This window comes from Bufo bufo, chromosome 7 (assembly GCF_905171765.1).
Source record: "Bufo bufo chromosome 7, aBufBuf1.1, whole genome shotgun sequence".
Lineage (NCBI taxonomy): Eukaryota > Metazoa > Chordata > Amphibia > Anura > Bufonidae > Bufo > Bufo bufo.
The window spans coordinates 24564871-24636959 of NC_053395.1; the positions used below are offsets into that span (position 1 = coordinate 24564871).

Sequence of the window (72089 nt, forward strand, 5' to 3'; positions counted from 1 at the left end):
GGGTCCAATTTCCTTACAAGCGCTACCATCAGTCCTGTGTCATGCCAACAGTAAAGCATCCTGAGACCATTCATGTGTGGGGTTGCTTCTCATCCAAGGGAGTGGGCTCACTCACAATTTTGCCCAAAAACACAGCAATGAATAAAGAATGGCACCAAAACACCCTCCAACAGCAACTTCTTCCAACAATCCAACAACAGTTTGGTGAAGAACAATGCATTTTCCAGCACGATGGAGCACCGTGCCATAAGGCAAAAGTGATAACTAAGTGGCTCGGGGACCAAAACGTTGACATTTTGGGTCCATGGCCTGGAAACTCCCCAGATCTTAATCCCATTGAGAACTTGTGCTCAATCCTCAAGAGGCGGGTGGACAAACAAAAACCCACTAATTCTGACAAACTCCAAGAAGTGATTATGAAAGAATGGGTTGCTATCAGTCAGGAATTGGCCCAGAAGTTGATTGAGAGCATGCCCAGTCGGATTGCAGAGGTCCTGAAAAAGAAGGGCCAACACTGCAAATACTGACTCTTTGCATAAATGTCATGTAATTGTCGATAAAAGCCTTTGAAACGTATGAAGTGCGTGTAATTATATTTCACTACATCACAGAAACAACTGAAACAAAGATCTAAAAGCATATATAAAATAATCAGCAGGCACTCCCCATCTGAATTTCACATATATAACACATTTAATTAAAATATTATGGACAATACTAGAATATATGAAAAGAATTAATAACCATATAACCAATTACAAATGGATAAAAGTATCAGATGTGATAAAAAAAAAAAAAAAAAAAATCAGATGAAGTATCACAGGATTATTTTGATGGGATTTTTCAAATAATATTCGAATGCAGTTTCAAGTGTCCACTAGATGTACTTGTCTATATGTCCTTGTTGACAATCCAATACAAAGTTCTTTACAGAGTGTGCACGATTGCAATATGTAATCGACCCAATTTCAATCAGTCTTTTATCGCAAATATCCTTAATTTATGCACTGATGTGTCTGTTATTTTCAATAGGACACTAAGGCTGTGCCGTTAGATCAATGGGTGACTTTCGAATTAATAGTACGATATATCTTGCATAGGATCAAATAGTCAATTATTTGTATAAAATTCGATAGCGCTTACCGTGGAGGCGTCCCTCTCACAGTTCAGCTACTCACCCAGACCCAGAACTTTTGTCTCTTCTTTTCGTATGGCGCTCAGCTGTCGGCGTCCCACGTGGTAGTAGATAAATACGTTTTAAGAAAAAGACAAAGTTATCTTGAACGATTCCAGCTTTTTCGGATCTTTACTTCTTAATCCTGCAGGATAATTTAACCAGTAGTTTGGTTCCTTTAGTCCGCCAGTCAACGGTTATTCTAAGCTGAATGTACCTGCACTCGTCAGATCGCAGAAGATAAGCAGTTTAAGGCTTGGCAAGGACCAGCTTGGGACACTGGTTGGGAATCCCTGGTTCCGTTGACTTAAATGGCGGACTAAAGGAACCGAACTACTGGTTAAATTATCCTGCAGGATTAAGAAGTAAAGATCCGAAAAAGCTGGAATCGTTCAAGATAACTTTTTGTCTTTTTCTTAAAACGTATTTATCTACTACCACGTGGGACACCGACAGCTGAGCGCCATACGAAAAGAAAAGACAAAAGTTCTGGGTCTGGGTGAGTAGCTGAACTGTGAGAGGGACGCCTCCACAGTAAGAGCTATCGAATTTTATACAAATAATTGACTATTTGATCCTATGCAAGATATATCGTACTATTAATTCGAAAGTCACCCATTGATCTAACGGCACAGCCTTAGTGTCCTATTGAAAATAACAGACACATCAGTGCATAAATTAAGGATATTTGCAATAAAAGACTGATTGAAATTGGGTTGATTACATATTGCAATCGTGCACACTGTAAAGAACTTTGTATTGGATTGTCAACATATAGGACATATAGACAAGTACATCTAGTGGACACTTGAAACTGCATTCGAATATTTGAAAAATCCCTAAATAATCCTATGTGATACTTCATCTAATTTTTATTCGATTTTTTATTCGATTTTTTTTTATCACATCTGATACTTTTTTTTCCATTTGTAATTGGTTATATGGTTATTAATTCTTTTCATATATTGTAGTATTGTCCATAATATTTTATCTAAATGTGTTATATATGTGAAATTCAGATGGTGAGTGCCTGCTGATTATTTTATATTCGTTTAAATTAAGAGAGTAGGTGAATCGCTTGCAGCAGGGCACCATTACCGCGGTGACAAGTGGAGTGAGCCACTAGAACTTACAATCCTAAAGATCTAAAAGCCGTTTAGCAGCAAACTTTGTGAAAACTAATATTTGTGTCATTCTCAAAACTTTTGGCCACGACTGTACACTATGGCTGGAGTGACCAACATTGGGTGGGAATTTTTAGGTGGAAAATGAACAGTTGGGTGGGAAAAATGGGCAAGCGCAAGGATCTGAGCGACTTTGATAAGGGCCAGATTGTGATGGCTAGACTGGGTCAGAGCATCTCCAAAACGGCAGGTCTTGTGAGGTGTTCCAGGTTTGCAGTGGTTAGTACCTACCAAAAGGGGTCTAAGGAAGGGGAGCCTGTGAACCGGTGACGGGGTCATGGGTGCCCGAGGCTAATTGATGAGTCTGGGGAGCAGAAGTTGATTCATCTGGTCCAGTCCCACAGAAGAGCTACGGTGGCACAGATTGCTGAAAAAATAAATGCAGACTGACAAAGGTGTCGGAGCGCACTGTGCATTGCAGCTTGCTGTGTATGGGGCTACATAGGCGCAGTGTTCAGTGCACACCCTCATGTGGCCTGATGAATTGCAGGGCCACAGCTCGTGACTACAAGTGTTGTCAATTCCAAAAAAGTAACCTACGGTGTTAGTGGGTTCAGTGTATGCAGTAAGCAGCAGTGCTCCCTCTAGTGGTGGCATGTAGACATAATGTGGAGTGTTTTCTGGAAGTGCTTGGGTCAGTCAGGCCAAAGCCGAGTGCAGACGCTGCAGTCTTCCTTATTTCACATGTAGTAATGTTGGTTTTTATGTTGGTTCCTAAATTTGTAAACTTTAGAGCGACAGGTGTCTGACTTTCCTGTAGCCATGTGTCATGTGGACAGTTGCTTGCTGCTTAGGTGGAGAAGAGCTGTCACTATGGGAAGAAGATAAGCCAGCAGAGGCAACGTTCTGCTGGAAAATCTCTGGCACCATGTGGATGGAACATGTTCTGCCTACCTATAACTTGTGCAGAAAGTTAACCTCTTCCCCCTCATAGCAGTTGTGGTCTCGGTCAGCGGCATAATGACCCAGACTTACTACAGAAATGAGGAACATGAGATTAAGGTGATGCCTGGTCTCCAAATTCCCCAGATCTCAACCTGACTGCCATCTGTGGGATGTAATGGCAAAACAGGTCTGACTGGAGGATGACCCTCATGACTTATCCTGCCAGATACCGCAGGACACTTCAGAGGTCTTGTGAAGTCTTGATAGGTTAGAGCTGGTTGGGTGGGATGAGGGACCTACACAATATTAGGCAGGTAGTTTTAATATTTTTGGTGGTTGTAGTCTGGATCTGGAGTATTAACCATGCTACACCCCACATTTGTGGATGGGATATGACGTAAGGCTGCTGGGTGAAGCACAATGCCAAGCCTCTGCTATAATGTCTGAAACTGGGTCCAAAAACAGATGGTGTGTGCGCAGGCCCAAAGTCCCTCTCCCTTTTGCAGGTCCTGATCCTCAAGGCTGGTTCCCTGTAGCTGTGCAGAGGGGAATCTGGACAGTACTGGTATATTACCTCTATAATGTACAGATCTGAGATGTGCAGTAGGGTTGCCATGTTCCACTGTATTTACTGGTCAATAAAGTTGCTTTTTGTTTACAGAACTTTGTGTTTTATGGGGGGTTTTTTTCACCGTTTTCTACCTCTGCAGCCCAGCAGGTTTACACTGCCCTGTCTCCGTCCATTGTGTTAGAACAGAGGACAATACCCTGCGTGTAAACTATTTGCCTATTGATCTGCAGCGTGAATAGCTGCTGACGGCTGGAAGAGCGTGGAATGGGGGGGGGGGGGGGGGGGGTGATGGGGTGTGCAGTCTGCCACGGCGCCGGCTGCACATGATCTGTGGGATGACTGTGACATGGATCTAGAAAGAGCTTCATGGTGGACTGCTGCGGTAGGGCCGGCGGTGGTAAGTGCACGGTGACAGACTCCCTGAGGCACTGGAGCGTACACAGAGATGGTATGTGGGGGGCGCGGGGGAAGGTGTGCTGTAGGTATGATGGGCACTGGGTCCTTACCAATGTGAGGGTCTGACACCAGATGAAGGGCTCCATTTGGTAGTCCGCTAGCTGTGGGGAATCCATCGTCGCTAAGGTTTTGGTACTTGAGTAGTCATGGACTATCAGCAACCTCCAGTATTCCAGCTGTAGTAAAACTACTACTCCAAGCGTGCTCAGCCGTCCTGCTGATAGAAGTGATTGGCAGATGCTGGGAGTTGGTTACACACCAACTGGAGCGCTGAGGATTGCTGCCACCTGCCCTACAGGATACATGCAATATATAATGGAGATGTGCCTGCAGCTCTGTCATCAGCCAGAGTAGACTGAGGGGGTCCAACCGTCATGAGAACAGAGGCCCCTACCCCACCAGGACCCCATAAATGATTGGGCATGTGCACTGTCGCTCCAGGATTAGCTGAGTGCTGCACTGCCATTCGCACAGGGGACCCCATTCTTGTGATCGGTTGGGGTCCAAGCATTAGGCCCCCCCCCCCCCCCCGTGATCACACACTTATCACTTAGTATATGTCCATAGTTAAAGGTAGTCTGTCCCCACTCTATGACCTTATACACCGCTTACATGGCTCTAGCACACACCTACACATGAGTCACATGGAACCTTTTGTTAGTTTCTTTTGACTTGCACAAACAGGAAAAACGCTGTTTAATCCATATGCAAATGCGCACTCGCGAGTGCCCAGGGGCGACGGTCCCTGTGTAGGTGCCCAGGCTGCTCTGCCTCCTTTTTTACTTTACTCCTCCCCAGCCTCTTCCTTTGCCCTCCCTCCAAGTCCCTTGCGTCATCGCTAGGTCTGGCCGAGATCCCGCGCACTGCTCTGCCGGCCCGGGGGTGTGCGCACTGTGATGCCCATGGTGGGCACGGCATCGCTTCAGGTAGTGTGCACGCCCCGGGCCGTCAGAGCAGTGCGCAGGATCTCGGCCAGACCTAGCGCTGTATAAGGTCATATAGTGGTGACTACCTTTTTTAAATGTGAGATCGCCCCCTTTACAGGGCATCTGATTGACTGGGACAGGTAGTGAAAACGTAACGCCTGACCTTCTCAAAGAAAGGGGTGTGGCAATTGTAGAGAGCGCTGAGTCTCTAGGTGTAATGGTAACGCCCCCGTTGCTCCTAGAGACTTATTTGCATATATTAAAACCATTTTTCTCAGCAATGCGGACACATATGAACATGGGAGCAACACAGATGTCTTCAGCTACCAAGTGCACATGTAACAGGTCAGCCAGTGTCATAGGTGCAAAACTGCTGACAGATGCCTTTTAAGTTTGACTCTCCAGGAAAGGCCTAAGGCACTGTTCAGCCTGGTCCTCCTGGTTCATAGTTGGAATACCTGTAGCAAACAGATGAAATCCTGTCCTGCAGGCAAGTATTTTCCCAGTGTGTGCGCCCATCAGGAAATAATCCCCATGTTGCTAAATGCACTGATGACCGACCGCTCTGGTGCCTGTGTGTAAAGATGACATGTGTTTTCAGGGAGGGGGATACGATCTAGATATGTTCACGGAAAATCCGGATGATGATCTCCTTTGCTCCATCTGTCATGGCGTACTGAGGTGTCCCATCATGATCTCCTGTGGGCACATCTTTTGCCGAAAATGCATTCTACAGTGGCTGAAGAGGTGAGGTCCTAATGACGTGTTCTATCCGTAGATCATCAGGGAGGGGGGTCCGTCAGCTGGGGGCATGCTAATATACTACAGTCTATATCAGGGATCGGCAACGTTTGGCACTACAGCTGCTGTGAAACTACAACTCCCAGCATGCAAACATGCTTAGCTGTTCATCTAATTCCCATAGAAGTGAATGGAGCATTCCCGGAGTTGTAGTTTCAGAACAGCTGGAGCGCCGGAGGTGGCTGATCCCTGGTGTATATGATATGTATGATGTAAGGTGTGTAATCTGACAACCCTACGAGCAGTTTCAGACCATCGTGTTCATTGTGTACAACATGATCGTGTGCGAATGTGACTTCCCGTAGTGAACTCTGGACCTCGTGTCATTATGTTTTATAATGCTGTGTGTCCCTGCCCAACCACTGCTGTAATGATTTATAATGCTGTGTGTCGCTGCCTGACATCAACTGTTGATGTGATGGTGTGTACTTACATAATGCCATCAGTATAAATCATTACAGCGGAGGTTGGGCAGGGACACACAGCATTATAGATCATTCATTATAGCAGTGGTCGGACAGGGACACAGCATTATAAATCATTACAGCGGAGGTTGGGCAGGGACACACAGCATTAAAAATCATTACAGCGAAGAATGGGCAGGGACACACAGCATTATAAATCATTACAGCGAAGAATGGGCAGGGACACACAGCATTATAAATCATTACAGCGGAGGTTGGGTAGGGACACACAGCATTATAAATCATTACAGGGAAGCACAGCATTATAAATCATTACAGCAGTGATCGGGCAGGGACACACAGCATTATAAATCATTACAGCGGAGGTTGGGTAGAGACACACAGCATTAAAAATCATTTCAGCGAAGAATGGGCAGGGACACACAGCATTATAAAACATAATGACGCAAGGTCTGGTCAAAGGTGCAGCGTTCACTCTGGGAATTCACTCTCCCACATGGAGTGTGTTTCACGCAGTGAACTCGCTCTTCTGAAACGCCTTTATACACCGGGATATCACTATGACTATATACATAATCTCAGATCCACCAACAGCTGCTGCGCCTGAGGCTCCATGAGTTCAGACACCATCAGTTTCTAGAATTAAAATGGTTTCCAAGACCCAAACAGAAATTAGGTAAGGAAGAAGTATACTTACTCATCTGTCTTATCCCCTGCCGTTCCAGTGCCGGCGCTCTTAGTGGGTCAATGTTTCTGGCACTATGGAGTTGACGTCCCTGATTACCCCACTTGATGGGTGAGGCCAGTGATTGGCTGCAGGGCACACGTGGGGATAGTTGGGGACACTGGTGCTGGAACGTCGGAGGAATGGACAGGTGAGTAAGGCCTCTTTTATTAGTTTATACCATACCCTGCCCTTACATTTCTATTTTTGAGGGGGGAGGGGGATTCTCCAAAACCTCCCCAGTACTCTTTTTAACAAGTGCTCCTATGGCCTTATCTCAAAGGTGTCTGGGTCACCCTAGGGGGGGGGGGGGGTCCAGTTTATAAAACTTTTTAAACACTTGTTCAGACCTTTTACCACTGGATATTATTAGGGAGTCAAAATATTAATTAATGTGGAGATTTAGCAAACTGGCTTAGTTGCGCATAGAAACTAATCAGATTCCACCTTTCATTTTCCAAAGGAGCTGTGAAAAATTAAATGAGGAATCTGATTGGTTGCTATGGGCAACTAAGCCAGTTCTACTTTACACCACTTTGATAAATTTACCGCTAACTGTTCAATATATCAGCCCAGTCAACAGCAGCTTTTTGGAGGTATAAATATAGGAAATAGCTCCATCAACAGCAGCATGTTGGCGGCTCCCAATGGGGTATAAATATATAATATATCAGCTCCATCAACAGCAGCATGTTGGCGGTTTCCATGAAGGTAGAAAATATCAGCTCCATCAACAGAAGGTGGTTGGTGGGTTCCATGAAGGTACATAAAACTATTTGACTATGGGCTCCTGCACACGACCGTTGTTGTTTTGCGTTCCGCATTTTAAGGAACGGAACAGTCGGCCCATAATGAAGATAATAATAGGACGGAATGCATTTCCATTTTTTGAAGTGAATGGTTCCACACATGGGCAGCAAAAAAAACGGAACGGACATGGACAAAAAATTTGTTCGCATGCATGAGCCCTAATGCTTGACAAGATTTGACTAATGCTTGGAGCTCATTGCCCTTCCCTTTCCCAGACAGCAGACCTGCCCGTGCTGTAGGACGGACGTGAGGGGTAAACTGTATGTACAGATGCACAAGCTGAAGAGGAAAATCAACCACCTGCAAGTCAAGGTAAAGGAGATGTGGCGTTTATGTCGCCATACGCCTTACATGTCAGTCTGACGATTTCAGCAAGATCAGCCAACTTACTAATATGAATTGGGGTGCTCTGACCCTCCGCCTGACAGATTTGAGGGACGGAGGAATGTAATAGGCTTCTGTACTTGCCCATTTTTGGGTGTGGGGGGGGCGTTCCCTCTGTCAAACCGCTTAGATGCTGCTATTGACTCCAGTATCAAAGGCGTTAAAACAGCCAGGATCGGAGCTAGGTGCATAACCAGCTCCCGCTGTGCCTGCACCATCCCTGTGACATAACTGTACATGGAGGTGTGGGAAGATATTCGCCCCCTGAGCCATAAGTATGAGGACGAGCAAACGTTAATGCGGTCATTCATCCCCATTCCTCATACGGTTTTCATGGGGAAATGTGCTGCCGACAAAGGATCATTTTTAGTGCCACGTAAAACAATGTTTGCTCAGGTGTCGGGTAGTTGGCGGCACATTTACACTGGCCATTGATCAGGAATGAGAGTCGTTCATGTGTAGGGGCCAGGGCTGAGCTGCAATAACACACCTATATTTGAAAGAAGGCAGCCATTTTGTTTCATTCACAACTGAGTATTAGTGAAGGCTCATGATGTCCTACACGTGTATCTGTTTTTTTTTTATTATCAGTGTCCTAACGAACAAAATGGCTGCCCGGCCCTCTTCCCTCTGCTAAGGACCGAGGAGCATGCCGAGACGTGCGCGTTTGGATTGGTGGCCTGCTCCAACGAAGGATGTCCTGCCCGTGTCTTGAGGAAAGACATAGGTGACCACAGCCAGAGCTGCGAGTACTGGAGCCAGATGTGTACTATGGGATGTGGGACGCTGCTGACCGCCGCCGACCGCGACGAACACAACTGCTACATGGAACTGAAAGAGACCTACAACAAACAGCTGCACAAACTGCGCCAGAAGGCCCGGAGGATAGAGAGCCTTTCCTCCCAGATGAGCAGACAGATACAGCTGCTTAGCCAAGGCCTGGAAGGCGCCCAGGCCTCGGCTGGCATGGAGGAGGCTGAGTAAACTGCTGACAGCCGCCACTGTTTGTTGTCATGGTGACAAAGACTAGTGGGACCCATAGCAACCAATCACAGCTCACATTTCCTAAAGGGCTCTGAAAAAAATGAAAGCTGAGCTCTGATTGGTTGCCATGGGCAACTAGGACAGTTTTACTCTTATGTGGTTTTGATACATGAGGCCCAAAGTGTCTCTGTCAACAGTGACCAATCGCAGCGCAGCTTTCATTTGTTAGTGTGATTTTGGAAAATGAAAGTTGTGCTGTGATTGGTTGCACTGGGCATCAGTGATAATGAGTTGTGCCTAGTACAGGGCCTGACTGCGCATGACAAAGGGATTCTCTGTCAGCTGTGGTGAAACTACAACTCCCAGCATGCTGGAAGTCATAGTTTGACCATAGCTGGAGTGCCAGAGGTTGCAGATCCCTGTGCGGTCACATCAGATTATGGCTTCCTTCACACAGAATTTTTTTTTGTGTCAGCTTTTGTGGGCTTCTACAAAATAGGCTCCATTCACACGTCCGCCATGCTGTTCTGCATTTTGCGGAACAGAATTGCGGACCCATTCATTGCTATGGGGCCGCACGATGTGCTGTCCGGAAACGTGGATCCGCACTTCTGGGTCCGCAATTCCGTTCCCGAAAAAAAATAGAACATGTCCTATTCTTGTCATGTCCTATTGCGGACAAGATTAGGCATTTTCTAATATAGTGCTGGCGATATGCGGTCTGCAAAATGTGGAACGCACATTGCCGGTGTCCGTATTTTGCGGATCCGCAAAACACATATGGATGTATGAATGGACCCATATCCTGAAGTTCACCCCATTTTTTGTAGCATTTGTCTTAGGGGATGTTCACTCAGAGGAAATTTAGCGTGGACGGCATCCTTTCTGCCTCCCATGCATCTCAATGGGAGGCAACGCTGAGGATAGCTGAGTGGCCGCTTAAAGGGCTTTTCTGAGATATATATATATTTTTTTTTTTACTGATGATCTGTCCAGAGTATTGGTCATACACTCACATAGGAGATTCTGGGACCTTCATTCTCATGATCAGTGGGGGTACAACCAATAGGATCAGAGGCGGCTCTAGACTTTGTGAGGCCTTAGGCGAAACTCAAACATGAGGCCCCCACGGAGATCGTTGGGATGCCCGTGATCTCCCGTACGGCACCCCCTGCTCAGTCCTCAAGAAATAAGCTGTGTCAACCACCGCACGGAGCAGTGGTGTGGTCAACACTCCCCCTCCATGTATCTCTATGGAAGACTCGGAGATACACAAGTGCTGTATCTGCGGCTCTCCCATAGATACATGAAAGGGGAGTGTTGACCACCGCTCTGGGCACAAGGAGATCTGGAGTACCATACAGGAGATCGTGGGGGATCCCAATGGCCAGACCCCCCCGATCAGACACTTCTCTCCTATCCTTTGGATAGGGGATTTATTTTCCTATCCCGGAGTACCCCTTTAATATGCAGTGACATCACAGTAAAGGGTTAATATGCACAGGGACAACACAGTACTGGGCTTATATTCACAGTACATATTAACACTTTGCATTAACCCTTGCCCAGTTCTCTAAATTGACCCTCCCCCCCACACACTGTACTCTCTATACAGCAGCACATACCTCTCACATCCAGGGCCTCCAGGTGACGTCTCCTCCGATGTAGATCTTCTCATCATCTTCTCCATTCGGTCCGGACACTTCTTTCAGCCGTACCTCATCTCTGCAGAGTGTGACACACAGACATCTTAGCTTCCTCACATTTCTATCATCATGCCCCAACCTGGAGTCCCCACAGTGTTATCCTGCTGCTTGATGTGCCCCCCAATACCCCCAAATACTATCCTGAAGAAATAGTGCCCCCCATAGTAATAGTGCTCCTCATAGTCCCACCAATAGTAATTCCCTTCTAGAACTCCCCATTAGTAACACTGCCCCCTACAGTGCCCCCATTAAGTAATTTGCCTCCAACACTGCCCCATTAAGTAATTTGCCCCCCACACTGCCACCATTAAGTAATTTGTCCGCCACACTGCCCCCATCATGTAATTTGCCTCCAACACTGCCCCCATCATGTAATTTGCCTCCAACACTGCCCCCATCATGTAATTTGCCCCCCACACTGCCACCATTTAGTAATTTTTCCCCCACACTGCCCCATCATGTAATTTGCCCCCCACACTGCCACCATTAAGTAATTTGCCCGCCACACTGCCACCATTAAGTAATTTGCCCGCCACACTGCCACCATTAAGTAATTTGCCCGCCACACTGCCACCATTAAGTAATTTGCCCGCCACACTGCCCCATCATGTAATTTGCCTCCAACACTGCCCCATTAAGTAATTTGCCCCCCACACTGCCCCCATCATGTAATTTGCCCGCCACACTGCCCCCATCATGTAATTTGCCCGCCACACTGCCACCATTAAGTAATTTGCCCGCCACACTGCCACCATTAAGTATTTTGCCCGCCACACTGCCACCATTAAGTAATTTGTCCACCACACTGCCCCATCATGTAATTTGCCTCCAACACTGCCCCATTAAGTAATTTGCCCCCCACACAGCCCCCATCATGTAATTTGCCCCCCACACTGCCCCCATCATGTAATTTGCCCCCCACACTGCCACCATTAAGTAATTTGTCCGCCACACTGCCCCCATCATGTAATTTGCCTCCAACACTGCCCCATCATGTAATTTGCCCCCCACACTGCCCCATCATGTAATTTGCCCGCCACACTGCCACCATTAAGTAATTTGCCGCCACACTGCCACCATTAAGTAATTTGCCCGCCACACTGCCACCATTAAGTAATTTGCCCGCCACACTGCCACCATTAAGTAATTTGCCCGCCACACTGCCACCATTAAGTAATTTGCCCGCCACACTGCCCCCATCATGTAATTTGCCTCCAACACTGCCCCATTAAGTAATTTGCCCCCCACACTGCCCCATTAAGTAATTTGCCCCCCACACTGCCACCATTAAGTAATTTGCCCGCCACACTGCCACCATTAAGTATTTTGCCCGCCACACTGCCCCCATTAAGTAATTTGTTTGCCACATTACCCCCATCATGTAATTTGCCCCCCACACTGCCTCACAAATTTGCCCACACACTAGTGCCTCATATTATGTAATTTGCCGCCCACCTTGTACTTGGCAAGGACATCCAGGAACATCCAGGGACATGGCAGAGATACATCTGGACCTGCTGGACGTTTTAAGTCATCCGGTGGTCTGCAAGTAGTTAAAGTGAAACTTCAGAGCGCAACCGCGTCCTGCTGCGTGTAATCCTGTGAGACCTGTGACCTCCCGCAGCGGGTCTCGCGGGATTAGGCGCTGCAGGACGGAGGGTTGCGCAACGCTCTGAAGTGAGCGATCAGTGGACAACTACCGGGGGGTGGAGAATAGCATTCGGGGCCCTGGAGCTGAAGCCCCGAATGTTTTGACTTAAGGATGCTCCCACCGAACACCACCGCAAGTACAATTTGTACTTGCGGCGGTGTCGGGTGGGAGCCAGAGCGAGGCCCCCAGGAGCGCGAGGCCTTAGGCGGCGGCCTAAGTGGCCTAATGGAAGAGCCGCCTCTGCATAGGATCCCCAGTGATCGAGGGAGACAAGGTTCCAGAGTCCCCTATGTGAGTGGAGCTGTAGGAGACAGGGATAGGTGTTCTCCCCTTTAATAAAAGGGGCAATTGCTGGAAATGTGATTTGGGACATTTCTCATATATTATATGATTATGTTTTTAGTATTTGTAATAAACATTTGTAATAAATTCACCAAATTTTTCAGTTCAATCTGTGTGTCGTCTTATCTCTGAGATCAGAATAGTTAAAGGGCAGTGTCATGACTGATGTGAAAAATGAAAATCAGACATCCTATAGGACATGACAACCACTAACAAAGCTAGAACCAGCCCCGTACCTCACATGGATCCAGAGATCTCCCCATTCATTACTCTTAGGGCTCGTTCACACGAACGTGTGATGCCCGTTGCCGTATTGCGGACCGCATTTGCGCATCCGCAATACACGGGCACCGTTCCGTGTGCATTCCGCATCACGGGTGCAGACCCATTCATTTTAATGGGTCCGCAAATCCGGAACGGAACACTACGGAGTGCTTTCTGGGGTTCCATTCTGTGCCTCTGCACCGCAAAAAGATAGAACATCCTCTATCTTTTTGCAGAACGGAGGGATCGCGGACCCATTCAAGTGAATGGGTCTACGATCCCCGTGCGCCTGCCCCACGGACGGTGCCCGTGCATTGCGGACCGCAATTTGCGGTCCATGGGCACGGGCTTCACACGTTCGTGTGAACGAGCCCTTGGATTGATATCAGGCTGGCAGCTCGTAGGGGTGTGTCCTTTCCGCTGCAGCTCTCACAGCTCCGGAGCAAGTTGAAGGATGGAACTCAGCGTGTGCAACCACCTCAGCAAGGTGGACAGAGAAACGAGAAAAAGAACAAACAGCAGGTGGCACTATACAGATGCGTTTTATTGAATAACGATACAGCTACATCAAATTTTTAACGACATGCAATTGCAAACGTTATTTTAGATCACTGTGCTGGTTTGAAAAAATGTAGAATATTTTTGTGTGACAATCTCTTTAATTACAAGCTGGCTCAAGGGGCATCTGGCGCATGCCAGCGTAGGAGGCTGGATGCCACTAGGGTTGGCCTGTGTTGATGTAAGAGGCAGTGGCAGATTTTGCAGAGGGGGGATAACAAAAAGGAATGACAGAATAGAATGCCCATAGAGTTTGACAGGGGAAGAGAATGCCCATAGACTATAATGAAGCCAAACGGAATGCCCATAGACTATAATGGGAAGCAAATTATCAGATTTATCCTTTACCACAGATCTTCCCCGTGTATAGTAGCATCTTTTACAATTGAAATAACTTTGGATTTTTCTTGTTTTCTATGGAATGATAGGTGAATAGCACAATGGAATGCCCATAGAGTATAATGGGAAGAAAGATGGGCCATGGAGTCGAGAACCATATGACACATCAAATAAATCTTTAGCAGGCATACTCCCCAAGCATAGTAGCATTGATCTAAATTGAGATTAGGTGGGATTATCATTATTTTCTATGAAATGACAAGTGTGAATGACACCAAGAATGCCCATAGACTATAATGAAGCCAAACGGAATGCCCATAGAGCAGTGATGGCGAACCTTTTAGAAACCAAGTGCCCAAACTGTAACCCAAAACCCATATATTTATCGCAAAGTGCCAACACGGCAATTTAACCTGAATACCACTATACAGTTGTGTTCCAAATTATTCAACCCCCAATGCTGTAGTCAATGGGGACGGAGCGGCGGTCCGGCGGCACGGCGAAATAGGTATTCCAAGGTATTCCGTGAGGGGCATGGCGAGTTCCTAGAATATTTTTTTTTTTTTCTCTTACAAAGTCTCATATTCCACTAACTTGTGACAAAAATTACAATTTTACATGAACTCGCCATGCCCCTCACGAAATACCTTGGGGTGTCTTCTTTCCAAAATGGGGTCACATGTGGGGTCCTGGCATTTAAGGGGCCCTAAAGCGTGAGAAGAAGTCTGGGATATAAATGTCTAAAAAATTTTACGCATTTGGATTCCGTGAGGGGTATGGCGAGTTCATGTGAGATTTTATTTTTTGTCACAAGTTAGTGGAATATGAGACTTTGTAAGAAAAAACAAAAAAACAAACAAAAAAATCAATTGTCGCTTACTTGTGCCAAAAAAAAAAAAATCTTCTATGAACCCGCCATGCCCCTCAAAAGTGATCTTTATAGCGCCGCAGCGATTTTACGGTGTTTTTGCAGTGATCAGAAAAAAAAACATTTCTGTCACTGCGGTGGGGCGGACTGAACGCAAGTGTGCGCACAAGATCAGGCCTGATCGGGCGAACACTGCGTTTTTTGTAGAGCCTATAGAACATGTCCTATTCTTGTCCGCAATTGCGGACAAGAAAAGGCATTTTCTATATAGTTCTGGCAATGTGCGGATCCGCAAAATGCGGAAAGCACATTGCCGGTGTCCGTGTTCTGCAGATCCGCGGTGTCCGTGTTTTGCGGATCCGCAAAACACATACGGACGTCTGAATGGAGCCTTACAGGGGGGTGATCAATAACAGGCGGGTGATCAGGGAGTCTATATGGGGTGATCACCCCCGTCATTGATCACCCCCCTGTAAGGCTCCATTCAGACGTTCGTATGTGTTTTGCGGATCCGCAAAACACATACGGACGTCTGAATGGAGCCTTACAGGGGGGTGATCAATGACAGGGGGGTGATCAGGGAGTCTATATGGGGTGATCACCCCCCTGTCATTGATCACCCCCCTGTAAGGCTCCATTCAGACGTCCGTATGTGTTTTGCGGATCCGTAGATCCGCAAAATACATACGGATGTCTGAATGGAGCCTTACAGGGGGGTGATCAATGACAGGGGGGTGATCAGGGAGTCTATATGGGGTGATCAGGGGTTAATAAGTGACAGGGGGGGGGGTGTAGTGTAGTGTGGTGATTGGTGCTACTTACAGAGCTGCCTGTGTCCTCTGGTGGTCGATCCAAGCAAAAGGGACCACCAGAGGCCCAGGTAGCAGGTATATCAGACGCTGTTATCAAAACAGTGTCTGATATACCTTTCAGGGGTTAAAAAAATCGCATCTACAGCCTGCCAGCGAATGATCGCCGCTGGCAGGCTGTAGATCCACTCGTTTACCTCCCGATCCTGTGAACGCGCACTCCTGTGTGCGCGCGTTCACAGGAAATCTCGCGTCTCGCGAGATGACGCGCCGATGCGTTAAGGAGGAACAAACCGACCGCCCGCAGGACGCATCTTTGACGCTGCGAAAAATGTGCCGGGCAGCAGAAAATACGCTGTGTATGCGCTAGGAGCAGACAGACAGGGCTTTTCTCAGCTGTGTCTGCAGTGAGGTTTGGAGGTGGCCCTGCGCGTCACAGTTACGTCGGAGCGCTCGGGCCGCCTCCGAACCTTGCGGAGGGAAAGCCCTGTGTGTCTGCTCCTAGCACATACGCAGTGTATTTCCCGCTGTCTGACACATATCTCGCAGCCTCAAATACGCTGCGTATGCGCTCAGTGTGACCCTATCCTAAGGGTGTATTCAAACGTACTGTATCCTGCACATATTTGATGCTGTAGATTTGACGTTGTGTTCAGTCATTCTATAGAAAACAGTTATAATCCAAGGTCATTTTCATTTTACAATCTGCTACTCTACCCAGGGAACACTTGTGGTAAAGGTTAATGTCCTACATAACACAGATTTACCTGCAAATGAGCTCAGCGTCATTCTGCTGAAAACAGTGATAATTCCACTTAGGCCGAATGCACACAGCTGTGTTCCGCGGCCGAGAGCGGTCCGTGGTATGCCGGGCTGGATTCCTGTTCAGAGCAGTCATTGGTTGCTATGACGCCGTGCGCTTTATGCCGCCGCTGCTGTACAGTGATACACTCGTATAGATCATACGAGTGTATTACTATAGTGCAGCGGCGGCATGAAGCGCACGGCGTCATAGCAACCAATGACTGCTCTGAACAGGAATCCAGCCCGGCATACCACGGACCGCTCCCGGCCGCGGAACACAGCCGTGTGCATTCGGCCTTAATCTGAACATTAAATAATCCCACTGAATTTGGAGAGTAAGCCTGCTAAATAATTATTAGATATGTCAAATGGTTTTGTCTCTAAGGCCTCTTTCACACTTGCGTTGTCCGGATCCGGCGTGTACTCCACTTGCCGGAATTACACGCCGGATCCGGAAAAACGCAAGTGTACTGAAAGCATTTGAAGACGGAACCGTCTTCCAAATGCTTTCAGTGTTACTATGGCACCCAGGACGCTATTAAAGTCCTGGTTGCCATAGTAGGAGCGGGGAGCGGGGGAGCAGTATACTTACAGTCCGTGCGGCTCCCGGGGCGCTCCAGAGTGACGTCAGAGCGCCCCATGCGCATGGATGACGTGATCCATGTGATCACATGATCCATGCGCTTGGGGCGCCCTGACGTCACTCTGGAGCGCCCGGGGAGCCGCACGGACGGTAAGTATGCTGCTCTCCCGCTCCCCGCTACACTTTACCATGGCTGCCAGGACTTTAGCGTCCCGGCAGCCATGGTAACCACTCTGAAAAAGCTAAATGTCGGCTCCGGCAATGCGCCGAAACGACGTTTAGCTTAAGGCCGGATCCGGATCAATGCCTTTCAATGGGCATTAATTCCGGATCCGGCCTTGCGGCAAGTGTTCTGGATTTTTGGCCGGAGCAAAAAGCGCAGCATGCTGCGGTATTTTCTCCGGCCAAAAAACTTTCCGTTCCGGAACTGAAGACATCCTGATGCATCCTGAACGGATTTCTCTCCATTCAGAATGCATTAGGATAATCCTGATCAGGATTCTTCCGGCATAGAGCCCCGACAACGGAACTCTATGCCGGAAGACAAGAACGCAAGTGTGAAAGAGCCCTTATTCAAATATGACTTTTCTATTATTCTCTATGGGCATTCCAATTTCCTGTTCAAGTCTATGGGCATTCCACTCTGTCATTCCTTTTAGTATGAGCCCCGATGGAGGACCACGAGGTAGGGACCCAACGGCCACATTGGTTACCCATCCTCTACAAGGTGCTCCAGACCTAGCGGCAAATAGCGGTATGAAAAAACTATAATAAGACACTTATAAACGCTCATTTGCACAGTCAGGCTGGGGCGACACGAGACATGGCATCTAATGATTATCACTGGTGACGCAAAGCGACATACTGCGAGTCTGCGACGCAACGGTTGCAAAAATTGAGACCTGATATGACACATGTCACTGCATTGCCCCTGCTAGAGTTTTGTTGTGAAGGCTGTACATTAGAACATAGCTAAAAACACCATTTGACACAATTCTACTCTGTCCCTTTTAGACGTCTGCGTCTTTTAGGTGTAGCAAGATGGCGGCGGCTGTACTTCCTGCTTCCGGTATGACGTAGAATGAGGTCGCCGGAAGTGCCCTGCAGTGTATGGCACGCGTGGGCTGTTGCTGTACGCGTGCATGCCGACTGAATGGTGCTGAATCTGCTGATCAGCGGGAGTACGGGCTAGAAGAAGGACATGGCGGCCGTGCAGTTTAAGAGCAAGTAAGGGAGAGGAGGCACCGTGCTGTGCTTTGTGTCCGCCTGTGGCACTACAAGTCCCAGCTGTACCGCCACTTCACTAATATTGACATTTCCTGTTCATTTCGGCAAAGATCGTCTGCGTGTAAATAAAGCTTATGCCTGTGTGTTAATTGTTCACTGTGGGCTAGAGACCTCTTATTGCTGTCAGTGAATAGCGACATTGCTTACATCCTTGTGTGATGGTCAAAGTAAGGGAAATACTGTGGTTGCAATTCACAGTTCTACCAGGACCCATGGGGGGGGGTGCACTAGTACCATAAGCCTTGATGGGGTATTGATAGTCTATGACGAGTACTTTCACACTTGCGGCAGAGGATTCCGGAAGGCAGTTCCGTCGCCAGAACTGACTGCCGTATCCGACAGTCCAGACGCAAACGGATGCGGATCCGTCTGATAAATGCATTGCAATACCAGCTCCGTCTATCTGGGTGTCATCTGGAAAAACAGATCCGGTATTTTTTTTTTCTTTCTCATTTTTAAAGGTCTGCGCATGCGCAGACCGCAAAACCTGATCCGTTTTGCCGGAACACTTGGGGTCGGATCCGGCATTAAAGCATTTCAATGGAAATGAATGCTGGATCCGGAATTCCGGCAACTGATCAGGATATTTAGCCGGAGAGAAAACTGCAGCATGCTGGGGTATTTTCTCCGGCCGAAAAAACGTAAGAGGGACTGAACTGATGCATCGTGAACGGATTGCTCTCCATTCAGAATGCATTAGGATAAAACTGATCAGTTCTTTTCCGGTATTGAGCCCCTAGGACGGAACTCAGTGCCGGAAAAGAATAACGCTAGTGTGAAAGTGCCCCGGGGGTCTGAGGGCGTGGGTCCCCGCTGATCCTCAGAATTGTGGCCCCTCTGTGTTGGTCCTGTTATGTGCATGGGGCTGTCTCTGTAGGGATGAAAGTAGCAGCAGTGCGCCTGCTCGATGTGCTGCTGCATTAATTGGGGGGGGGGGGGGGGGGGGGGGGTTGGGTCCAAGAGGTACAGGGCACCCATTTTCATCATCAGTGAGGGTCCCAGCAGTGGGGTGACCACCAATCTAAGGCCTCTTTCACACGAGCGTGATGGATTGGCTCCGGATGCGTTCACTGAAACTCGCACCATTTTGCAAGCAAGTTCAGTCAGTTTTGTCTGCGATTGCGTTCAGTTGTTTCCGTGCGGGTGCAATGCGTTTTGATACGTTTTTCACGCGCGTGATAAAAAAAAACTGTGAAGATTTACAAACAACATCTCTTAGCAACCATCAGTGAAAAACGCCTTGCAGTTACTTATCCTCTAACCCAGGGGTCAGCAACCTTCGGCACTTCAGCTGTTGGAAAACTACAATTCCCAGCATGCTCCGTTCATTTCTCTGGAAGTTCTGAGAAGTAGCAGAGCAATTATGCATGATGGGAGTTGTAGTTTCGCAACAACTGCAGTGCCGGAGGTTGCCTACCTCTACTCTATCCTGTGAGGATAACTTTCAGCACCCAGAATACCGCTTTAACGATTTTAACCCCTTGTTTGCCCTCCTCCCTTTTTTTTTTTAACTCTAGTTACGCTGTGGAGAAAAAACTTGAACCGTTCTATAAAGGAGGAAAAGTTCAGGTACCGATCAGCTTCTCATCCAGCTGCTTCCATGGTGTTAGATGCTCTTGGGGGTCTGATGATGATTTTTCTCCCGACAGCTCAATAAGGATGGGACGCATCTGCTGTGTATATGCGGTAATAAGCTGAATGTCCTGGAGATCGCCACCGGAGCCATCGCTCGCTCTATAGAACAGGTGAGGGTCTTAAAGGGATGTTCCAAAAATTGGTTGTGATGGGAATGTGTTGTTCAGTTCTGTGCCAGGAGGAGGAAGAGTTTGGTTTGCCCCCCTCTGATATCATCCTCTAGGGGGTGCCATTGTACAACCCCCCCCATACATGTTGGTGCATACTGAACCCTTATGGCTTTCTTTTAGGATGATCAGGAGGACATCACGTGTTTTGTACTCAGCCCCGATGATGAGGTAAGTAGTTCTATAGAAGATGTTACTGCGTTCTTGTTTTTACTGCCTAAATATATCTAAAATAAAAGCAAAATCTGCAATTTTGCAAATAGTTTTGATTAAAAGTCTCCTGCCGTTTTGTGTATACAGTTCCTATGCAGGCCTGTGTGTCTCCATGGTGACAGACTCTAAGGAAGTCGTGTGTTGTCAGGAAGAAGTGTCTGAAATGTGACTGCGGGATCAGGCGACACGGGGTTTGGTTGTAGTTCTCGGCCATGGGGATGCGTAGGATTTGTAGGCACAAAACGCTAGGAAGTTATTATTACTCAGGAATGTGGATTTGTTTTTATTTTGGGGGGAGTAATTAATCCGGAATGTTAACAAAGGTGGACGCGGCCTTTGAGTCATCTTGCCATTGTTTTCCCTGCAGGTCCTGGTAACGAGCAGCCGCGCTTTGCTACTAAAGCAATGGCAGTGGCCGGGGGGCACGTGTACGCGGACCTGGAAGGCCATCCACACCGCACCAGTCTCCGGCATGGCCTTCGACTCTACCTCTACCTTACTGGCTACAGGTGAGAACCCGAGCGCGTGCGCTCCCCTCTCCATACAGTGCTCTGCTGTCTCCATGAACCCCATAGGCATTGAACGAGCGCTGTGCCATTCAAACCCCTCCTCCCTATGGCCGGGGAACCACGGGATCGCCACTTCCCCGTTCTAGTGATTTGGCGGGGTGCCCTGTGCTTAGGGGGTTAGGGATGAGCGAATTTTTACAGTACAAATTAATTTAGGAAGTTATTGCACAAAGTCGATTCGCTCTTCCCTAAAGGGGGTTTTCCAGCTATGGAAATTTGGGTGATTTGAGCGGTTATACATTTTCTTCTCCATTCACTCCTAAAATAAAAATCTCAGTGTCAGACGTGAGACCTAAAGGTGGCCATACAGTGTGGACCAGGGGTCAGCAACCTGAGGCACTCCAGATATTTTTGTGAAACTACAATTCCCAGCATGCACATTTGCTCAACTGTGGAGTTGTACTTTGTTTTGTGCTCATTATGGCCATTACATATTCATGACCTCTTCACCGTGTGACCCTATCATCTTAGATAACAGCATTGTGGTTGTCTACTTACAGGCGGATGTGACAGCACCATCAAGATCTGGGATGTGCTCAAGCAGTACTGTACCCATAACCTGAAGGGCTCCTCTGGCGTGGTCCAGTAAGTGTTACTACCGCAACAGAAAAATGTCTGCTTAGGTTGTGCAATTCTTGTATGTCTCTGAAAGTTCCAATGGATTCAGATCATAGTATATCAGCAGTGATAAATCAGAGCAACGGGGCTCGTTTTATTTTCTCAAAGACGTTTCGCTGGTCATCCGACAAGCTTTCTCAATTTAAGTGGCTTGTACAAGAATTCTCCGGCATTAAATACTGGTGACTCGTGCTTCAGTCACCTAGGTAAGGTCTTGATTGCATTTATTGTCTGCCACTTACAATGCGGCTCTAACGCCTCTGAGGCAGTTAAACCCTTTGGATACCGGATATTTTTTTTCTTTTATCCGTTTTAATTTTTCTTCCCTATCTTCCTAGAGCCATGCCTTTTTTAATTTTTGCCATTCACATATTCATTGTCTTGTCCCTACGGCGTTCCCTTTGCAGCAAAACTGACCCGTGCCCAGTACGATTACAACGATACCCCATATGTATAGGTTTTATATGTCTAAATACTGTAAAAATAACTGAAAACTTTGAAAAAAAATTAATTTTTTTTGGGCATCACCGTATTCTGACCTCCATAACTTTTTTCATAGTCATGTCTACTGAGCTCTGTGGGGGGCTAATTTTTTGCGGGATGATCTGTAGTTTTTATTGATACTATTTTGGATTGTGTGACTTTTTGATTACGGTTTTTGGGTAAGAGAAGCAATGGAAAATATGTCCAATCTGCCATTTTTTTTTTCTGTTACGCCATCCTCCGTATTGGAATTTTTTTTTTATATTTTAATAGTAGGGACCTTTTCGGATGCCCATGAAGTTTATATTTTTTGTTATTTATTTATGTATTTTTTTTTTTTATAATGGGGGTGATTTACATTTTTATACTTAAATTTTTACATATATATAAAAAAAATATTATTCAATATTGCCACACTCCATAAAGGAGCATGGTAATATGTGAATTGCTTATTTCTTATGTTGCCCTGCCACCTGCTGGCCAACATAAAAATTGCAGCTCTAATACGGGGATGCTAACAATTTAAAGGTTTAGATGCCGTGATCGCAGCATTTAAAGGCTTTAATGACCGCAGTCCACTTTATTGCCGGTCGTGGTCGTTAGCCATGGGCGGCCTCTGCTGTTTGAAACAGCAGAGACCCACTGGCCATGACGCCCTATGCATGTGCGAGCAGGTGCCATGTTAACCACACCTAATAGCTTAGCTCAGGCATCCTCCAACTGCGGCCCTCCAGCTGTTGCAAAACTACAACTCCCAGCATGCCCGAACAGCCTACAGGTATCAGCCTACAGCAGGGCATTGTGGGAGTTGTAGTTTTACAACAGCAGGAGGGCCGCAGTTTGAGGATGCCTGGCTTAGCTCATGCAAATGCAATCAACACCCCACCTGCATGAAACGTCTTCAAGAAAGAAAAATACAAATCCAGTTGCTCTGACTTTTTACGTCTGATAAAGGATTTTATGAAATTATCAAAACATGGCTACTTTTCCCCAGAACCGGAGTCAGTGAAGTGCATGTGACCTTCTTCTCACCCTTCTTCTTCCTTTCTAGTCTGGTGCAGTTCCATCCTGACATGTCCCGTCTGCAGCTCTTCTCCTCCTCCATGGATTATAAGATCCGGATCTGGGATCTGAAATCCAGCAAGTGTCTGTGTACCTTGGAGACTCACTACAGCGCCGTCACCTCCTTGTGCTTCTCCCCTGATGGAAACACCATGATAAGGTAAGTAAAAATGAGTTTATTCCCCCCCAATAATCCGGCACCAGATATTGGGTCCGTGGACTTGCGATGCAGTAATGTGCTCTGTGGTTTGCAGCTCGGGCCGGGATAAGATCTGCACAGTGTGGGATCTGGAGACCAAGGCTGCCAAGAGGACGGTTCCAGTGTATGAGGTCAGTCGCCCCCAGCTCTGTGCTCTGATCGTGGACATTAGATATTCTGGAGGCATAATGGGGGTTTATTTTCTTGACAGAGTGTAGAAGTTGTGCTGTTTCTCCCCAACTCCCCCGATCTGATCGGCAGAGACCAGGACATGAAGTCTCTTCTCTTCATTACAGCTGGCAGCAAAGGTGAGACTGAAATGTCACCGAACGTGGGTGTAGACTTAAAGGGATCGGATGGATTAGTAAACCCACATTTAGACGCGTTGTTAGTGTAGTGTGGGAAAATAGTGTTGTCCAAGTTACATCCTGTATTATACTCCAGAGCTGCACTCACTATTCTTCTGGTGCAGTCACTGTGTACATACATTACTTATCCTGTACTGATCCTGAGTTACATCCTGTATTATACTCCAGAGCTGCACTCACTATTCTGCTGGTGCAGTCACTGTGTACATACATACATTACTTATCCTGTACTGATCCTGAGTTACATCCTGTATTATACTCCAGAGCTGCACTCACTATTCTGCTGGTGCAGTCACTGTGTACATACATTACTTATCCTGTACTGATCCTGAGTTACATCCTGTATTATACTCCAGAGCTGCACTCACTATTCTGCTGGTGCAGTCACTGTGTACATAAATTACATTACTTATCCTGTACTGATCCTGAGTTACATCCTATATTATACTCCAGAGCTGCACTCACTATTCTGCTGGTGCAGTCACTGTGTACATACATTACTTATCCTGAGTTACATCCTGTATTATACTCCAGAGCTGCACTCACTATTCTGCTGGTGAGATTTCCTCAGTTTTTTTAGTAGAAGGATTGGTTCTCGGGGACTGCTGTAGTATTCTGAGTACTTTCTTGCCCCAGGTATACTTCGGGTATGGGATGCAGCCACGTCACGGTGTGTATATACACAGAACTTGCCTCACACCAGCCAGCAAGCCTCGGAAAAGGAGGGGGATGGGCACAGCCTGACGCACTGCCTGCTTCTTCCTAATGAAGAGGAGATTGTCACCGTGAATGCAGAACACAGCATTATCATATACGATCTTCACAAGCTGGAGCTGAAGAAACAGGTGAGTCTCCTGTGTTCCCGTCCAGATTTCCCTACTCCTCGCCCCCCCCCCCCCCCCCCCCCCCCCCAACCGCCTCCTAACACTTACCTCTGCAGTTTGTAGGATATAACGACGAGGTTCTGGATGTGAAGTTCTTGGGTCCTTCAGATTCCCATATTGTCCTAGCTACAAACAGTCCCCAACTGAAGGTCTTTGAGCTGGCGACATCGAACTGTCAGATCCTGTACGGCCACAGCGGTATGTTGTGCCCAATCATACAAACGTCTACTCGAAGCAATTGGCATGGTCACCCATGGAGTCAGCTCCAGCTAACAGTAGTATAGGTCTTCACTGGAGCTGTGTGCTCCATATAAATGGAGATTATTATTTTTTTTATCTAATTGATTTGCAAATTTCATTCTTTTTTTAATTTTATTTTAGATGTCTTGCAAAAAAAAAGTATTTTAAAGGGATTTCTAGGATTTAACTGTCCTCAGGATGGGTCAGAAATATCTGATCAGCGGGAAGGCGACTTCTGGTACGACCCCCGGTTTTCTTCCCAGTCTGACATCACCTCCATCGGTCACATGACCTTTGTGCAGCTCAGTCCTATTCAGGTGAATGGGATTGAGCTGCAATACCAAGCACAGCCACTGTGCACAGTATGGCACTGTGCTCGGTGTACTCTCAAGAGGCCTAAGTGCTGCGGACCCTCCAAACAGCTTATGTGCCGGGAGTCGGATCCTGACCGATCAGCTGTTGATAACCTGTCCTGAGGTCATCAATAATTATATATATATATATATTTTTTTTTTTTCCATCTTCTGGTCCAGGCTCCGTTTCCGTCCGGCTGGTCCGCGCTGCATCTAATTTTTCCATCGTCTGGTCCCCTCCCTGTTTATATCCAGTGATGTATGGACATGGTCACATGCTCCGCTCCAGCCAATGACTGGCTTCAGTTGTGACTTGGTGCTTATGGTCACATGACCTCTGAAGCCAGTCATTGGCTGGCGCGGTGCATGTGACCATGTCCATACATCACTGGATATAAACAGTGAGGGGACCAGAAGATGGAAAAATGAGATGCAGTGCAGAGTACCAAAGCGATGGGGAGCAGGCGAGTATAAATATTCTATTTCAGGGGGCAGGCGGTGAGCACTTGCTTAAGAAACCGTATTACTGGAAAACCCCTTTAATATTCTTTGAGCAATACTGATGAGAGCCACAGGGAGGCGATACGTTTCCGCGGTGCTCTGTACGTTTCTATAGGGCTAATGTTTCACAACTTTGCTTTCATCATCTCTTATTTTAGAGACGGTTCTCGCCATTGATGTCTTTAAGAAAGGCCTCATGTTTGCCAGCTGCGCCAAGGTATAACCCATGTCAGATATTTCCTGCTACGGTCGTCCACCTCTATGTGCTTTGCTCGTTTTGACGCGCTCTCCTCTGCGCTTTCTTATAGGATCGTACAGTCAGAATATGGAGGATGAATAAAACCACTGGAAAGGTGGTCTGCGTAGCCATGGGCGGAGGTCACACCAATGGTGTGGGGGCGATAGCATTCTCCAGGTATGTAAAAGACCTAAGATAACACTCTGCCTTCCTCTCCCATTCGAAGGCATGGCCGGTTTGGCGGAAGCATGCATGACTATTTCTGTAGTAATTGGGGCTAAGCAGCAGGTCCACCTGCTGGGGCCCCCCCCCACCGATCGTTTGAACGGCTGGCATTCAACTCTATGGCACTGCCAGAGATAGTGGGGTACAAGCAGTCCGCTATCTCTGTTAGCTCTATAGCCTTGGATGGAGTGGCAGCGAGCAAGCGTGTCTGCTGCTCCACTGAAATGGGGGGGGGGGGGACACGGGCTCCCGTTCTAGCGGTCAGCAGGGTTCCAAGCGGTCTACGGACTACCATTTGAGATAGACCCTTTCTGTTCGGTCAGTCCTCCAGCAGCAGACAGGATTGTGGGATGGTCGTACAGGTGTCGTCTTTGTCTGTTATTTTCAGATTGAAGGGATCCTTTGTTGTGAGCGGCAGCCAAGATTGCACATTAAAGGTCTGGACGCTTCCGGAGTCCATCTTCAAACCATCGAAAGACCAGACACCCGCACTAGAAAGCTTGTACGCAAGCGTGACGGAGAAAGGGCATGATAAGGTGAGAGGTGGTCGCGGTTCACAGGGAGTGATGTATACCAGGCTTTGGCGTTCTGTACAGGTGCGCTAACACTTCCTTTCAATCCAGCAATTGTAATCCAGGAAAGTCTGATAATACAGTTCATGAAGTTCACAAGATATTGCCGATCGGTCCTGGAACATCAGACTTGCTGGATTATGAATGTCCGGGTTAAAGGAATCTTGCTGTATTCAGTATTGTGACCCTGAGATGTAATAGATGTCCCCTCCGTCTCGGTGCACAGGATGTTAACAGCGTTGCGGTATCTCCCAACGACAAGCTGATCGTCTCGGGGTCTCAGGACAAAACGGCCAAGCTCTGGTCCTCAGCTGACCTCTCGCTCGTGGGCGTCCTGCGTGGACACAAGCGGGGAGTCTGGTGTGTGCAGTTCTCCCCCGTGGACCAAGTTGTAGCCACTTCGTCTGCAGATGGAACCCTCAAGCTGTGGGGTCTTCAGGAGTTCAATTGCTTAAAGGTAATGAAACATCTCAGAACATTGTGTTATCTTCTGTACTCTGAACACTACAGCTCCCAACAGAATCCGACCACCTGACGTGACCATACAGTTTTTTTTTTTATACTCTATATACAAGGCACTACAACCCCCAACACGACCTGACCACTGGGCATGACCCTAATACAATTCTGTTATACTGTATGCTTAGAACACTACAACCCCCAACATGACCGTAATACTAATCTATTATCCTTTATACACAGAGCACTACAAACCTCAACATGACCTGATCACTGGACAGGACCATAATACAATTCTATCATCCTCTAGGCATAGAACACTACAACCCCCAACATCACCGTAATACAGTTATGTTATCCTCTGTATGTAGAACACTAAAACCCCCAGCATGACCATCATACAATTCCGTTATCCTTTATACATAGAACGTTACAACTTCCCACGTGACCATCGTGCAGTTCTATTATCCTCTATACATAGAGCGTAGGGCTGGGCGATTTGGGCAAAATATAAAATCTCACATTTTTATTTTGGTCAATTTTCTCAATTTTTCTTATTTTTTAAACCAAAAAAAATAAATACCTAGACACAATTCAATAAATTATTTTCTTTATAGAAATTACCTTTCAACATATATTACTACAATAATTGTACGTAACTTCACAGCTTTTAACCCTTGTCTGTAAGTGGAGGGAGGCAGCGGCAAGGTTGGAGAGCCAAGGAATAAAGGGGGGTGGGGGTCAAAATGCAGGGATGGCAAAGACAAAGGTACTATGTGGGGGAGGGTCTGGAATACCCTGCACTGGGTAACCTGGCATATGGAGTTTAGTGTATAGTAAATGCACTGGGTATCCTGGCATATAGTTCTAGGGTACATGAACTGACTTGTGGAATACAGGAAATGCACTGGCACACAGCTTGTAATTGCAGGGCATAATTGCAGTACAGTGGCATGTGGCTATAAGCACTGGCATGTTTCATGCAGTGTGAATGAGCGGGAAGCTCGACCTCGTTGCCCCCAGTGTAATGGAACTGGTATATGGCATGTAATGACCTGTGCCCTGCTAGGAGCTCTCCTGTGCAAGGACACTGCAGGAAGCCATAAGGGCAGCAGAAGGTGTCACTCACTGGGCCATTGATGGCAGTGACCACCGCGGTCTCCTCAGTGTCCGATAAGGGGGCGACGGTTCACAAGCCGACCTTTTTCTCTGCAGGGTCAGGCCGCTCCTCAGCAGGGATGGCAGCTCCCTCAGCTTGTGCCTCGGCTGTGCCTGCTGCTCCCAGACGCCTTTGCTGCTGCTGCGCCCTGCGGTGCTGACTCCAGTGCCTCCGCTGCTGCTCTCTGAGGTGGGCTGCATCTTCCTCCTCACCTGCCCCACAGTCATACTGCTGTATCAGTGCAGCATGTGCAGGTCTCAGTCCCTGCGGCAGGACTAATAGATAATACTATGTGATTAGTAGAACTACAAGTATCAGCACACTGCTAGTCAATTGCACAAAGATAAGCAAATACTAAATGAAAAATGAGCTGCTTGGAGGCCATACTTACTGCAAGGGCAGTTAGAAGCTCTTTGCGCATATAATTGATTACAAATATGTCGGGCCCATCTACCGAACGACAAGGTGGCTTCTCATCAGATGGGGCCTACTCGAACATGCTTTTCTTTCCTAATAGCTAATACTGTCCCATTATGCTCTCTATGCCCATCTCTTGTTTCCTGTCTTGCAGACATTTGAGGGTCACGACGCCTCTGTACTGAAGGTTATATTTGTGAGTCGGGGCACCCAGCTACTGACCAGGTAACCGCTCGCCCACCTCTTTCCCGCCCGCGCTTTGGCCTGTCTGTATTTTCCTCTTAACCTCTCGCTGTTCACGTCCCGTGCAGTGGTTCCGATGGCCTGCTGAAGCTCTGGACCATTAAAACCAACGAGTGCATCAAGACGCTGGACGGTCACGAGGATAAAGTCTGGGGGCTTCACGGCAACAAACTGGACAACGGCGTGGTCACCGGATCGGCAGACTCCAGCATTGTTCTATGGAAGGTGGGCAGAGGAGCTGAAGTCCTCCATACTTAAAGGGGTTATCCCATCTTAGACAATGGGGGCATATCGCTAGGATATGCCCCCATTGTCTGATAGGTGCGGGTCCCACCTCTGGGACCCGCACCTACAAGGAGAACGGAGCCGGGGAGAGTTGTGCCTGGAGGACCCCAGGTTTCCCGGGGTCCGTCCACCACCAGGCGCAGCTCCCCGCCTCTCCCATTGAAGTGAATGGGAGCGCACTGCGCATGCGCAGCCACCGCTCCCATTCATTTCTATGGGGCCGACGGAAATAGCCGAGCCAGTGCTCGGCTATTTTCGGCAGCTCCATAGAAATGAATGGAGGGCGGCTGTGCATGCGCAGTGCACCCTCCTCGACTTTCTCCGCTCCGTTCTCCTTGTAGGTGTGGGTCCCAGAGGTGGGACCCGCACCTTTCAGACAATGGGGACATATCCGGGCAAAACCCCTTTAAAATCGCATGTGATTTAATATTTTAAAGGGGGTTATCCCATCTTAGACAATGGGGGCATATCGCTAGGAGAAAGGAGGGGGGGGGGGATTGTGGAGGCAGCTGGCTCGGCTATTTCCGTCGGCCACATAGAGATGAATGGGAGAAGGGGCCGCGCATGCACGGTGCGCTCCCATTCACTTGTATGGAAGCAGCACTTGGTGGTGGCCGGACGCAGGGAAACTGCTCCCTTCTCGTTGTAGTATTAGTCCTATGCCAGGCTTCCATTATTTGCCCAGGTTATTGGGGCAGGCACTGGGTGCTGAGTTCTTGTCCATGGCTGGCTCTGTATTTTGAGGTCTCGGCTGGTCACCCACATTTGCTTTCTCTGCAGGATGTCACCGAGGTGGAGTTGGCAGAGGAGCAGGCAAAGCAGGAGAATGAGATCTTGGAGTGAGTATTATAAAGTCCCAGGCCTCTATGCACAGGGCTGCTCAAGGCTTCGACCCAGACCCTAATATACTTTTTGTATCTATCGCTCTTAAGACAGCAAGAACTGTCCAACCTTCTACACGAGAAGATGTTCCTCAAGGCTCTGGGTCTTGCAATCTCCTTAGACCAGCCTCATACTGTTCTCCGAGTCATAAAAGGTTGGTAGCGAAGTAACACCTCTTAAACAGGACCTGCCTGTCAAACCTGCTGCTGACTTTTGGTTTACTGGCCCTTTAAGAAACTGCAGCATCGGTTACTCCCTAAGTTCTTGTGGTGATACTAGGAAATGTGTTGACCTCATTTTATTTTCTGCCTGCAGCCATCCTGAAGGAACCCCAAGGGAAAGACGACCTGGAAAAAAATATTCTGAGATTACGACAAGACCAAAAAGGTAAGTGGAGGGGTTAAAGTGCCTGTGTGGGATAAGTCATGGCAGAGGGACCTGTCTGATGACAGGAGCCCCCCTCTCTGCTTCTGGTTTTAGGCATGGAGGTGGGTCCCCGGTGTATGGCCCTGTATTTATATGGGTGACCATTCATTTGAATGGATGCCATATTAATACTGCATTCCTCTGCAGTTGCCGCTGATCTCTGGTTGTCCAATTCAATTGCTTACAGCCATGCGCGTCTTTCATGTTCAGCTGAACATCTATATTAAAGGGGTTCTCTGCCTTGTACAGTCCCTACTTAGTTAGAAGGGTCAGTAAGTAGATTACAAAGTGTCCCCCTTTTGGCCCCTCCAGAGATCATCTGTAATCTGTGGGGAAATCTTGGCTGTAAGTGAACAATTTCCCTGCAGCGCCTCCAAAGGGGAAATTAAGTATTACACCAGTGTCCATTCAAATCAATTGTCTGTGGTCCTCCGGAGCGAGAGACGCTTTATGTAATCTGGCCAAGAGATGAGGGTCCTGACAGAGGACTCCCGAATTCCCTAAAAGGGTGGATGAGAATGGATTTTCTAAACTGGGCAGACCCTTTAATATCAATGAAGATGGAGGAACGTCCAGCTTTTAGGCTGATTCCACTCGTCTTGGGAAGGGTGGGATAAAAAATGCAAATCAATCAGACCCCCCCAATACAATTAGGTACTGACTGGGTGGTTTCTAATGAGTCCCATAGACATTGGGGGGAATTTATTAAGATGGACATTACATACTTATGTCTTAAATGGCCTGTCCAGCAAACAGCAGCAAGTGATTTCTTCCTGAAACAGTGCCACACCTATCCATTAATTGAGTCTGGAATTACAGCATAGCTCTATTGACGTAAATGGGGCTCTGCTGCAATACTGCACACAACCTGTGAACAAGGGTGGCGCTGTTTTATTTGTTTTTTATTAGCATAAAGCAGCCATGTTTGTCTAATTCTTTAGATTACACGTTAGAGCAGTGCAGGGATTTGTGGATCCATTATTCTGTATGATCATGTCTGCCCGTTGCCGCCATCAGAGTCCATCCTGAGATACTGCAGTGTCTGGAACACCAACTCGCGTAACTGTCGCGAGGCCCAGTGTGTGCTGAACATCCTGCTGTTGCATGAGACTCCGGAGAGCTTGCTTCAGTACAGCGGCATCAGGGGCAACGTCGAGGCGCTCATACCCTACACAGGTGAGCACGGGAGCACATACATGCAGGGAATTCCTCTTACGTGTTCTCATGACGTCCTGTTTTCTTCCGTTCCTCCAGAGCGTCACATGCAGAGGATGGGGAAGTTACTGCAGGCTGCCATGTTTGTGGACTTCATGTGGCAGCACATGAGACTGACCGATCTGCCTCTGGAGAAGGACAGCGTGCCCGTCCCCATTCCTAGCCTTACCCTGTCGGTTGGAGAAAATGGCAAGGATTGAAGCCACGATCAGCCGGTCACCAGAGACTACAGTCATTCATGGGGGGCTTGTATGGGGTTCACCGAATGCCCCAGGACCTGGAGGATTCATATCCTCATCCTCGGATGGTTTCTGGACCAGTTTTCACCAGGACACTTGATGATCCAGTTTTATTGGTTTCATTCTTGGATCCTTTGTAGGAGTTGCTTTCTGCTTCTTACACCCATTAAAGGGGTTCTCCGTGATTTACATGTTGATGACCTATCCCCAGGTAAAGACATAAATATGAGATTGGTGGGGGTCTGACTCCCGACACCCTTGCTGTAGGACGAGGCCGTGGTGCTCCAGTGAGCGCTTAGGCCTCTTCCTAAACCATGTGATGTCACATTCATTGATCACATGGCCTAGGTGCAGCTCATCTCCATTCACTGAGCTGCGATACCAAGCACAGCCACTATACAATGTACGGCGCTGTGCTTGATAAGCTGCGCGGAGGCCGCCACACTCATGGGAGTGCTGTGGCTTCCTCCAGTAGATGATCGGTGGGGGAGGCTGGGAGTCGGGCCCTCACCAATCTTGTGTTGATCATCTTTCCTGTAGATAGGTCATCAATATGTAAATCTTGGAGAACTCCTTTTAAAGGGGTTTTCCAGAGAAACAAAAATAGGGGTCAGTGTGGCATAAAAAAAAAAATACTGCCACCCTGTCGAGATAGGAGCCATAAGTAGAGAGCAGCGGGGATGGAGCAGTGGTGTTATTAATTCCCGCTACCACAAGTGTTTTCCTGGAAAATCCCTTTAACCATGGACATTCATGGGACACACAGTGGATGCGTTTTTTTAGTGTATACAGAGTATATAATACAGACTTTGCTGGTTTTATCCCTGTCGCACAATCTCCGTGTATTTCATTGACTCCGTTCAGAATACAGACCAATATATCACTGGAAACCAGTAAAGCACATGTAATGGGAAAGGTTTCTGAAGCATTAGGACACGTCACTAGTTGGAACCATGAATACCCCCCTCTTTTTTTGGTGCCCTATGTGTGTAAGGGCTCATGCACACGGCTGTCGCCTTTCTAGCGGTCCGCAAAACACGGATACCGGCCGCGTGCATTCCGCATTTTACAGAATGGATGGGCTGGCCAATAATAGAACCTTCCTATCCTTGTCTGTGATGCGGACAATAGTAGGAAATGTTCTATTTTTTATTTTCTTTTTTTGTGGAACGGCCATGCGGATTTAGGGACACAGAATGCACACAGTCATTTCCATTTTTTTAAAAAAAATTTGTGTCCATGTTGAAGTGAATGGTTCTGCATACAGGCCGCAAAAAATAATAATTAACGGACGCCGGAAAAAAATAGTTTCATGTGGTTGTCCAAGGCATCATCTACAGTCCCTTCTCTTGTGTTGGAGTCTCGGGGACCAATCTGAGGCTATCCAGTAAGTGGGGGGCTGCGTCTGCGACATCTTGATTGCACAACCATTGTCTACTTTTGTTTTGGGACTGATTTGTAGTTTGATCGTTGCCAGTGGTTATGGGGGGGAAAAAAGGGGGATCAGGAAAACTGTGCTGGAACAGATCATCTTTCTTTTGCAAACTTCTGCGAAGCTTCAGATATCAGGTTTGCTATCATTCACACAGGCCCTTTGTATTAATTCACATTTAGGGACTCAGGTCACACCTCCCCCTCTGATACATACTGGAAATATCCTCCACACCGTTTGTATGCAAATCAGTTTTTTTTTATTTTCATTGATACAATGTAACATTGTCATATACTGACCATCAGACAAAAGTGATATACGTATAATGTTAGGATTATCCACCTGAGCTTACACATCAAGTATCTAAATCCATGTCGATGCAGGTTAATAGAATAAGGATCACAGCCGAGGCCAACTTTTGGATCAGGCTATGAATTTCTCTTCTTAGGTTGAGGAACACTCAAGTAGTTTTAAAGGGCTTGTCCTGGTCCGTGTCAATGCAATAAGAGACAGCACTGGTTCTGGGGGGGGGAATAAAAAGTTCCCTTTTTCTCATCCCGGACGAGCCCCCAAGTTTATAATAAAATTTATAAGTATCGTATTTTTCGCCCCATAAGACCCTTTTTTTTTTTTATCCATGGAAGTGCTCGTTAGTACCGGAGGACCGGGAAGCGGTGAAGGCTCTGTACTGACCGCTTTCTGGTCCTCTGCTGTCGGCTGCGCACAGCGTGAGGGCGCTCTGTGACCTCTCACTGTGTGCCCCGGTTCACAGCACAGCAGGATGAAGAGGATCGTGGGTGGTGATTGGCGGCGGCCGGGAGCAGGAGAGCTAAGTGGTTTATTTATTTTATAAAGCATGAGGCTGCTGGGGGCTGATCAGAGTCAATGGGGTGATTAAAGGCACGGGGGCTCTTATCCAAGGTCTGATTGGGGGTCATTCACATTGGGGCTGTCACCTGAGGGCTGATTAACATTGGTCTGAACTGAGGTCTAATGAAAAAAAAAATTCTCATTGTCCTCTAAAACCTAGGTGCGTCTTATGGGCCAGTGTGCCTTTTTGGGGTGAAAAATACGGTAACTTTTTTTTTTTTGCCCCTCTTTCCATTAGTACTCGTACACATGGATCTTGCTCAACAAGTTCTTACTAATATGGTTCATCCAATCACAAGAATAATAAATATCCTGAATAAATAATTTATAAAAACAATAGATATAATTGAATGTATCCAGACAAACGGGTTTAGGCTACTTTCACACTGGCTTTCCGTTTGTGAGATCCGTTCAGGGCTCCCACACGCGGTCCAAAACGGATCAGTTTTGCCCTAATGCATTCTGAATGGAAAAGGATCCGGTCAGAACGCATCAGTTTTTGCCTCCGTTCCGCTCTGGAGGCAGACACCAAAACGCTGCCTGCCAAACGGATCCGTCCTGACACACAATGTAAGTCAATGGGGACGGATCCGTTTTCTCTGGCACAATAGAACACGGATCCGTCCCCCATTGACTTTCAACGGTGTTCAAGACGGATCCTTCATGGCTATAGAAGACATAATACAACCGGATCCGTTCATGACGGATGCATGCGGTTGTATTATGGTAGCAGAAGCGTTTTTGCAGATCCATGACGGATCCGCCAAAAAAAAACACTGGAGTGAAAGTAGCCTTAGCCGTATATGATAGCACCCTGCTTTTTCTTGATGGCTGTCCTTGTTGCAGATGTACACTTGTTGAGAATTTCATGCTGTCTGGGTCGCTGAGGAACCCGAGGGGTAATTTCAGAGACATGAGGCTTTGGGGTGCTTTCCATGGCTAGAGTTTCTATACTTATCTTCCTCGGACGTGGTATGGGCGGCACTTTTATGGCTTCTGGGTGGTCGGAGGCAAGAGGTGGATCTCTGATGACTTCTTCTGCCTTAGGTTTCAGCTCTGCTCCAGCGCTTGGAATCACCGCCCCGACTTTTTGCCTTGGTAGTAATGCAGTAGGAGGGTGTTGGAAGCCATATTGTGTATTCACAAGAAGACCACTAAATGACCTGGATTTTTTTCGGTCCAGCTTGCCTTTAGAAGCTTGTTTAGCATCATTAAAATGATTGTCCTTCCTCCAAGATTCTTCTGGTCTGCTCATCTCCAAGGTACTGCTGGCTTTGAAGAGGTTTTCCATAGAGGAGGATTTTCCCTGCTTCATCATGTTTTCAAGCTGGTGACAGTGTCGGTAGGGTTTCAAGTACATCGCTGGAACGTACCCAGATTTTCCATTATACCTGTTGAGAAAGACGAGTATAGGAATGTTAAAAGAGAAACCAGGCATTCTGTGTATAATGCAGGAATGTTCCAGGTCCTCCAGAGGGAGACAAGTCTCTGAATCCTCATTCACATGTCAGTGATTGTGAGCCAAAACCCGGAGTGGAGCCTCCACGGGGATACGGGAAAGATCTGCTCCTGTTCTGTCTTTAGAGCCATACCTGGTTTTGGCTCACAATCACTGATGGTAATCTCTAACCAAAACACTGCCATGTGAGTGGAGCATAAGTTATTCCTAAATCACTCCACTAAACCTATATTATAGGAACACGGTATCTGCACTGAATGTATTAATACCAAATTTAATGTCTTACCTGATCAGCCACCATCCATTGTTTGACTTCTCTATGACTTCTACTAGGACTCCTCTGGAGAAGGACAACTCATCACGGCTCATAGCTTCATAAGATGATGTCGCATAGTAACGGACTCCTGGATAAAGAAAGTGATTGAGTGGTCATCGTGTGATAATATCAGTTATCATTTTACCAGCTTGGGGTAGAAAACAGAAGAGGGTGGTTATAAATTCTATATATTCAGATATTAGTGGAATACCACAAGGGTCAGCATTGGAGGAGTCACTGGTACCACAGGCGTCAGTATTGGAGGGGTCCCTGTTACTAGTGTGGTACCACAAGTGCCAGCATTGGAGGAGTCGCTGGTACTAGTGTGGTACCACAAGGGACAGCATTGGAAGAGTCCCTGTTACTAGTGTGGTACCACAAGTGCCAGCATTGGAAGAATCCCTGTTACTAGTGTGGTACCACAAGGGCCAGCATTGGAAGAGTCCCTGTTACTAGTGTGGTACCACAAGGGTCAGTATATGAGGGGTCACTGGTACCACAAGGGACAGCATTGGAAGAGTCCCTGTTACTAGTGTGGTACCACAAGGGCCAGCATTGGAAGAGTCCCTGTTACTAGTGTGGTACCACAAGGGACAGCATTGGAAGAGTCACAGTTTTTTTTGTTTGTTTGTAATCAGAGATTCATTTTTATTGAAATAAGACTTGTATACAACAACAAGGATTCAGTCATTCTATACATCAATTTCCTAGAAACATAGTGGTACCAGCACCTTAATAAAGTCAAATCATCTTAGTATAAGTTATGTAGACAGAAACTTGATGCTATTATGGTGCAGGGTGTTTCATTAACATTGTTAAATAACAACATACCAACTCCGATTCCACCCTTGACCATGCAGAGAGATAATTGTACCTTCTTATTAGTCATAAATCAGAAAGGGCGTGACAATAAAAAAATAATACTAGTGTATGTATGCGATCTTCCATAATAGATAACTTAATAAGTTAAGATAGGTGACCCAGTAGGGATAGTTGCCCTCTCATGAAATCTCTTGTTAATGCTAATTAAGCCAAATTCACGGTTTCCAGCCAACCCTGCCATATTGAACATTTCCTTTTGACCTACACCCCCCTTTCAAAGCGCAAAACTGTATTCAGCCTATTTATATAGTCTTGTCTATTGGGTGGATTCTCCAATGTTTAGCGATTAAAACTCTCGCTTGGAATAACCTCCTGTGAATACACAGAGACGTTTTGTCGTCTATTCCTGGGGAATTCAGTATACCCAACACACAGACTCTGGGATCATTGGGTCATCTTATCTGTGTCGTTACAGCTATAATTTCTCGTATCTCCTCCCAATATTTTTCCCAGGAAGAGTCACTGTTACTAGTGGGGTACCATAACATTGTATTATACAATTCTAATGTGCCACCTAGCGGTAGAAACAATTCTCAGGGAAAAATAAAGTTTCCATAAATGAGGTTCACAATGTTCCTGTTGTTAGATGCCAATATTTAAGTAGGATACATCTGTATACAATGCAAAACGGGGTGCAAAGCTTACCTTCGTCATCTGATTCTGTATCCGAATCTGTGTCTTGTTTCTCCTCTACTGTCTTTAGGAAAGGAGCTGGAAACCAGGCTAATCTTTTCTCCTCGTTCTCCACCAGCCACCACCCTAGCATGTACAGTAAAAAGCGTAAATATATATTCCATTGACACACAATAGGGGGTCATTTATTATGACCCCCTTTACCAGCTTCTGCCCCGTTTTCCAACTATTTAAAATTCAGTGCACCTACATGGAGGCACACACAGTGTTTTTACACCGCCTTTGACACTGGGAAGTGTTGGATATGGCCTGGCAAATTGACATTTAGGGTGACATTACACACGGCAGATTTTGTGGCCGAAAATTCCACAACTGAAAATCAGTTCCATTTATTTGAATGGGGGGGGCAAGCACATGGATTTCTGCACGCCCCATTAAGGGTATTTTCACACTTGCGTTATTCTTTTCCGGCACTGAGTTCCGTCCTAGGGGCTTAATACTGGAAAAGAACTGATCAGTTTCATCCCCATGCATTCTGAATGGAGAGAAATCCGTTCAGGATGTCTTCAGTTCAGTCACTGAATGGTGTTTTGGACGGAGGAAATACCGCAGCATGCTGCGGTATTATCTCCGTCCAAAATTCCGGATCATTTAATATATTAGCGCCGGCATTAAAAATACCGCAATGCCGGATCTGTCCCATGCGCAGAACATTAAAAATGTGAAAAAAAAATATAACTGCTCCGTTTCTCCGGATGACATACGGAGAGACGGAGCCGTTCTTGCAATGAATTTGTAGACAGATCCGGATCCGTCTACAAATGCTGTCCGTTTGCATGCAGATTGCCTGATCCGGCACGCAGTTCCGGTGACGGAACTGCTTGCCGGATCACTCTGCCGCAAGTGTGAAAGTAGCCTAAGGTGAATGGAACAGATTTTCAGTCGCAGAATTTTCTGCCACACAATCTGCCGCCCTTACACCAGCTTCCTGTCAGGGGCTGGAGCAGATTTCGATCTAAGCGCACGGACTGGCAGAGGAGGCGTTCAATTTATGACCAGGCCTGCATCTGCTCAGAATTAAGTGCATCCTCCAGCATAAAACATCAGTCTGATAAATAACCCTGGGTGTCTTTCCTATGACCTCGCGTGTACTGGCAGGTAACATCTCACCTGAACTCTCCTTGATCAGCACTCCCAGCTTTTCATTGCGCTTGACTTTGAAGGGCCGGTTCTTGGTGTCCTTGGTCTCGTAGTCTTCGATACAAGAGTACATTTGGGACACAATGGGTTCACAGACTGGTGGTTGCGATAGTTGTTTTGGCTGCTCTCTTTTTTGCAGTTCTCTTAATTGGGATGGCATTATCACCATGCTGTAACCAGATAGACATGTTCAATTTCATTTACTTAGTATTTTATATCTTGTCTTTTTATATTCCTTCTTAAGGGGGTTGTCCACTAATTTTCAGACTTTTCAGAGTGGCAGGACCCGCGATGGTCATCGTACTTACCTGATCCCCCAGCGCTGGGTTCTGGCCTCTGGTAAACTTCCTGTTTGAGGCTGCTGCAGCCAATCGCTGGTGGCATCGGTGACCTGCTCCCCTTGCGTCATGACAGATGGGGACACTTCTGCAGCCAGCACTAGGCCGCAGTTGCGACAAACAGGAATTTTACATCCGCAAAGCTAAGAGAAACAGAATAGGTCGGGGAGCGATCAGGTAAGTATGATCACCAAAAATGCTATTCTGAGAGGTCTTAAAATTGGTGGACAACCTCTTTAAAGGGATTTTCTGCTTTGGGCTATCCATTTTTGTTAGAAAGGAACCACAATGATAAGTTTAGATCCAGAGCAATCAACTATAATCTGCAGGGGAACCCAGCAGCAAGTGTACAGTTTCTCTGCAGCACCTCCGCAGGTGAAATCGAGTATTGCATGGTGCTCAGTGAGATCAGTGTGCTTTCTATATAACGAATGGACATGCCCAATCCTCCATGGTATTAGACGCTCCTTGTAGCCACTGCGCTCTAGCTAAAAGGGTTTTCATGTACTTAGATATTGATGATAGGACCGAGATGGCTAACCTCCGGCACTCCAGCTGTGGTGAAACTACGACTCCTAGCATGCTCCATTCATTTCTACGGAGTTATGAGAACAGCCAAGTAAGTGTGCATCTTGGGAGTTGTAGTTTTACCACAGCTGGAGTGTCGGAGGTTAGTGGGTGCGGAGTGTCGGATCCCAACCAATCTGATATTGATGGCCCATCCTGAGGATAGGTCATCAATATGTAAGTACCAGAAAACCCCTTTAATAGATGAGGTTCCTGAATAGGGGACCCTCAACCATGAGGATGGTGTTTTATGTCCATAAGAGGTCTCCAACACATCTGAGAAGACATGATGATGTCATCAGAGTATCAGCTTTGTGATGCAAGCAGACAGACCTGTTTTCGGGGAAGGTGGCATTGAGGTCACTGTTGGTGGGCGTGAAAAACATCATCACTACGTTGCATTGCGAGATTTTGTTGTCGGTTTTCAAAAGTTCCTGGGAAAATGTCTCCAGTAACATCAGCCTCTCTATAAAGCGACTGCTTCTTCTGTTCTTCCTGAAGATCGGCACATCTATAGGGCGGAGGAAGAAATTCAAGACGTGAGTCATGGGAGTGGCTGGACATAGTTTTGGGAAACTGGTCTGTCATCTCATGAGGAAACACATGACTGCGGCTAATATTTACTAGAGATATAATTATTTGCCCATGTGACACCCACAAAATCAAGCAAACATATATAATTAAGGGCGAGGTGAAAGGTTGTCATTGGTTTCAATGAAACCGTCCATAGAGGGGGCCCAGGTGGTTGCTATAGGACCCCAGGAGAAAGGTGCCCAAACTTGGATGGCAAGACCATGTGTGGTATACGCCTCAACAGATGATCTGCATGGCAATCAAACATGGCTGTGGGAATTGGCCACTTGGCCCTTCTGTTCAAAATGGCTGTATGTTTTCCTCTCATTTCATGGAGCCATGGCGCCCCCTAGGCACTGGCATTTTTCAATCGATCTCTGGTATGATGAAGCGGCCATTACCTCTTAGTTTGGGGATCATATTCTCTGATTTTCGGAGTAACCCGGATTCCAACGGGAATTTTTTTCTTAATTGTCGCTATAAACAAAGAAGAAAATAAATTATTTGATTTTAATTTATTATTATACACCACTTTTATCGTCATGGTGGCTTGTGGCTCGAAAGATTTGAATCAAGTCACACATTTTCTGATATCGCCATTTTGCAAGATTTTATGACTCCCCTCAGCCCCTTTCAGGCGCTTCTGTAAAAGAGTCTAAAAAATGTGGTGCCTGCTAGGCACTTCATTTTTTGCCACAAATTCTGCATATTTCACTTCGTAAATACGTTAAAATTAAAAATCTTCAAATCCTTTCTATATAAACTGAAGATAACACTATAGGAAGATTATCAAAACTAATGCAAGGGACAAGGGAAGCAGCTGTCCATGACAACCAACTAACCAATCAGGTCGCTGCTTTCATTCTTCATATGGCCTGTGAAAAATAACAGCTGATAGCTGATTGGTTGCTATGCGCAAGTGCTCCCCTGTTTGCTTGCTCTGTCGACTTCAGCACTGTTGCCTATAGCAACCAATCAGAATCCAGCTTTTATTTTGTGACCTGCATTGGGAAAATGAAAGCTGGACTCTGATTGGTTGCTATGGCCAGCAAGGCCTGATAGATCTAGGATGGGACTGGTAGTTCTGTCCTGAATAGACATTTTCGAGGTTCTCTGTCATGATGAAGTTTAAGCTAAGCCATGGGGGACATATGGGCAGCTGCCATTCTGTTTTTGTTTTTTTCTAACCACAGAAAGACGGGCACATTTATCAATGATGTCATAAGTTCATGAAATAAATACTATTTATCAAAACTGAGGCAAAGGAAAACTGGCTTAGTTGCACATAGCAACCAATCAGATTGATTCTTTCATATTCCAAAGGAGCTCTGAAAAATAAAAGGCTGAATCTGATTGGTTGCTATGAGCAACTAAGCCAATTTTTTTTGGGGACCAGTATTGATAAATATCTCCTTATGTGTGAACGGAATCTAAAACTATACATGAAAAACACAAATTTAAAACATATGACTAAAATGGTGGACAGGTCACATGGTAAGAAGTGTGATTCAATAACGTGACCGCACATAATGGGACTATGTGACAAGTGTGGCACAATTCATGGCTTCTGCCATGGCCTCGCCTAAATACAAGAACATTCATTGCGCAACCGTGTCATCATTCCCTAGTTAAATAATTGCAGAGGCAGAACATACGCCTCACGCGATGGTCGAGACAAAATGTCTCAAAAATAATTTTTCATCGTTACTTACGTGCATCTTTTTGAACTCTTCAAACGTCCGGTAGATGACTATGTCATTGTGGTCGGACCACAGAATTGATATCATATTAATCTGGCAAAATAGAATAAAAAATAAATAAATAAGTACACTATTATTACAGATGGTGCATGGTAGGTGGGGCCCTTTCCAAATTTTGCATATGGGCCACAATAGACTAAAGTTACATCTCTGACTGTCACAAGGACCCCAAGAGTTGTCCAGTTAGGAAAATTAGTTCATATAGTTACTCATGTCTGTGTTATCCCAAGTATAATTACCACTTGAACCCCTCCAGCAAAACAAAAAAAAAAAAAAAAAAATTGGGAATTTATTTCGACTGTAGTATAAAAGTATAAAACATTATAAAAACATTCAAATGGAGCCACCACCACCCACACAAAGAGAAACTAGTGCCCGTCTGCACTTATTCTGCTTTTCATGATCCTTGGGTTGACTTTCTAACCTTATTTTATTTAATGTTGTACACCCTGTAGACAGGGGAGCTATCTCTGCTCCTACCAGGACTGGGCCCCGTTTTTCCATGGCAATAACATAATTGGACTCTCCCTATATATTATAATAGATGGGGGACCCTCTGTCAGGATCCTCATCTCTTGGCCAGAGTGGAGAACCATTATAATGAGCGTCTCTCACTCTGGAGGACCTGTCCCATATTACAACCCATTGATTTGAATAAACATTGTGTAGTGCTTCCTTTGCCCTCTGGAGGCACTGCAGGAAAATTGAACACTCACTGCCAGGTTCTCCCACAGATTACAGGGGGACATTTTGTGATCAGCTTATTGTCAATAGACCCTTCTAACAAGTAGGGGTTGTCCAAGGAGAAGAATCAATTTAAGTAGGAACTTTTGTGAACCTCCGAGTCTTCAATGGTCATAATTACGTTAATGAAACAAAAAAACGTACGCAAATCTACAGAGAACAAGAATGCTATGGACATCCAGAAGAAGGCAAAAATAAAAGCCCTCTGAGGTGGTTGTGCAATGGGTCCTCAACTGGAAAGAGACCTTCTTGACCCCAAATGCTCCATTCAGAATAACTCCCTGGATCTACTACTATAACTAGTAGCTTCAACAAAAAAAATACAGCGGTACGCTACCTTTCGTTTCCCATGCTGAAGAACACCAACAGCTTTGGCTTCCAACGGATGGCGCCCGACTGTAGTCTCCTGAGGCATCTTGCAAACAAACTTGTGAAGACAGTGACAGCTGCTCTTTATAATAATCTGACAACACCCGGCATTAATAACCGCACCAATCAAAGTCACTGACTAAAAATAGAAATTCCTGGCTTTGGAGGAAGTAAAGGATTCAACCTTCAGGCAGTTGGGTAATTCCCTTTCTTCATCATGATGTGATTTCTTCAAGAGTGGAGAATACTGCAAAGACAGGTCACCGATGTCATTTATCAAGTGATATAATAAGAAAGAAATGTATCCTGTAGTGATGGGGCGAGAGCTTGTAACTCTCCGAATGTTAAAGGGACTGTTAGGGTACTTTCACACTAGCATTTTTCTTTTCCGGCACTGCGTTCCGTCCTAGGGGCTCAATACCAGAAAAGAACTGATCAGGCATATCCCCATGCATTCTGAATGGAGAGCAATCCGTTCAGGATGCATCAGGATGTCTTCAGTTCAGTCTTTTTGACTTTTCAGGACGGAGATAATACCGCAACATGCTGCGGTTTTATCTCCGTCTAAAATTCCGGAACACATGCCATTTTCCCATTGAAATCGGCACCGAGTGTTCCGTCAAAATGGATTCGGCATTGCGGTCTGCGCATGCTCAGACTGCAAAAAAAAAATTAAAAAAATAAATGATCCGGATCCGTTTTTCCAGATGACACCGGAGAGACGGATCCGGCATTAAAATGCATTTGTCAGACGGATCAGGATCCTGATCCGTCTGACAAATGCCATCAGTTTGCACATGTTTTGACGGATCCGGCAGGCAGTACCGGCGACGGAACTGCCTCCCGGAATCCTCTGCCGCAAGTGTGAAAGTACCCTTTTAGATTGGGGCTACCAAATGACTTCCAATGTAGGGTGAAAGTAGGTGACCATAAAAAACCCCGATAATTATTCACACCAGATCCTAATGCTCATCTCTAAACTCAAACTTGGGATCTTTTTTTCTATTAGCCCTAAGATTGAAAGTAAAACAACCCACTGAGCAAGTATCCCTCAGACAGAACTGAGCCAAATATGGCGCAATAACACTGGTAAGGCATCTTTCACACTAGCATCTTTGCCGGATCCGGCAGGGTTCAGCAAACACGCTTCCGTTACGGATAATACAACCGTCTGCATCTGTTATGAACGGATCCGGTTGTATTATCTTTAACATTGCCAAGACGGATCCGTCATGAACGCCATTGAAAGTCAATGGGGGACGGATCCGTTTTCTATTGCGGCAGATTGTGGCCGAGTAAACGGATCCGTCCCCATTGACTTGCATTGTGGGTCATGCCGGATCCGTCTTGCTCCACATGACAGGACAGAAAGCAAGCTACAACATGTTGCGGTTTGCTCTCCGGTCTGGGAACGCAACTAAACGGAACGGAATGCATTTTGGAGCACTCCGTTCCGTTCAGTTCAGTCTTGTCCCCATTGACAATGAATGGGGACAAAACGGAAGCGTTTTTTTTTTCGGTATTGAGCCCCTATGACGGATCTCCATACTGGAAAACTAAAACGCTAGTGTGAAAGTAAATAGTGATATATAGAGGCTCACCTGTCTGTCAGTAAGGATATGGTTCTCGCGTCGTATTGACTCACCCAGTCAAAAAATTAAATGAAGCAAATTTCTAATGATCATGACAGGCACTCGTTAGCTGAGACCATCCAGAGATAGTTGGCAAAGGGTTAACATTTATTAGCACCAAATAGCAACATAACACTAGGTTACATTTTAGGCTCCTGATGAGGCATCAGTAATGATGTGGAAACGCGTTGAGCCGTGGATACAAATTGACATAAGAGTGGCGAGGGCAAACTGTTAGGCCTCTTTCACACAACCGTATGGCTTTTTCAGTGTTTTGCGGTCCGTTTTTCACGGATCCATTGTTCCGTTTTTTGTTTCTGTTGTGTTTCCGTTTCTGTTCCGTTTTTACGTATGCCACATACAGTATACAGTAATTACATAGAAAAAATTGGGCTGGGCATAACATTTTCGATAGATGGTTCCGCAAAAACGGAACGGATACGGAAGACATACAGATGGATTTCTGTATGTGTTCAGTTTTTTTGCAGACCCATTGACTTGAATAGAGCCACGGAACGTGATTTGCGGCCAATAATAGGACATGTTCTATCTTTGAACGGAAATACGGAAATGGAATGCATACGGAACCATTGCAGAACCATTGAAATGAATGGTTCCGTATACGGACCGTATACGGAACATTAAAAAACGCCCTGTAAACGGGGAAAAGAAAACAAAGTCGTGTGAAAGAGGCCTTACATTTTAGGCTACTTTCACACTGGCGTTTTGGCTTTCCGTTTGTGAGATCCGTTCAGGGCTCTCACACGCGGTCCAAAAGGGATCAGTTTTGCCCCAATGCATTCTGAATGGAAAAGGATCCGCTCAGAATGCATCAGTTTGCCTCCGTTCAGTCTCCATTCCGCTCTGGAGGCTGCCTGCAGCGTTTTGCTGTCCGCTTGACGAAACTGAGCCAAACGGACCCGTCCTGACACACAATGTAAGTTAATGGGGACGGATCTGTTTTCTCTGACACAATAGGAAACGGATCCGTCCCCCATTGACTTTCAATAGAGTTCACGACGGATCCGTCTTGGCTATGTTACAGATAATACAAACGGATCCGTTCATGACGGATGCATGCGGTTGTATTATTGTAACGGAAGCGTTTTTGCAGATCCATGACGGATCCGTCAAAAACGCGAGTGTGAAAGTAGCCTAAACAGCAACATTTAATTGTGGGGCTGCTGTGGTTAATTACCAGCTGCTCTATTTGCGGCAAGAGTGGATAATAGCCGAATGCTCTTATTATGAATGAGAGGGAATAGAGGGTGATTTATCAACAGCAGTCCCCACTGAAATGAGCGGGTTGGGACGTCTGAATAGTTGTCCTCGGGTTAGCTATGAGGCTACTTTCACGCTAGCCATTTGAGACCACCCAGAGATAGTTAGCAAAGGGTTAACATTTATTAGCACCAAATAGCAACATAAAATACATATAAACCATATAAAATTAAGAAATTAAAAAAGTTAAAAAATATATGGAAAAATGTTGCATAAACGGCAAATGCAAGTGTGTGACATATTCATTCCTCCACTACTTGGATTCTTCCAGAAGACTGTCGTAACATGAAACAATATATCTCCGCCCAATGAAAAAAGTCCAATGAGAAAAGGTTCGCCTGAGTCACCGTATTAGCTTATATCATTAGCCGACTATGAGATTTCTACAATATTTAGTGCACCAACAGCGAGGTGCCCTCATGGGGTAGATTGTCAGACCCACAACGACAATCTACCCCCACCTCTGTAGTTAATCATGCTCAATAGTATATCAATCTTCGTATCTCATAAGCGGTATGAAGAGATACAGTGTATGAGTCCTTATACAACAATATGTTAGTAGCGTATATTGTTATGGGGGCCGCTTGCCCTGAGGTAGTCGAGGTGTTAGTTTGATAGAGTCAATACCTGCCGCTACACCGTGGCGTCCCACGTGGCGGTACAACAGGGTGTATTTTACCTCTTTCTTGGAGTATAAGATTAATGCAATACCTTGTCTCCCGACTGTACAGCTCCAGGAGGTCCGTGCTCGGTGTACCACAGGCCCGACAGTCCAGAGCCTGACGTCTTACGTGTGCCGGCTTTTTTCTCTTGCGGCCCCACAGCTTGCTAATGAGGCACTGGGACAAGAGCTGAGACATTAATATTCGATGTTGTCAGAACAATATTTTCATTCTTCCTCCATAGATACTCTCAGATAGATCTAATAAACTTTTTTGTTTTGTGATTTTAGCATCCCCCCTCCCCCTTTCTCTGTGATTTTTAACAGTAAAGTATCACCTTAATAACAGTGCTGGCTCCAGTTTTTATACAAGACACTTGGTGACATCTGTAGAGTTGAATTGATCTTTCTCTGTCCCTTGGCTTCACATGGACTGATCTCCTTCCTTCGTGCTTTTTGAAAGGTTGATAGTTCGCCATATTGCCATGGATGATGCATCAGCAGTGGGCGTTTTTGGAGCATGGAGCCAGCTTGTCCCCTGGTACAGCCCACTCCAGGACAAAGGGGTTCTGTCTTCTGTCCAGTAGAGGGAAACTACTTTTTCTTGGGCTGATGCATGCTTCCTGAAGAACTCTTGCTTGATTACCAGGGATACTTTAATTTACCCCTTTACTGTCCCAGACCACCAGGAATACTGATATTAGACTGTTCACTGCCCTAGACCACGAGGGGTACTAACATTGAACAGTTCACTGCCATAGACCACATTGGCTTTGGATGTCAGCCCCTTTACTGGCTTAGATCTCCATGGACACTGAACCCTTCACTAGCCAGATCACCAGGGATTCTGTAATTTACCTCTTTACTGTCCCAGGCCACCAGGAATACTGAGCTTAGCCCTAGACCACCAGGGGTACTAACATTGAACAGTTCACTGCCATAGACCACATTGGCTTTGGATGTCAACCCCTTTACTGCCTTAGATCCCCATGGACACTGAACCCTTCATTAGCCAGATCACCAGGGATTCTGTAATTTACCCCTTTACTGTCCTAGATCACCAGGAATACTGACAATAGCCCATTCACTGCCACATATCACCAGGGGTACTTACATTGATCCATTCACTGCCCCCTTCAATGACCTAGATGACCAGGGACTTTAACGCTTTCACTATCCTAGACCACCAGGGGTTCTGACATTATTTGAACTCAGTGTATAAACAGTATGCAGTAAACTTTGTAAGAAGAGAAATGGAGCAGACGGGGTTTTTCTTATCGCCCTGTGTGGCAGAGGGTTATCATGTCCTGTGGCCAAACACAGGTGTTAAATGGATGAAAACTTTTTTAAAGAAACTTCACCACCTTGTCCTTAGGAAGTATCTGATATTGCATCTACCTAGAAGGTGCTGGAGTATCACAGGTCACATGTAGCAATATGTAAGCCTGTATTTAGCACATTAATCATGCATGTTTGTTTACAGTAATCTAACTTCCTGAATGCATCAACGTAAACCATCTTCCTGCTCCCGAAATACTGAGGAAATTTGAACTCAAAAAAGGTCAAAGCACACCGACAACAATTGCTTAAGCTTTTAACTATACTCTCATCCACATCTGATAAGGAACAGAATATATATATATATATACATCATGATTGAACACTGATCAATAATACCTGGATCAATTTACCTCTTTATGTTGATAATCATGTGGATTATTGGATGTAATAGACAAATTAGGATCATCTATATCGTACACATTGATCTAGTTGTGTCCCTGTCTTCCTCAGTCATAGTTCTGAGCCACCAGCAGTCCGCGGCCCATTACTGAGGGAGACCGGAGAACACATAGCTGATTTCTGTGAATATTTTTTATCATTTATTTTTATTTTATTTTTATACAAATGTATATATATATATATATATATATATATATATATATATATAGATTTGAATGTCTGTATATTGTTGCTTATGTTGATTTTGTTTACATTGTGTTACAATAAATATTAGTTTTCGGTACAGTTCCTGATTGAGTGTGATTGAGTGGCTGTTAATATTATTGCAATGTTACTCTACATTTACAGACTGTGGGGCGGTCTGATAACAGTGCACCTATATTCAGAAACCAAAACGGGAGAGCCGCTACAATTCCTGTTCAGTAATAACATTCTACAGAGGGTGCTGAAACCCTCGAACCACATCGTACATCTCGTATATATCTTACACAGATGTTACAAAACTCCAGCCTTTTAAACAATATAGAGTTCTGGGATTCACCACTTTGTCCACAAATCAAAATTTGTCTAGGAGACTAGAGGTAGCTATACACCTCTGATAGCTGTCAGCTTGGTCAGCCAGTAGCTTTTCCTGTCCACCCCCTTCCCATACGCATGGTCGTTCAGCTCAGCTGTGTTCTCAGTGGGGAGAGGAGGAGGATGCTTTTGAGAACGAAGAATTGAGAATGTTGACATGCGAGATGCGTGATCCCTCTGGCCTCTTACATCTATCCACATGAACATTAGATGGTAGGCCAATCTTTCTGAAATTGGTCCAGTTCAGCTACTGTGTATGGCCAACTTTCCCTCCAAATGTGTTATGGCAGAAGTCTGTGCCCACCACCGTTTCACTCCTTCTGGCGGGCATGACTGCTTCAGGGTTCTGGTGGTCTGGTCCCGCATGTGTTCCTCTCTGCCTGTCTGGTGGACCAAGCCACCAAAGTAACATTGTTCTCCTTCCACCGCTCCACACATGCTAAGGCCTGCCTAAGCTGCCCATCCTGACCTCGGACTGTTTATTGGATCGCACAAGCTCTACATGCCATGACCTCAGCCTGTCCCTAACTACAGTATTGCCTGATCTCTTGGTGCTCCACACTGGTGTCACTTGGCTCCCGTTGGTCAGCCATCACTTAAACAAAGACTAGTCCAAAAGGAAGTGGCCTGGTAGTTCCCCTGCAGTGGAGTCCAGATCCCTGTACAGGGGTTAAAGGGTCAAGACCAAGGGGGCCACTTAGATAACGCCCTTAGGAGAGCCCCAAGCTAAATCTGTTCAAGTGACTCAGCGGATGCACATCTGCTTCGCTATAGTATTATATAGCAGGGCCCTAATCTCCAGGTCTATTGAAGAAGGTTAGTTCATATGGTGAATTACATTTACCATATGCTGACAAGGGAGAGAGAAGCGCACATAGGTAGGACCCTCTTAGCAGGAGGTACGAGGCTGACAGATAGGAGGCGTACCTCACGGTGTCGTGCTCAAAATAGCTTTCAGAGTCACCACAAGCTGCTGCGTGTTCAGATCGGTCACCAGAGTGGTCCTACAATCACAAGGGTGGGCCGTGAAGGAAAAAGAATGTATGCCGGTCTAAACTTCTTTATTTGATGTCAGAATAAAGCATTTCGGTGCCCCTCTTTTATTCTGACATCAAATAAAGAAGTTTAAGGGTACTTTCACATCCAGGTTTTTCTGGAGTCGTGCCGTGTCCTTGTCATCAGCACGAGTAGAATATAGCTGAAAAGTGGCCTGGTCACATGAAGTATTAAAGGGTTAAAATCAGGAATAACTGGTATAGGGAGCGAGAGAGGCTCACAGAGGGAAAATGAACATTGAAGAACCGACTTCGCCCATATGATAGTCATGTATGAGAAGGGATAATTGTGTAGCTGGTTTCCTCATTCTACAAAATGAATCTGAAAGTTACAAATTATTACAGTAACACTGAGGCTTGAGGGCATCTCCGCCACATTACACAAGTTCTACTACTGCATCCAGCTGATGTCAGTAGAAAAAAAAAAACAGGTGTGTGAACCTGGGCTGAGCAGGAACATGATGCTGCTTTCAGACGAGCATATTGAAATCCGTCAGTATTCTGGCTTAGGATCCTGATGATATATCATCAGTCAGGCTCGGACTGGCCCACCGGGGAGGCAGGGGATTTCTCGGTGGGCCCCCAGTCTCCTGCGCCCGAGATAAGATGCAGGAGTAATTATTTCTCCTTTCTCAGGAGAGATAATTATTGTAGCCACTAGATGGCAGTATCGCACAGTGATGCAGCCTCCTACTGGTGTACATTGTACAGGAGGCTCCGCAGTATCTACTAGACTTCTGGGGCTGCTGGCAGTGAAGGAGGAGAGAACATGTCTGGCCATCCTCCTGTATTGTCATCAGGATTGCTTCAGGATTTCATCAGGATTTACATGCGTATTTCTCCCTTCCTTCATTATTTATGCACTGCACAGACTGTAATGTGCGTATTTGGAAACAAATCCGCACAAAACTCGGACATGCTGCGAATTTTAAATACTGACGGAAATTAATCGCCCATGTGAATAGCTCCATTCATTAACATTAGCAGAGGATTCCGTTAAAATCCGGACTATATACGCATTGCAAATACGCTAGTCTGAAAGCAGCCATTATCATAGCCCGTCTTGACGTTTTTAGGCCACCTGCATAGTTGCCAACAGTCCCTAATTTTCAGAGACAGTCCCTGCAAATTCGGACTGTCCTGGGCTGAAAATAGGAGTGGCTTATGTAAGCCACACCCATAAATTAGCAGTTTGTGCTGCTTGGGGGTGTTCCTGGGGCAGGGGGCCTATTTGTCCTGAATTTACCCACCGCAAATTTAGTAGGTACGCATTGCCATGGGTGTCCTGTCTAATGACAGCTGGGCTCCTGCTTTAATGACTGAGAATGGAGAAACCTCATATCCCAGCTGTTTAACTTCTTAGATGCCACGATAAATTGTGATCACGGCATCTAAGTGTTTCCAGAGAGAGGGGGATCCCTTTGTCATCCACTGCCCCCAACACCACTCATTCTTGCATTGCGAACACTGGGTGCTGATGGCATGGGCCTAACAATGGCGTCTGGGTCTGCTATGTATAAAAGCCTATTAAAGACAGGATATTACAGGCTGCATGTGCAATGAGCCGGAGTATGGGTATAATAGTCTATGTTTTTTGTTTGTGACGCCAATTGCAGCGTGTGCAGGGTACAGTCTCAGGGCCCTTTAAAGTGTTGCAACTCACGTACCAGGTTAGGAATGCCAGTGGTGTAATGTCTCTGTATGGTAGTGGTAATGGTGTCAACGGTGCCTCCTACCTGGGTACGGCTGGACTCCTGGATCCTGGCTCACTTACAATAAATGAGTGTGTTGCTAGTAGGAGTAATTGAGGGTTTTGGTAGCAATGAATGAGATCCAGACTTGGAATATAATTTAACTTGTCTTTACTGGAGGCAGCATTAATCCAGATGAGATACAGCAATAGTCTTGGGTCCCAGCAGGTATTGGCAATGTATGGCAGGGATTACTATCTCTTCTGCTTCTATCATGTGCATGGAGAATATGGCAGGAATCTGTCTTCTGCTCTGTCTATCTTCTGCTGTGTTGGGGACTGACTAGCTGAGGAGGAATTTGGCTTCTCCTGGTCTCTGGATGTTACTCACAGTTATGCTCACAGGGAATGGTTCTTCCTGGAGATCTGGAGGTGCTGCTTGCTTGTCAACCATCTGAGGCTGAAGGACTCAGACTGGGGATGAAGATCTTTGGTCTCAGCCGAGACTCGATCCTGGGTTGGGATCACTAGAACTGGGAGCTCCTACCAGCACAGCCTTCCCCTAGCCGGGGTGGCTGGCACACTAACTATAACTTCCTTTCCTCCCCATGAGACAGGACACGGGCGAGCCCACTCTGCTCAAAGAGGGGGGAGCTAAACTGGAATAAACTATTCCAGTTTAGATATGCTAAACTGAACTAAGGTCCTGCTAAACATTGCTGCCACCTGCTGGTGAACATGAAAATTACAGCAAATACATGTAACAGGCTTAGAATATGCACATTTGTGAGAAATATTAAATAAAATCACATTAGATGACAAGGCACATGTTACCAACAAATAGTAGCGGGGAAAAGAGTTTAGTAACATAACTCTGGGATGTTACACATGTCAGTGTCATAATGCACTGCAGTATTGCAAAGGGCCCCCCCCCCAGAGTGCGTTAGCTTGGGGGTCACATAGTCGCACAGCCCGCTAAGAGTGTTTGTGACCTACTGTCACCCCTACTTTGGTTGCTGCTGTCTTTGCCCTCCCCCTTTTTGCCTTTCTCTTTTGTCTACCCTTTTTTAATTCTTCTTAGCGGTGGTTATCTTGTTTGTGGTAATCACGTTAAGGCCCCTTTACATGGCCCAGTGTAGCAAGCAATTGTCCGAAAGGCAATGTTCCTTCCTGCCAATCGCTTGCTCGTCAGTGGAGAAGATACATTTACATGCCGCAATCTCCTCCGCAGTATGGGGATGAGCGATGGCTGTTTAGATAGCATGATCTGCTGCCGGCAAACGCTGATTAAGGTGTCCGCACCAAGAATTCTATTACCTGACGAACAAGCCTTTCCCTTGTTCATTGGGTAATCGGCGGCACCTTTACACTAGGAGAATGTCGCTAACGAGCGTTTCTACGAGTAGTCATTAGCGATAATCTGCCTGAACATTGGACAGTGTAAAGGGTCCTTTAGCGGCGGTTGATTTATAGTCCCCGGAAGATTTCGATATCCCTTTATGGGATTGGCTTTTAGTATCCAGATGGGCCTTTATTTTGGATCTGGAATCTGGATCTGTGCCCGCCCTTTATTTGTCTGCTTTAACCACTTCCCGCAACTGTAACGCCGAAAGGCGTCATTGCGGCGGCTCCCCCAGGCTACGCTAACGCCAATAGGCGTCATCTCGCGTGAGCCGAGAATTCCTGTGAACGCGCGCACACAGGCGCGCGCGCTCACAGGAACGGAAGGTAAGAGAGTTGATCTCCAGCCTGCCAGCGGCGATCGTTCGCTGGCAGGCTGGAGATGTGTTTTTTTTAACCCCTAACAGGTATATTAGACGCTGTTTTGATAACAGCGTCTAATATACCTGCTACCTGGTCCTCTGGTGGTCCCCTTTGTTTGGATCGACCACCAGAGGACACAGGTAGCTCAGTAAAGTAGCACCAAGCACCACTACACTACACTACACCCCCCCCCCGTCACTTATTAACCCCTTATTAGCCCCTGATCACCCCTGATCACCCCATATAGACTCCCTGATCACCCCCTGTCATTGATTACCCCCCTGTCATTGATCACCCCCCTGTAAAGCTCCATTCAGACGTCCGCATGATTTTTACGGATCCACTGATAGATGGATCGGATCCGCAAAACGCATCCGGACGTCTGAATGAAGCCTTACAGGGGCGTGATCAATGACTGTGGTGATCACCCCAAATAGACTCCCTGATCACCCCCCTGTCATTGATTACCCCCCTGTCATTGATTACCCCCCTGTAAAGCTCCATTCAGACGTCCGCATGATTTTTACGGATCCACTGATAGATGGATCGGATCCGCAAAACGCATCCGGACGTCTGAATGAAGCCTTACAGGGGCATGATCAATGACTGTGGTGATCACCCCATATAGACTCCCTGATCACCCCCCTGTAAAGCTCCATTCAGATGTCCGCATGATTTTTACGGATGCACTGATAGATGGATCGGATCCGCAAAACGCATCCGGACGTCTGAATGAAGCCTTACAGGGGCATGATCAATGATTGTGGTGATCACCCCATATAGACTCCCTGATCACCCCCCTGTCATTGATTACACCCCTGTCATTGATCACCCCCCTGTAAAGCTCCATTCAGATGTCCGCATGATTTTTACGGATGCACTGATAGATGGATCGGATCCGCAAAACGCATACAGACGTCTGAATGAAGCCTTACAGGGGCATGATCAATGACTGTGGTGATCACCCCCCTGTCATTGATTACCCCCCTGTAAAGCTCCATTCAGATGTCCGCATGATTTTTACGGATGCACTGATAGATGGATCGGATCCGCAAAACGCATCCGGACGTCTGAATGAAGCCTTACAGGGGCGTGATCAATGACTGTGGTTATCACCCCATATAGACTCCCTGATCACCCCCCTGTCATTGATTACACCCCTGTCATTGATCACCCCCCTGTAAAGCTCCATTCAGATGTCCGCATGATTTTTACGGATCCACTGATAGATGGATCGGATCCGCAAAACGCATCCGGACGTCTGAATGAAGCCTTACAGGGGCATGATCAATGACTGTGGTGATCACCCCATATAGACTCCCTGATCACCCCCCTGTCATTGATTACCCCCCTGTCATTGATTACCCCCCTGTCATTGATTACCCCCCTGTAAAGCTCCATTCAGATGTCCGCATGATTTTTACGGATCCACTGATAGATGGATCGGATCCGCAAAACGCATCCGGACGTCTGAATGAAGCCTTACAGGGGCGTGATCAATGACTGTGGTGATCACCCCATATAGACTCCCTGATCACCCCCCTGTCATTGATTACCCCCCTGTCATTGATTACCCCCCTGTAAAGCTCCATTCAGATGTCCGCATGATTTTTACGGATCCACTGATAGATGGATCGGATCCGCAAAACGCATCCGGACGTCTGAATGAAGCCTTACAGGGGCGTGATCAATGACTGTGGTGATCACCCCATATAGACTCCCTGATCACCCCCCTGTCATTGATTACCCCCCTGTAAAGCTCCATTCAGATGTCCGCATGATTTTTACGGATGCACTGATAGATGGATCGGATCCGCAAAACGCATACGGACGTCTGAATGAAGCCTTACACGGGCGTGATCAATGACTGTGGTTATCACCCCATATTGACTCCCTGATCACCCCCCTGTCATTGATCACCCCCCTGTCATTGATCACCCCCCCTGTCATTGATCACCCCCCTGTCATTGATCACCCCCCTGTCATTGATCACCCCCCCTGTCATTGATCACCCCCCCTGTCATTGATCACCCCCCCTGTCATTGATCACCCCCCCTGTCATTGATCACCCCCCCTGTCATTGATCACCCCCCCTGTCATTGATCACCCCCCCTGTCATTGATCCCCCCCCTGTCATTGATTACCCCCCCTGTCATTGATCACCCCCCCTGTCATTGATCACCCCCCTGTCATTGATCACCCCTCTGTAAGGCTCCATTCAGACATTTTTTTGGCCCAAGTTAGCGGAATTATTATTTTTTTTTTCTTACAAAGTCTCATATTCCACTAACTTGTGTCAAAAAATGAAATCTCACATGAACTCACCATACCCCTCACGGAATCCAAATGCGTAAAATTTTTTAGACATTTATATTCCAGATTTCTTCTCACGCTTTAGGGCCCCTAGAATGCCAGGGCAGTATAAATACCCCACATGTGACCCCATTTCGGAAAGAAGACACCCCCAGGTATTCCGTGAGGGGCATATTGAGTCCATGAAAGATTGAAATTTTTGTCCCAAGTTAGCGGAAAGGGAGACTTTGTGAGAAAAAAATTAAAAATATCAATTTCCGCTAACTTGTGCCAAAAAAAAAAAATTTCTATGAACTCGCCATGCCCCTCATTGAATACCTTGGGGTGTCTTCTTTCCAAAATGGGGTCACATGTGGGGTATTTATACTGCCCTGGCATTCTAGGGGCCCCAAAGCGTGAGAAGAAGTCTGGTATCCAAATGTCTAAAAATGCCCTCCTAAAAGGAATTTGGGCACCTTTGCGCATCTAGGCTGCAATAAAGTGTCACACATCTGGTATCGCCGTACTCAGGAGAAGTTGGGGAATGTGTTTTGGGGTGTCATTTTACATATACCCATGCTGGGTGAGAGAAATATCTTGGTCAAATGCCAACTTTGTATAAAAAAATGGGAAAAGTTGTCTTTTGCCAAGATATTTCTCTCACCCAGCAAGGGTATATGTAAAATGACACCCCAAAACACATTCCCCAACTTCTCCTGAATACGGCGATACCACATGTGTGACACTTTTTTGCAGCCTAGGTGGGCAAAGGGGCCCATATTCCAAAGAGCACCTTTAGGATTTCACAGGTCATTTACCTACTTACCACACATTAGGGCCCCTGGAAAATGCCAGGGCAGTATAACTACCCCACAAGTGACCCCATTTTGGAAAGAAGACACCCCAAGGTATTCCGTGAGGGGCATGGCAAGTTCCTAGAATTTTTTATTTTTTGTCACAAGTTAGTGGAAAATGCAGATTTTTTTTTTTTTTTTTTTTTCATACAAAGTCTCATATTCCACTAACTTGTGACAAAAAATAAAAACTTCCATGAACTCACTATGCCCATCAGCGAATACCTTGGGGTCTCTTCTTTCCAAAATGGGGTCACTTGTGGGGTAGTTATACTGCCCTGGCATTCTAGGGGCCCAAATGTGTGGTAAGGAGTTTGAAATCAAATTCTGTAAAAAATGACCTGTGAAATCCGAAAGGTGCTCTTTGGAATATGGGCCCCTTTGCCCACCTAGGCTGCAAAAAAGTGTCACACATCTGGTATCCCCGTACTCAGGAGAAGGTGGGGAATGTGTTTTGGGGTGTCATTTTACATATACCCCTGCTGGGTGAGAGAAATATCTTGGCAAAAGACAACTTTTCCCATTTTTTTATACAAAGTTGGCATTTGACCAAGATATTTATCTCACCCAGCATGGGTATATGTAAAAAGACACCCCAAAACACATTCCTCAACTTCTCCTGAATACAGAGATACCAGATGTGTGACACTTTTTTGCAGCCTAGGTGGGCAAAGGGGCCCATATTCCAAAGAGCACCTTTCGGATTTCACAGGTCATTTTTTACAGAATTTGATTTCAAACTCCTTACCACACATTCGGGCCCCTAGAATGCCAGGGCAGTATAACTACCCCACAAGTGACCCCATTTTGGAAAGAAGAGACCCCAAGGTATTCGCTGATGGGCATAGTGAGTTCATGGAAGTTTTTATTTTTTGTCACAAGTTAGTGGAATATGAGACTTTGTATGAAAAAAAAAAAAAAAAAAAAAATCATCATTTTCCACTAACTTGTGACAAAAAATAAAAAATTCTAGGAACTTGCCATGCCCCTCACGGAATACCTTGGGGTGTCTTCTTTCCAAAATGGGGTCACTTGTGGGGTAGTTATACTGCCCTGGCATTCTAGGGGCCCAAATGTGTGGTAAGGAGTTTGAAATCAAATTCTGTAAAAAATGACGAGTGAAATCCGAAAGGTGCTCTTTGGAATATGGGCCCCTTTGCCCACCTAGGCTGCAAAAAAGTGTCACACATCTGGTATCTCCGTACTCAGGAGAAGGTGGGGAATGTGTTTTGGGGTGTCATTTTACATATACCCATGCTGGGTGAGAGAAATATCTTGGCAAAAGACAACTTTTCCCATTTTTTTATACAAAGTTGGCATTTGACCAAGATATTTATCTCACCCAGCATGGGTATATGTAAAATGACACCCCAAAACACATTCCTCAACTTCTCCTGAGTACGTAGATACCAGATGTGTGACACTTTTTTGCAGCCTAGGTGGGCAAAGGGGCCCATATTCCAAAGAGCACCTTTCGGATTTCACTGGTCATTTTTTACAGAATTTGATTTCAAACTCCTTACCACACATTTGGGCCCCTAGAATGCCAGGGCAGTATAACTACCCCACAAGTGACCCCATTTTGGAAAGAAGAGACCCCAAGGTATTTCGTGATGGGCATAATGAGTTCATGGAAGTTTTTATTTTTTGTCACAAGTTAGTGGAATATGAGACTTTGTAGGAAAAAAAATAAAATAAAAAAAAATCATCATTTTCCGCTAACTTGTGACAAAAAATAAAAAGTTCTATGAACTCACTATGCCCATCAGCGAATACCTTAGGGTGTGTACTTTCCGAAATGGGGTCATTTGTGGGGTGTTTGTACTGTCTGGGCATTGTAGAACCTCAGGAAACATGACAGGTGCTCAGAAAGTCAGAGCTGCTTCAAAAAGCGGAAATTCACATTTTTGTACCATAGTTTGTAAACGCTATAACTTTTACCCAAACCATTTTTTTTTTACCCAAACATTTTTTTTTTATCAAAGACATGTAGAACTATAAATTTAGAGCAAAATTTCTATATGGATCTCGTTTTTTTTGCAAAATTTTACAACTGAAAGTGAAAAATGTCATTTTTTTGCAAAAAAATCGTTAAATTTCGATTAATAACAAAAAAAGTAAAAATGTCAGCAGCAATGAAATACCACCAAATGAAAGCTCTATTAGTGAGAAGAAAAGGAGGTAAAATTCATTTGGGTGGTAAGTTGCATGACCGAGCAATAAACGGTGAAAGTAGTGTAGTGCCGATTTGTAAAAAAGGGCCTGGTCTTTAGGGGGGTATAAACCTGTGGTCCTTAAGTGGTTAATTGTTGCAGTGTTTATTAGTGGGTTTTGGTCACCCAGCATAGTTGGGTGGACTCGTTTATGCCTTAAATCATTGGATCAGTGATGTTTTATTATTACATTGATTCATACTGATTACAGTTCGGTTTATGGTTTGTTTATTTATTTATTTATGATCTTTATTTGACTATGTATTGGTATGCATAATCCTTACCTTTAATAAACACTGCATTAGAAAAAAAAAACATAGATGTTAAAGGGGTTGTCTCACTCCAGCAATTGGCATTTATCATGTAGAGAAAGTTAATACAAGGCACTTACTAATGTATTGTTATTACCCATATTGCTTCCTTTGCTGTCTGGATTCATTTTTTTCACCACATTATACACTGCTCGTTTCCATGGTTACAGACCACCCTGCAATCCAGCAGTGGTGGCCGTGCTTGCACAATATAGGAAAAAGCACCAGCCTATGCTCACTCCCATGGTCCCGGCCACCAGAGAGGCTGACTGTCACGCCCTGCCCTGTGAGTGATCTGAGAAGATCTGTCAGACTTGCTGCACGTGAATCTATCTGACAGATTGCTTTGTTGTGGCTTTGGGCAGGATCCCACCCCCTCACAGGTTCTGCTCATTAATTTGTTAGTGATGCTATTTATTCCTGCCTCTCACTATAGCCCTTCCGGTTTATAGTTTCTTCTGGAGATCTCTGCTGGTGTTTGGTGGATCTCCTGCTCCCAGTTCGTCTTCAGTTAAGTCCTCCTTCCTTCCCTTCTGTTGTTTGTACTGGCTAGGCCTTAGATAGACGCTGGTTCCTTCATCTTGTGCAAGAAACCGGTTGTCTTTTCGCCTGCTCCCTAGCTGAGGGTTTGTGTCAGTTGCAGCAGGGCTTAGGTTGGTGTGCATGAACACTTCTACCATCGAGATTTGTTCATGTTGGTAGCAGTCAGGGAAAGGCTCAGGGATTGTCAGGAGGTGACCTTTCCCTGTTCCCTAGCTGTGGGGCCTAGCCTTCTGTTTTGTCTAAATTTGGTGTGTTTGGCTTGCTTCCCTTCCCTCACCTACCGTGACACTGACGCTTTTTCCTACAGTGTGTAAGCACGACCACCACTAATGGATTGCAGGGTGGTCTGTAACCATGGAAACGAGCAGAAAAAATGAATCCAGCCAGCAAAGGAGGCAATATGGATAATAACAGTATATTAATAAGTGACTTGTATTAACTTTCTCTACATGATAAATGCCACTTATTGAAGTGAGACAACCCCTTTAACCACCTCCGGACCGCCGAACGCAGCGACGCGTCCTGGAGGTGGTTGATTGATTCCTCCTGGACGCATATACGCGTCCTCTCGTGAGATGCGAGATTTCCTGTGAACGCGCGCACACAGGCGCGCGCGTTCACATGATCGTTCGCTGGCAGGCTGGAGATGAGATTTTTTTAACCCCTAACAGGTATATTAGACGCTGTTTTGATAACAGCGTCTAATATACCTGCTACCTAGTCCTCTGGTGGTCCCTTTTGTTTGGATCGACCACCAGAGGACACAGGCAGCTCAGCAATATGTAGCACCAAACACCACTACACTACACCCCCCCTGTCACTTATTAACCCCTTATTCACCCCTTATTCACCCCTGATCACCCCATATAGACTCCCTGATAACCCCCCTGTCATTGATCACCCCCTTGTAAGGCTCCATTCAGACGTCCGTATGTTTTTTACGGATCCACGGATACATGGATCGGATCCGCAAAACACATACGGACGTCTGAATGGAGCCTTACAGGGGGGTGATCAATGACGGGGGTGATCACCCCATATAGACTCCCTGATCACCCCCCTGTCATTGATCACCCCCCTGTCATTGATCACTCCCCTGTAAGGCTCCATTCAGACGTCCGTATGTTTTTTACGGATCCACGGATACATGGATCGGATCCGCAAAACACATACGGACATCTGAATGGAGCCTTACAGGGGGGTGATCACCCCATATAGACTCCCTGATCACCCCCCTGTCATTGATCACCCCCCTGTAAGGCTCCATTCAGATGTCCGTATGTTTTTTACGGATCCATGGATACATGGATCGCATCCGCAAAACACATACGGACATCTGAATGGAGCCTTATAGGGGGGTGATCAATGACAGGGGGGTGATCACCCCATATAGACTCCCTGATCACCCCCCTGTCATTGATCACCCCCCTGTCATTGATCACCCCCCTGTAAGGCTGCATTCAGATGTCCGTATGTGTTTTGCGGATCCGATCCATGTATCCGTGGATCCGTAAAAAACATACGGACATCTGAATGCAGCCTTACAGGGGGGTGATCACCCCATATAGACTCCCTGGTCACCCCCCTGTCATTGATCACCCCCCTGTAAGGCTGCATTCAGATGTCCGTATGTTTTTTACGGATCCACGGATACATGGATCGGATCCGCAAAACACATACGGACATCTGAATGGAGCCTTATAGGGGGGTGATCAATGACAGGGGGGTGATCACCCCATATAGACTCCCTGGTCACCCCCCTGTCATTGATCACCCCCCTGTCATTGATCACCCCCCTGTAAGGCTCCATTCAGACATTTTTTTGGCCCAAGTTAGCGGAAATATATATATTTTTTTTTACAAAGTCTCATATTCCACTAACTTGTGTCAAAAAATAAAATCTCACATGAAGTCACCATACCCCTCACGTAATCCAAATGCGTAAAGATTTTTAGACATTTATATTCCAGACTTCCTCTCACGCTTTAGGGCCCCTAGAATGCCAGGGCAGTGTAAATACCCCACATGTGACCCCATTTCGGAAAGAAGACACCCCAAGGTATTCCGTGAGGGGCATATTGAGTCCATGAAAGATTGAAATTTTTGTCCCAAGTTAGCGGAAAGGGAGACTTTGTGAGAAAAAAATATAAAAAATCAATTTCCGCTAACTTGTGCCAAAAAAAAAAAATTCTATGAACTCGCCATGCCCCTCATTGAATACCTTGGGGTGTCTTCTTTCCAAAATGGGGTCACATGTGGGGTATTTATACTGCCCTGGCATTTTAGGGGCCCTAAAGCGTGAGAAGAAGTCTGGGATCCAAATGTCTAAAAATGCCCTCATAAAAGGAATGTGGGCCCCTTTGCGCATCTAGGCTGCAAAAAAGTGTCACACATCTGGTATCCCCGTACTCAGGAGAAGTTGGGCAATGTGTTTTGGGGTGTCATTTTACATATACCCATGCTGGGTGAGATAAATATCTTGGTCAAATGCCAACTTTGTATAAAAAATGGGAAAAGTTGTCTTTTGCCGAGATATTTCTCTCACCCAGCATGAGTATATGTAAAAAGACACCCTAAAACACATTGCCCAACTTCTCCTGAATACGGCGATACCACATGTGTGACACTTTTTTGCAGCCTAGGTGGGCAAAGGGGCCCACATTCCAAAGAGCACCTTTAGGATTTCACAGGTCATTTACCTATATACCACACATTTGGGCCCCTAGAATGCCAGGGCAGTATAACTACCCCACAAGTGACCCCATTTTGGAAAGAAGACACCCCAAGGTATTCCGTGAGGGTAATGGCGAGTTCCCAGAATTTTTTATTTTTTGTCACAAGTTAGCGGAAAATTATGATTTTTTATATTTTTTTTTCTTCTTACAAAGTCTCATATTCCATTAACTTGTGACAAAAATCAAAAACTTCCATGAACTCACTATCAGTGCTCCAGACTAAAAAAAATACCTAGTAGCCATTGGCTCCTGAACTGAAAAATTTAGGAGCCAAATCAAATTTTTAGTTGCCAAATCGAAACTGAATCAAAATTTTGCTATCGTGACAACGCTACGCTGATCAGATCGGCGTAGGGTTGTTTTGAAACCAAAATTTTGATTCGCTTTCGTCACCATAAAAAAGTATTGCGATACTCAATACCGCGCAAAAAAAAAAAAAAACACCAAAAAAAGCTGCGTGCATTTAGCATTTTATGAAACGTTCGGCCCATAATAGAACAGTCCTATGCTATTTTTTGGGGTGACAAGCTGACTAAAAAATGGCGAATGCTCACCGCATAGGAGATACTTTTTAATAATTTAATAGTTTGGACTTTTCGGACGCAGCGCTATGTAATATGTTTATTTAATGTTTATATATTTTATATGTAAAATTGGGAAAGGGGGGATTTAAACTTAATATTTTAGGGTACTTTCACATTAGCGTTTTTCTTTTCCGGCATAGAGTTCCGTCACAGGGGCTCAATACCGGAAAAGAACTGATCAGTTTTATCCCCATGCATTCTGAATGGAGAGTAATCCGTTCAGTTTGCATCAGGACGTCTTCAGTTCAGTAATTTTGACTGATCAGGCAAAAGATAAAACCACAGCATGCTACGGTTTTATCTCCGGCGAAAAAAACTGAAGACTTGCCTGAATGCCGGATCCAGCATTTTTCCCCATAGGAATGTATTAGTGCCGGATCCGGCATTCAGAATACCGGAATGCACCCGCACTAAATCTGGACCCATTCATTTCTATGGGGCTGTGCACATGAGCGGTGATTTTCACACATCACTTGTGCGTTGCGTGAGAATCGCAGCATGCTCTATATTCTGCGTTTTTCACGCAACGCAGGCCCCATAGAAGTTAATGGGGCTGCGTGAAAATCGCAAGCAAGTGCGGATGCGGTGCGATTTTCACGCACGGTTGCTAGGAGATGATTGGGATGGAGACCCGATGATTATTATTTTCCCTTATAACATGGTTATAAGGGGAAATAATAGCATTCTGAATACAGACTGCTAAGTAGAAGGTCAATATAATAAACATTGGTGGCGCAGTGCGCCCCCCCAACACCCCAATATAATAAACATTGGTGGCGCAGTGCGCCCCCCCCATATAATAAACATTGGTGGCGCAGTGTGCCCCCCCATCACCCCAATATAATAAACATTGGTGGCGCAGTGTGCCCCCCCCCCCCCCAATATAATAAACATTGGTGGCGCAGTGGGAAGTGCCAATAAGGGTTAAAAAATAAAAAAATAATTTACTCACCTCCTCCAGTTGATCCGTAGCTGCCGGTCTCCTGTACTTACTTCTTTCTTCAGGACCTGTGGTGACATCACTGTGCTCATCACATGATCCAATGGGCCATGTGATGAGCTCAGTGACGTCACCACAGGTCCTGAAGAAAGAAGTAAGTACAGGAGACCGGCAGCTACGGATCAACTGGAGGAGGTGAGTAAATTTTCTTTTATTATTTTTAACCCTCATTGGCACTTCCCACTGAGCCACCAATGTTTATTATACTGGGGGGGGGGGGGGGGGGCGCACTGTGCCACCAACGTTTCTTATACTGGGGAAGGGGGGGGGCGCACTGTGCCACCAACGTTTCTTATACTGGGGGGGGGGGCGCACTGTGCCACCAACGTTTCTTATACTGGGGGGGCGGGGGGGGGGGGGCGCACTGTGCCACCAACGTTTCTTATACAAATACAGGAGGCGGGTGCCGGTATCAAATAGCCGGCACCCGACCTTTGTGACAGGGGGCTGCGATCAGCTACAATTAACCCCTCAGGTACCGCACCTGAAGGGTTAACTCAACTGCAGCTGATCGCAGCTCCCTGTCACAGAGGTCGGGTCCCGGCTATTTGATTCCGGCACCCGCCTCCTGTATTTGTATTACAGGTCAGTTATCTTCATTGGTGGCGCAGTGGCCACAGCCCCTCCCCTCCTCCTCCTGCCTCTTCTTATTGGCAGCGGCGGGGACAGCAGCAGCACAGGGGGGAGGGAGAGACTCCTCCTGCGCTGCTGAGAACGATCATCTCCTGTGCCCGCCGCTGTATTGAGCAGAGCTGCGGCGGCGGGTCTAGTCGCAAATGGCGACAAGACTAAAAAGTCTTGTCGCCATTTGTAAATTCTAAGTCGCATTGGCGACCATTTTGGTCGCCATCTGGAGCCCTGACTATGCCCATCACGAAATACCTTGGGGTGTCTTCTTTCCAAAATGGGGTCACTTGTGGGGTAGTTATACTGCCCTGGCATTTTAGGGGCCCAAATGCGTGAGAAGTGGTTTGAAATCAAAATCTGTAAAAAATGGCCGGTGAAATCCGAAAGGTGCTCTTTGGAATGTGGGCCCCTTTGCCCACCTAGGCTGCAAAAAAGTGTCACACATCTGGTATCACCGTATTCAGGAGAAGTTGAGGAATGTGTTTTGGGGTGTCTTTTTACATATACCCATGCTGGGTGAGAGAAATATCTTGGCAAAAGACAACTTTTCCCATTTTTTTTATACAAAGTTGGCATTTGACCGAGATATTTATCTCCCCCAGCATGGGTATATGTAAAATGACACCCCAAAACACATTGCCCAACTTCTCCTGAGTACGGCAATACCAGATGTGTGACACTTTTTTGCAGCCTAGGTGGGCAAAGGGGCCCACATTCCAAAGAGCACCTTTCGGATTTCACCGGTCATTTTTTACAGATTTTGATTTCAAACTACTTACCACACATTTGGGCCCCTAGAATGCCAGGGCAGTATAACTACCCCACAAGTGACCCCATTTTGGAAAGAAGACACCCCCAGGTATTTCGTGATGGGCATAGTGAGTTCATGGAAGTTTTAGCACAGTTTTTATTTTTCATTTTTTACGGTGTTCATCTGAGGGGTTAGGTCATTTGATATTTTTAAAGAGCCGGTCGATACAGACGCGGCGATACCTAAAATGTATACTTTATATTTATTTATGTAAGTTTTACACAATAACAGCTTCTTTAAAACAAAAAAAATTATGTTTTAGTGTCTCTATATTCTGAGCCATAGTTTTTTTTATTTTTTGGGCGATTGTCTCAGGTAGGTGCTCATTTTTTGCGGGATGAGGTGACGGTTAGATTAGTACTATGTTGGTGGGCGTACGCCTTTTTGATCGCTTGCTGTTGTACTTTTTGTGATGTAAGGTGACAAAAAAAATGGTTTATTTAGCACCGTTTTTTTTTTTTTTTTTTTTTTACGGTGTTCATCTGAGGGGTTAGGTCAGGTGATATGTTTATAGAGCCCGTCGATACGCATGCGGCGATACCTAATATGTCTATATTTTTTTTCCCCCCTATTTTTTTCCAATTTTTTTTTTCACTTTATTTGGGGGAAATGACGTTTTTGTTTATTTCTACTTGAAACTTTTAATTTTGGGGGGGGGACGGACTTTTTTTTTTCAACTTTTTTTTCACTTTTTTGTCCCAACTTTTGGGGGTCTAATCCTTTGCATCGCATTTCAATACTTCTGTATTGGAATGCATTGGCTGTATGAGTAATACAGTGTGTATTAGGCTCCATTCACACGTCGGCAAAATGGGTCCGCATCCTTACCGCAATTTTGCGGAAAGTGTGCGGACCCATTCATTCTCTATGGGGACGGAATGGATGCGGACAGCACACAGTGTGCTGTCTGCAGCCGCAATTGCGGAGCGCGCCCCCGATTTTGGGTACGCAGCTCCGCAAAAAGATAGAGCATGTCCTATTCTTGTCCGCAGCTTGCGGACAAGAATAGGCATTTCAATGGGGGTGACGGGCTGGTGTGTTGCGGACCCGCAATTTGCGGGTCCGCAACACATCACGGACGTGTGAATAGAGCCTTACTCATACAGCTTCTGGCCTGTGAGATCCAGGGGGCTGGATCTCACAGGCTCGTCACCGGAAGGCAGCGCAGATGCCTCAGGAAGGCATTGCGCTGCCTTCCATGCCATCGGGTCCCCCCTACAGCCCCACGGGGACCCGATGGCACGAGGTGCCTGCTCAATGATTTGAGCTGTCACCTTGTTCCGATCATCGCCCGCCGCGCCTTAAGTACTAGGACATCAGGGCGTACCTGTGTCCTAAAGAGGTTAAAAACACAGTTTATAAAACTGCAGTGTAATAAAATGGAATTGCGACATGTAATGCTAAAGAGTTAGGCTACTTTCACACTTGCGTTTAGAGCGGGTCCGTCTGATGTCTGCACAGACGGATCCGCTCCTATAATGCAGACGTTTGGATCCGTTCAGAACGGATCCGTCTGCATTATAGTTTAAAAAAAATTCTAAGTGTGAAAGTAGTTTAGACGGATCCGTCCAGACTTTACATTGAAAGTTAATGGGGGACGGATCCGTTTGAAAATTGAGCCATATTGTGTCAACTTCAAACGGATCCGTCCCCATTGACTTGGGTGTCCGCTTGCTGAGCGGAGCGGAGGCTGAGCGCTGCCAGACCGATGCATTCTGAGCGGATCCGCATCCACTCAGAATGCATTGGGGCTGGACGGATGCGTTCGGGGCCGCTTGTGAGAGCCTTCAAACGGAACTCACAAGCGGAACCCCGAACGCTAGTGTGAAAGTAGCCTTAGCTGTCATCTCTGATTAGAGACATGGGTCTATCAGAATTGGTGCTACAACCAGGGGTGGAGTGGCCATAGACCTTACAGGGAAATTTCCTGGTGGTCCGATGTCCAGGGGGCCGGCCGAGCCCTCCTTAAGGCTGCCTTTGTGATGCCCTCAGCATTAATTAATGCTGGCAGATGAAAATACCCTCCTGCATTCAACTGTATTGATGTCCTCAGGACAGTGATAGTGTTGAGTGGGGGTGGCAGTATTTTGGGCTGCACTGTGTATTTGGTTCGGCTGGGTCAGTATTGTATGCTGCACTATAGCACTGCTGGCCCGGCCTACTTATGTTGGGCCTGACAACTTATATTGGCTCTGCCTTTTATCAAGTTGGACCTGCCTACAACATGGGGCCACGTTTAGTTTTTTTTCCAGGTCCACTTTATCTTCACAGTCTGTCCCTGGCTACACCATAGGAGGGCAGTGAATGCACCCCAAACTCAAAGTGGGAATGAAGTGTACGTCAAGAACAGCTATGTCCCAAAACCCAACATGGGTCTGATAGAACTAGAGCTGCCCCACAGGATAGTAAAGAAAGCACCTCAAACTCAAAGTGGGAATAAACTGTAAGCCAAGAAAAGCTATGTCCCAAAACCCAACATGGACCTGGAGCATTACCATAGGAGGGCAGTGAACGCCCCCAAACTCAAAGTGGGAATAAAGCATCAGCTTAAAAAACTTGATTCCTGCGCTGGACAGAAGCCTTCACCCTGAAAAGTCCTTTGATAGGGATAACCGACTATCCTGTTACTTTCTGCTTGGTACAATAGCTGCTTCTCAGCACCAGAAAACGGGGAGTCGCTGGACGTCTTCTCCAAAAAAGATCATTCTTCCTGAAAAATTAGGAACCATGTGTCACTGATGACTGCACCAGGAGAACAGCGACTACTCCACCCCAGAGACCAACAACTATAGTGTGAGGGGAAAATATAGCAAAAGCACATATAGTAAAACATGCACACCGCTTAACAAATTAAAACTAAAATCCACAAAATTTACCTGAAGGGTTACAAATATCTAAGAATTCTGAGGGAAGGGGGGGGGGGTGTCTTTGATCCCAGGGAACCCCGGTACTGTGTGTGACTACCCCCAACCACGTAGAAGACCATCCAGACACAGAAAATAGATGAGCTGTACTGAAGCCATTAGATGACTGCTGTAACCCTAGACCAGCAGTGGGCAAACTTTTTAGTTAACTGAGCCAAATATCAACAAAACTGAAATTTCTTTTAAGAGACAAATTTTTTCCCTACCCGGGAACTTTCACTACCCTCGTCACTTCCTGTTGTGACGCAGCACGTTCCGAGGTTTGGAAGGAGGAGGTTCCTAATAGTGGGAGGAAATATGGGTGATATGAGATGTACACGACCCTCTCCAGCTTTGCTAGGTGAAATGGGGCCCTGGGGCGAAAAGCAATAAGGGCCCCCCCATGCACATTTCTCGAGTCCAAACAGAACCACGGCGGCCCCATGGCACATTTCTCCAGCAGTGCCAGTGCCAGCACATGCACAGACATCTCTCTCATGAATCTGAGATGTCCGTGCATGTGCTGGCACTGCTGGAGAAATGTGCCATGGGGCCGCCGTGGTTCTGTTTGGACTGGAGAAATGTGCATGGGGGGAGGGGGGTTCGAATGACTCAGAGTCATGAGAGAGATGTCTGTGCATGTGCTAGCACTGGCACTGCTGGAGAAATGTGCCATGGGGCCGCGGCCGCCCTGGTTCTGTTTGGACTGGACTGGAGAAATGTGCATTGGGGGGGGGGGGAGAGTCATGAGAGAGATGTCTGTGCATGTGCTGGCACTGCTGGAGAAATGTGCCATGGGGCCGCACTGGTTCTGTCACATCTCTCCTATGACTCTGAGTCATTCGCCCCCCCATGCACATTTCTCCAGTTTAAACAGAACCAGTGCGGCCCCATGGCACATTTCTCCAGCAGTGCCAGCACATGCACAGACATCTCTCTCATGACCCCCCCCCCCCCCCCATGCGCATTTCTCCAGTCCAGTTCAAACAGAACCAGGGCGGCCACGGCCCCATGGCACATTTCTCCAGCAGTGCCTGCACATGCACAGACATCTCTCTCATGACTCCCCCCATCCCAATCCAATGCACATTTCTCCAGACCAGTCCAAAAAACAGAACCAGGGCGGGCTAGTTACAGTACACTGGCTGGCACTACTGGGACGGGTGAGATGGTGGGAATGGGATCCAGTAACTAAGTTATTATAACTAACCAACCTACCTACCAGTAACTGTTGGAACTTGTCTGCCTCCTGTCACAGTCATTAAGTCTTCTGTGTGTGGGCGAAGGGCGGCGGGCCTTCCCTGGCAGAGTCTGTGGGCTGTGGCTGGCTGCCGCTGGTTCTTCTTCTCTGCTCTGGGGGGCAGGGCTGTGGCAACGTCAGACAGACGCGGCACGCTCACTCACAGCCACTGCTCGTCGAGTCTCTTAAAGAGGCAGGCAGAGCGGGGCTCAGATCGGCCGCTGGCGGGGGGCCCCCTCCTTTCCATATTAGTCCGGACTGCGCGCCGCCCAGGACTCCATGGACAGCTGCGCTTAGCGGAGCGACAGTAGCGGAGTTACAAATCTTAGCAGCGCCGCCACACAGGTCACCTGTAAGAGCCGCATTCAAGCGGCTAAAGAGCCACTTGTGGCTCGCGAGCCGGGGTTTGCCGACCACTGCCCTAGACCAGTGGTGGGCAAACTTTTTTTGTCAACTGAGCCAAATATCGCCAAAACCACGATTGAAATTTCTTTCGAGAGCCACATTTTTAAAACCTGAAATATTGCGTCAACATTACCAGTGAGGACTATTAGGGCTCATGCACACGACCGTGTGCCCGCCGTTGCCATATTGCAGGCCGCATACGGCGGGCAGCAATACACGGGCACAGAGTGCTTCCGTGGTGCTTCTGGCTGTGCCTCCGCACCGCAAAAAGGTAGCGCATGCACTACTTTTTTGCGGTGCGGAGGCACAGCCAGAAGCACCACGGAAGCACTCTGTAGCACTCATATCCCGGATCCTGGACCTATTGAAGTGAATGGGTCCATGATGCGGGATGCACACCGACTTTTTTGCGGTGCGGGCAGTCGGATGCGGATCGCGAACCCCATTCAAGTGAATGGGTCCGCGATCCTCATGCAGCTGCCCCATGGTCTGTGTCCATGCATTGCGGACCGCTATTTGCGGTCCGCAGCACAGGCACGGCGCCCTTACATTCGTGGGCATGAGCCCAGAGTGTGTTTTTACATACTTTTATATGTACTTTCTTTTATTTGGATCTTGATTATTATTTCATTTTATCTTTATCATTTTTTACTTTTATTAAACTTGTCTGCAGATGTGGATGTAATGTGGATGACGCACTTATGGGGGATATCTGTGGATGACGCACTTATGGGGGATATCTGTGGATGACGCACTTATGGGGGATATCTGTGGATGACGCTGTTATGTGGGGGATCTGTGGATGGCGCTGTTATGTGAAGAATCAGTTTGGCCGGACTAGGGCGCAGCTAAGGGTAGGCCAGCATGATTAGGTTTGGTTGTAGGGTCTTGGGGGTTAAGGGATTTGAATTGAATGGTGGGGTGGGGGGCGTTGCTCTAGTGGGGAGGAGTTTGGGGGGCTATTTATGGGGGTGTACTGAGGCGAGGGGTGCCATTTTGTGGAAAAAGAAAACTCCCACCCACCCTGCCATATATTTGGAAGTAGTGGAGGGGGTGAGATAAGGGAGTGAACGGCAAAAGGCGTGTTGGTTTGATAACGGGGATATTAATTTTATTGGATATAAGGCAATAAGAGGCGGTTATGGGGGTTGTTTTTTGTGGTGGGGAAAAAGTATGTCATGGCAGTCGAGGCGGTAGGAGGTACTGGAAGCTGGGACTACGGATCGGGATTTGAGGTTGAGAGGGCCCCTTATGGTGGGGGCTGGACTCTCAAGGTGGGGCTTACCTGTTCGGTTTGGCGAGGCGTCCACCACCGGGTGTCTCCGAGCTTGTATACTGCGGCTGGAGGCAAGGTGGATTTGCCGTGTGGTTTGTAAGTGGACAATTTGGGGCTTCCAGGACCTCCTTCGTCTGCGGTTATGTTATATATGTTATGTATTTATATTAATAATAAATGGCTGCTGTGGCCAATTAAATCCATTTGATGAGTGGTTTGGTTATTTTGGGGGGATAATGGTGGGTAGACGGGTATGGGAATGGTGGGGCTAAGTGATGGTGGAGACCCGGAGTATCAACCAATACCTTAATCATGTGGATGACGCTGTTATGTGAAGGATCTGTGGAGGACGCTGTTATGTGGGGGATCTGTGGATGACGCTGTTATGTGGGGGATCTGTGGATGACGCTGTTATGTGAAGGATCAGTGGAGGACGCTGTTATGTGAAGGATCTGTGGAGGACGCTGTTATGTGAAGGATCTGTGGAGGACGCTGTTATGTGAAGGATCTGTGGATGACGATGTTATGTGAAGGATCTGTGGAGGACGCTGTTATGTGAAGGATCTG

The 72089-nt window shown here is 46.4% G+C and overlaps 3 protein-coding genes across 3 annotated transcripts; 2 read left to right on the forward strand and 1 right to left on the reverse strand.

Annotated features, from left to right (window-relative positions):
• The first annotated feature begins 2463 nt into the window (after positions 1-2463).
• RNF151 (ring finger protein 151) lies at positions 2464-9657 on the forward strand. The gene is made up of 4 exons (XM_040441418.1): positions 2464-2553; positions 5798-5943; positions 8172-8268; positions 8932-9657. Exons 1-4 carry the CDS (start codon positions 2464-2466, stop codon positions 9322-9324), a joined length of 726 nt encoding a protein of 241 aa, XP_040297352.1. The 3' UTR covers positions 9325-9657.
• Positions 9658-18337: 8680 nt separating this feature from the next.
• Positions 18338-32919, forward strand: TBL3 (transducin beta like 3). Its single transcript, XM_040439723.1, has 22 exons — positions 18338-18475; positions 20053-20104; positions 20185-20280; positions 20461-20508; positions 20918-21059; positions 21620-21704; positions 23272-23442; positions 23537-23612; positions 23693-23789; positions 24486-24694; positions 24790-24931; positions 25986-26044; positions 26136-26242; positions 26679-26826; positions 27089-27319; positions 29052-29122; positions 29209-29365; positions 30206-30264; positions 30358-30461; positions 30623-30694; positions 31751-31909; positions 31988-32919. The coding sequence occupies exons 1-22, from the start codon at positions 18450-18452 to the stop codon at positions 32146-32148; spliced, it is 2472 nt and encodes an 823-aa protein (XP_040295657.1). The 5' UTR covers positions 18338-18449; the 3' UTR covers positions 32149-32919.
• Positions 32920-35164: 2245 nt separating this feature from the next.
• LOC121007645 (NADPH oxidase organizer 1-like) lies at positions 35165-43398 on the reverse strand. The gene is made up of 8 exons (XM_040439724.1): positions 43299-43398; positions 42170-42250; positions 40859-40934; positions 40218-40395; positions 38950-39149; positions 37792-37905; positions 36235-36352; positions 35165-35880 (listed from the first exon to the last, which is right to left on the reverse strand). Exons 1-8 carry the CDS (start codon positions 43374-43376, stop codon positions 35283-35285), a joined length of 1443 nt encoding a protein of 480 aa, XP_040295658.1. The 5' UTR covers positions 43377-43398; the 3' UTR covers positions 35165-35282.
• Between the last annotated feature and the right edge of the window lie 28691 nt (positions 43399-72089).

Excerpts from the sequence above, each read along its gene's own strand:
- RNF151 (XM_040441418.1), top strand. The coding sequence starts at position 2,464 with ATGGGCAAGCGCAAGGATCTGAGCGACTTTGATAAGGGCCAGATTGTG. Across the intron at positions 2,554-5,797 it reads TCTCCAAAACGGCAGGTCTT|GGAGGGGGATACGATCTAGA; the intron begins GTGAGGTGTTCC and ends ATGTGTTTTCAG. Across the intron at positions 5,944-8,171 it reads ATTCTACAGTGGCTGAAGAG|ACAGCAGACCTGCCCGTGCT; the intron begins GTGAGGTCCTAA and ends TCCCTTTCCCAG.
- TBL3 (XM_040439723.1), top strand. The coding sequence starts at position 18,450 with ATGGCGGCCGTGCAGTTTAAGAGCAA. Across the intron at positions 21,705-23,271 it reads GGCTCCTCTGGCGTGGTCCA|TCTGGTGCAGTTCCATCCTG; the intron begins GTAAGTGTTACT and ends CTTCCTTTCTAG. Across the intron at positions 27,320-29,051 it reads AGGAGTTCAATTGCTTAAAG|ACATTTGAGGGTCACGACGC; the intron begins GTAATGAAACAT and ends CCTGTCTTGCAG.
- LOC121007645 (XM_040439724.1), bottom strand. The coding sequence starts at position 43,376 with ATGCCTCAGGAGACTACAGTCGGGCGCCATCCGTTGGAAGCCAAAGCT. Across the intron at positions 36,353-37,791 it reads TACAGAATCAGATGACGAAG|GAGTCCGTTACTATGCGACA; the intron begins GTAAGCTTTGCA and ends TTCTTTATCCAG. Across the intron at positions 35,881-36,234 it reads AATGGATGGTGGCTGATCAG|GTATAATGGAAAATCTGGGT; the intron begins GTAAGACATTAA and ends CTTTCTCAACAG.